Source organism: Eleutherodactylus coqui, chromosome 6 (assembly GCF_035609145.1).
Source record: "Eleutherodactylus coqui strain aEleCoq1 chromosome 6, aEleCoq1.hap1, whole genome shotgun sequence".
NCBI lineage: Eukaryota > Metazoa > Chordata > Amphibia > Anura > Eleutherodactylidae > Eleutherodactylus > Eleutherodactylus coqui.
The window spans coordinates 65,168,177-65,240,265 of NC_089842.1; the positions used below are offsets into that span (position 1 = coordinate 65,168,177).

The 72,089-nt window shown below is 43.5% G+C and overlaps 1 protein-coding gene across 1 annotated transcript; it reads left to right on the top strand.

Moving 5' to 3' along the window:
• The first annotated feature begins 12,406 nt into the window (after positions 1-12,406).
• LOC136633588 (uncharacterized) lies at positions 12,407-35,631 on the top strand. Its single transcript, XM_066609349.1, has 5 exons — positions 12,407-13,097; positions 33,165-33,277; positions 33,366-33,460; positions 33,876-34,022; positions 34,723-35,631. Exons 1-5 carry the CDS (start codon positions 12,407-12,409, stop codon positions 35,615-35,617), a joined length of 1,941 nt encoding a protein of 646 aa, XP_066465446.1. The 3' UTR covers positions 35,618-35,631.
• Positions 35,632-72,089: the final 36,458 nt, after the last annotated feature.

Genomic DNA, 72,089 nt, shown 5'->3' on the forward strand with positions numbered 1-72,089 from the left:
TGTGATGAATACAAATACAGTACTTTTTGTCACCCAGAGGCCAATATGGTATTGGTTTAACAGATCTGGTATGTTTTATTATAGGACATCATGGGAAAAAAAAGTATTCCCGATAAATATCAGCCAGATAGAGGTCAAAAGCATACACTCTGGCCTGTCTGATAATGGACCGTTCTATGGACATTTTTAGTTTGCACAGAAATACCGTATATACTGGCGTATAAGACGACTTTTGAACCCCGAAAAATCTGCTCTGAAGTCGGGGGTCGTCTTATACGCCGGTAATACAAAAAAAAGAAAGTGTCAAAAAAAAAATCATTACTCACCTCCCCTGGCGTTCTGCGGCGCTGCTCCAGGCTGTCGCTGCTGCAAGCTGTCGCTGCTGCAGGCTGACGCTCCCTCCTGGTCCCCGGCAGAGCATTGCTTTCTGGACGCAGGGCTTGAAATCCCCACCTCCAGAAAGCTAATACTGTGATTAGCTAACACACGCCGTCAGCCAATCACAGCCATTCAATGACATCATTGAATGGCTGTGATTGGCTGAAGGCATGTGTGTTTTCTGGAGGCGGGGATTTCAAGCCCCGCGTCCAGAAAGCAATGCTCTGCCGGGAACCAGGAGGGAGCGACATCCTGCAGCAGCGCCGCAGAACGCCGGGGGAGGTGAGTAATGATTTTTTTTTTTGCTCCGCTGTATTCCCGGCGTATAAGGTGACAGTTGGGGGGTCGTCTTATACGCCCCGTCGCCTTATACGCCGGTATATACGGTATCTGAAATTTGGTTAAGAGCTGCAATTTCTTATGAAATCAATTAAAGGGGTTGTCCCGCGAAAGCAAGTGGGGGTATACACTTCTGTATGGCCATATTAATGCACTTTGTAATGTACATTGTGCATTAATTATGAGCCATACAGAAGTTATTCACTTACCGGCTCCGTTGCTAGCGTCCTCGTTTCCATGGTGCCGTCTAATTTTCAGCGTCTAATCTCCCGATTAGACGCGCTTGCGCAGTCCGGTCTTCTCTGTGTTGAATGGGGCGCTCGTGCTGGAGAGCTGCTCCTCGTAGCTCCGCCCCGTCACGTGTGCCGATTCCAGCCAATCAGGAGGCTGGAATCGGCAATGGAACGCACAGAAGACCTGCGGTCCACCGTGGGTGAAGATCCCGGTGGCCATCTTCGCAAGGTAAGTAAGAAGTCACCGGAGCGCGCAGATTCGGTAAGTACTACCCGTTTGTTTTTTTTTATCCCTGCATCGGGTTTGTCTCGCGCCGAACGGGGGGCTAATGAAAAAAAAAAAACCCTGTTTCGGCGCGGGACAACCCCTTTAATAACAATATCATGACATGCTAGGAAAATCCTGTAATTTTGAAACCCACACCACAGCCCCTGGATGTTCACAATAACCACATAGAGGATGAGAATGAGGGTTTTACCTCGTTGGACTGCGTAACAGGAGCATGTTTGTTTCACCAGTAGTCGACAACTCTATTGATGTTTTTGAAAACATGGTGCGACAGGATCTCAAAAAGCTTAGAACAACACAGAGGTTCAGATCTCCTAAATCTAATTTGAGCAGACAAGAATGAGACACATTGAAGTTGTTAAGCACAGATACCTCTATTACAGTGAGACCGGCAGATAAAGAGGGAGCAGTGGTAGTACAAGATACGGTAAAATTTGTGGCTGAGTTAGAGAGACAGCTTTCAGATTCTGACACATATGAATTGCTAACACGAGATCCAACCTATATGTATCGTAGAGATTTGTTGCTCCTCCTTGATAATGTACGCTTGAACTGTATCATTGAAAGAGGGCTGTATGAGTTTTTGGCAGTTAAGTCTCCAATCACACCGGTACTATATTTGTTACCTAAGGTACACAAGAGTCTAATCGATCCTCCGGGACGACTGATAGTATCTGGGAGGGGGTCACTATTTAGTAACCCCTCACAGTTTTTGGATACAGTCCTCAGACAATTTGTTGTTGAGTCCAGATCTTATCTCAGAGATACTTTGGATTTTTTGGTTAAGATTAGAGATGAGCGAGCACCAAAATGCTCGGGTGCTCGTTACTCGGGACGAAATTATCGCGATGCTCGAGGGTTCGTTTCGAGTAACGAACCCCATTGAAGTCAATGGGCGACCCGAGCATTTTTGTATATCGTCGATGCTCGCTAAGGTCTTCATTTGTGAAAATCTGGGCAATTCAAGAAAGTGATGGGGACGACACAGCAACGGATAGGGCAGGTGAGGGGCTACATGTTGGGCTGCATCTCAAGTTCCCAGCTCCCACTATTAAGCCACAATAGCGGCAAGAGTGGGCCCCCCCCTCCCAACAATTTTTACTTCTGAAAAGCCCTCATTAGCAATGCATACCTTTGCTAAGCACCACACTACCTCCAACAAAGCACAATCACTGCCTGCATGACACTCCGCTGCCACTTCTCCTGGGTTACATGCTGCCAATCCCCCCCCCCCACGACCCAGTGTCCACAGTGCACACCAAACTGTCCCTGCGCAGCCTTCAGCTGCCCTCATGCCACGCCACCCTCATGTCTATTTATAAGTGCGTCTGCCATGAGGAGGAACCGCAGGCACACACTGCAGAGGGTTGGCACGGCTAGGCAGCGACCCTCTTTAAAAGGGGCAGGGCGATAGCCCACAATGCTGTACAGAAGCAATGAGAAATCCAATCCTGTGCCACCTCCATCTGGAGCTGCACACGTGGGCATAGCAATGGGGAACCTATGTGCCACACACTATTCATTCTGTCAAGGTGTCTGCATGCCCCAGTCAGACCGCGGTTTTTTATAAATAGTCACAGGCAGGTACAACTCCGCAATGGGAATTCCGTGTGCACCCACAGCATGGGTGGCTCCCTGGAACCCACTGGCGGTACATAAATATATCCCATTGCATTGCCCATCACAGCTGAGGTAATGTCGTGCTTAATGCAGGTGGGCTTCGGCCCACACTGCATACCCCAGTCAGACTGGGGTTCTTTAGAAGTGGACACATGCAGTTACAACTCCGTGTGGACCGAAAGCATGGGTGGGTGCCAGGAAGCCACCGGTGGTACATAAATATATCCCATTGCATTGCCCATCACAGCTGAGGTAATGTCGTGCTTAATGCAGGTGGGCTTCGGCCCACACTGCATGCCCCAGTCAGACTGGGGTTCTTTAGAAGTGGACACATGCAGTTACAACTCCCTGTGGACCCACGGCATGGGTGGCTCCCTGGAACCCACCGGCGGTACATAAATATATCCCATTGCATTGCCCATCACAGCTGAGGTAATGTCGTGCTTAATGCAGGTGGGCTTCGGCCCACACTGCATACCCCAGTCAGACTGGGGTTCTTTAGAAGTGGACACATGCAGTTACAACTCCGTGTGGACCGACAGCATGGGTGGGTGCCAGGAAACCACCGGCGGTACATAAATATATCCCATTGCAGTGTCCAACACAGCTGATGTAACGTCAGCTGTAATGCAGGTGGGCTAAAAATTAATTGGATTACACTGTAGGCGAGGGCCCCCAAAAATTGGTGTACCAACAGTACTAATGTACCTCAGAAAAATTGCCCATGCCCAACCAAGAGGGCAGGTGAAACCCATTAATCGCTTTGGTTAATGTGGCTTAATTGGTAACTAGGCCTGGAGGCAGCCCAGTTAAAAAAAAATTGGTTCAGGTGAAAGTTTCAACGCTTTAATGCATTGAAACGTATAAAAATTGTTTAGAAAAATTATATGACTGAGCCTTGTGGGCCTAAGAAAAATTGCCCGTTCGGCGTGATTATGTGAGGTTTCAGGAGGAGGAGCAGGAGGAGGAGGAGGAATATTATACACAGATTGATGAAGCAAAAAGGTCCCCGTTTTTGATGGTGATAGAGAACGATGCTTCCATCAGCGGGTGCAGCCTACGTATTGCTTAGGTATCGCTGCTGTCCACTGGTGAAGAAGAGAAGTCTGGGGAAATCCAGGCTTTGTTCATCTTGATGAGTGTAAGCCTGTCGGCACTGTCGGTTGACAGGTGGGTACGCTTATCCGTGATGATTCCCCCAGCCGCACTAAACACACTCTCTGACAAGACGCTAGCCGCAGGACAAGCAAGCACCTCCAGGGCATACAGCGCGAGTTCAGGCCACGTGTCCAGCTTCGACACCCAGTAGTTGTAGGGGGCAGAGGCGTCACCGAGGACGGTCGTGCGATCGGCTACGTACTCCCTCACCATCCTTTTACAGTGCTCCCGCCAACTCAGCCTTGACTGGGGAGCGGTGACACAGTCTTGCTGGGGAGCCAGAAAGCTGGCAAAGGCCTTGGATAATGGTCCCCTGCCTGCGCTGTACATGCTGCCTGATCTCTGCGCCTCCCCTGCTACCTGGCCCTCGGAACTGCGCCTTCGGCCACTAGCGCTGTCGGATGGGAAGTTTACCATCAGTTTGTCCACCAGCGCCCTGTGGTATAGCATCATTCTGGAACCCCTTTCCTCTTCGGGAATGAGAGTGGAAAGGTTCTCCTTATACCGTGGGTCGAGCAGTGTGTACACCCAGTAATCCGTAGTGGCCAGAATGCGTGTAACGCGAGGGTCACGAGAAAGGCATCCTAACATGAAGTCAGCCATGTGTGCCAGGGTACCTGTACGCAACACATGGCTGTCCTCACTAGGAAGATCACTTTCAGGATCCTCCTCCTCCTCCTCCTCCTCCTCTGGCCATACACGCTGAAAGGATGACAGGCAAGCAGCATGTGCACCCTCAGCAGTGGGCCAAGCTGTGTCTTCCCCCTCCTCCTCATGCTCCTCCCCCTCCTCCTCCTCCTCTTCTGGCCATACACGCTGAAAGGATGACAGGCAAGCAGCATGTGTACCCTCAGCAGTGGGCCAAGCTGTCTCTTCCCCCTCCTCCTCATGCTCCTCCCCCTCCTCCTCCTCCTCCTCAACGCGCTGAGATATAGACATGAGGGTGCTCTGACTATCCAGCGACATACTGTCTTCCCCCGCCTCCGTTTCCGAGTGTAAAGCGTCTGCCTTTATGCTTTGCAGGGAACTTCTCAAGAGGCATAGCAGGGGAATGGTGACGCTAATGATTGCAGCATCCCCGCTCAGCATCTGGGTAGACTCCTCAAAGTTTCCAAGGACCTGGCAGATGTCTGCCAACCAGGCCCACTCTTCTGTAAAGAATTGAGGAGGCTGACTCCCACTACGCCGCCCATGTTGGAGTTGGTATTCCACAATAGCTCTACGCTGCTCATAGAGCCTGGCCAACATGTGGAGCGTCGAGTTCCACCGTGTGGGCACGTCGCACAGCAATCGGTGCACTGGCAGATTAAACCGATGTTGCAGGGTGGCAGCATCCGTCTTGTAGTTGTGGAAATGTGCGCTGACCCGGCGCACCTTTCCGAGCAGGTATGACAAGTGTGGGTAGCTTTTCAGAAAGCGCTGAACCACCAAATTAAAGACATGGGCCAGGCATGGCACGTGCGTGAGGCTGCCGAGCTGCTGAGCCGCCACCAGGTTACGGCCGTTGTCACACACGACCATGCCCGGTTGGAGGCTCAGCGGCGCAAGCCAGCGGTCGGTCTGCTCTGTCAGACCCTGCAGCAGTTCGTGGGCCATGTGCCTCTTATCTCCTAAGCTGAGTAGTTTCAGCACGGCCTGCTGACGCTTGCCCACCGCTGTGCTGCCATGCCGCGCGACACCATCTGCTGGCGACGTGCTGCTGCTGACACATCTTGATTGCGAGACAGAGGTTGCGTAGGAGGAGGAGGAGGAGGAGGGTGGTTTAGTGGAGGAAGCATACACCGCCGCAGATACCACCACCAAGCTGGGGCCCGCAATTCTGGGGGTGGGTAGGACATGAGCGGTCCCAGGCTCTGACTCTGTCCCAGCCTCCACTAAATTCACCCAATGTGCCGTCAGGGAGATAGAGTGGCCCTGCCCGCCTGTGCTTGTCCACGTGTCTGTTGTTAAGTGGACCTTGGCAGTAACCGCGTTGGTGAGGGCGCGTACAATGTTGCGGGAGACGTGGTCGTGCAGGGCTGGGACGGTACATCGGGAAAAGTAGTGGCAACTGGGAACCGAGTAGCGCGGGGCCGCCGCCGCCATCATGCTTTTGAAAGCCTCCGTTTCCACAAGCCTATACGGCAGCATCTTCAGGCTGATCAATTTGGCAATGTGCACATTTAACGCTTGAGCGTGCGGGTGCGTGGCGGCGTACTTGCGCTTGCGCTCAAATAGTGGCGCTAGCGACGTCTGGACTCTGCGCTGAGAGACATTGCTGGATGGGGCCAAGGACAGCGGAGGTGAGGGTGTGGGTTTAGGCCAGGAGACGGCAGTGCCTGTGTCCTCAGAGGGGGTTGGATCTCAGTGGCAGGTTGGGGCACAGGGGGAGAGGCAGTGGTGCAAACCGGAGGCGGTGAACGGCCTTAGTCCCACCTTGTGGGGTGCTTGGCCATCATATGCCTGCGCATGCTGGTGGTGGTGGCTCCCCAGCTGATCTTGGCGCAACAAAGGTTGCACACCACTGTTCGTCGGTCGTCAGGCGTCTCTGTGAAAAACTGCCACACCGTAGAGCACCTTGACCTCTGCAGGGTGGCATGGCGTGAGGGGGCGCTTTGGGAACCAGTTGGTGGATTATTCGGTCTGGCCCTGCCTCTACCCCTGGCCACCGCACTGGCTCGGCCTGTGCCCACACCCTGACTTGGGCCTCCGCGTCCTCGCCCGCGTCCACGTCCTCTAGGCCTACCCCTACCCCTCAGCATGCTGTATTACCAGTAGTGCAGAAACAGAACGCTGTAATTAAATGTGCCGCTTATTGGCCTGTGGTTGGAGGTTGACTTCGCTTACGGAACGCCAGGAAATAATTTTGCGCAAGCCTGCTGTAACACTTAGCTGGCTGCGTATGAATTAGGAGGACAACTACACCCAGCACAGACCCAGAACACTGAGGACAGTCACAGGCAGCCCAAATAGATTTTTTTCCCCAAATGTTTTTGGAAAGGCCCACTGCCTATATACACTGTATATGTCTTCTGTCCCTGCCTCACCACTACTGGCCCTGGAGTATGTCAAATAACTGCAGACTATTGCACTGTGAACTGGAATACAGCGGTGATTTAACAGCCAACACAGAGCCAGGAAATAATGTTGCGCAAGCCTGCTGTAACACTTAGCTGGCTGCGTATGAATTAGGACAACTACCCCCAGCAGAGACCCAGTACACTGAGGACGGTCACAGGCAGCCCAAATAGATTTTTTTCCCCAAATGTTTTTGCAAAGGCCCACTGCCTATCTATATATATAAAATTGAATGTATGTCTGTCTGCGTGCGTGCGTGTCTGCGTGCGTGCGTGTCTGCGTGCGTGTCTGTTTGTCCTTTATGCGCTACTACACCATTCATCCGATCGCCATGAAACTTTGGGAAGTTGTTAAGTACACTCCTGGGAAGATTATAGGCATAGTACAAATATCCTACGATAAATGGCGCGCGAGCGTCGTCGAAAGTTACGCCCCCCCCCCACGTAGATCGAATAAGTAAGCCACCTGCTATTGTGATGTCATCACTGATGTCATCAACATCGGACGCCCTTGAACATGCCCCAACATGTTCTATAAAGCTGCATTGTGATGTCATTAAGGCTCTATTATGACACGTACAGCTTGGAACCACTAGAGCACGCCAGCCAATTACCATTGGAGTTGGAAGTGGGTAAACAAGTACTAGGATATCTTCCTAATAAGCCACAGCAGCCGGATAAATTGTATGTTCCACCCAACGGCTATTTTATTCAGCCCGCAAGGGGGAAGCAGCGGCCTACAAAATCTAATTCTCTCATTTCCTGATGTCATAGATAGATAGATAGATAGATAGATAGATAGATAGATAGATAGATAGATAGATAGACAGACTGTATGCAATAACCCTGATAGATAGATAGATAGATAGATAGATAGATAGATAGATAGATAGATAGATAGACTGTATGCAATAACCCTGATAGATAGATAGATAGATAGATAGATAGATAGATAGATAGACTGTATGCAATGACACGTACAGCTTGAAACCATAAATACTAGAGCACGCCAGCCATTTACAGTCAGTCTCCATTGGAGTTGGAAGTGGGCAAACATGTACTAGGCCAGTGATGGCGAACCTTTTAGGGACCGAGTGCCCAAACTACAACCCAAAACCCACTTATGTATCGCAAAGTGCCAACACGTCAGGGGGCGGGGCTTATCACAACGTATGATTTTACCCCCGTCGTTCTAAAAAGGACAAGGCTGTTTCAGAATAGACCGGGTGCAGATTCTGACTGCTTTTTGGACGCGGAAATACTGCAGAATGTCCTCAGCGGAGATTTCTGTGGAAAATTCTGCAGCATTTCCGCATCTAAAAAGCAGTCAAAATCTGCACCCGGTCTATTCTGAAAGAGCCCTGCCCATTTCTGCCACATGTACACATACCCCAGCGGTAATAGTGACACCTTCACCCCAGCGATAATAGTGACATCCCACAGCAGTAATAATAGTGACACTCCCCCCATTAGTAATAAGAGTGACATACCCCAGCGGTAAACCTCAGTGGTCGCTGCTGCCGTCATCTAGATATATAAAAACGTAGTATGTATGTATGTCTGTCTTCGCAGCAACGCGCGAGCATGCCCCAACATGTTCTCTAAAGCTGCATTGTGATGTCATTAAGGCTCTATTATGACACGTACAGCTTGGAACCACTAGAGCACGCCAGCCAATTACCATTGGAGTTGGAAGTGGGTAAACAAGTACTAGGATATCTTCCTAAGAAGCCACAGCAGCCGGATAAATTGTATGTTCCACCCAACGGCTATTTTATTCAGCCCGCAAGGGGGAAGCAGCGGCCTACAAAATCTCATTCAGGTAGGTAGGTTCAGTTCTTGGAGGTTGGGGAATGCTTATGGGCAAGGCCTTATGTCTCATCCCAACTCGATTATTCAATTCTAAGCGCAAAAGAATTAGCGTCCAAATTTTATGTACGGAATTTAATTCTCTCACTTCCCAATGTCATAGAAACTTGAAATTTGGCTCGAGCATTGATTATGTCATAAATAGGAAAAGTTAATGGGTCCCAACTCGATTATTCAATTCAAAGCGCCAAAGAATTAGCGTTCAAATTTTACGTACGGAATCTAATTCTCTCATTTCCTGATGTCATAGATAGATAGATAGATAGATAGATAGATAGATAGATAGATAGACTGTATGCAATGACACGTACAGCTTGGAACCATAAATACTAGAGCACGCCAGCCATTTACAGTCAGTCTCCATTGGAGTTGGAAGTGGGCAAACATGTACTAGGCTATCTTCCCAAGAAGCCACAGCAGCCGGATAAATTGGATGTTCCACACAACGGCTATTTTATTCAGCCTGCAAGGGGGAAGCAGCGGCCTACAAAACCTCAGTGGTCGCTGCTGCCGTCATCTAGATATATAAAAACGAATGTATGTATGTCTGTCTGTCTTCGCAGCAACGCGCGACGGGTACGCTAGTCTATATATATAAAATTGAATGTATGTCTGTCTGTGTGTCCGTCTGTCTGTTTGTCCTTTATGCGCTACTACACCATTCATCCGATCGCCATGAAACTTTGGGAAGTTGTTGAGTACACTCCTGGGAAGATTATAGGCATAGTACATTTATGCTATGATAAATGGCGCGCGTGCGAGCGTCGTCGACAGTTACGCCCCCCCCCCCCACGTAGATCGTTCGATTTCCATCATTGCCACTAATTCTCTCACTTCCCGATATTGTAGAAACATGAAATTTGCCACGAGCATTGATTATGTCATAAATAGGAAAAGTTAATAGGTTCCAACTCGATTATTCAATTCTAAGCGCCAAAGAATTAGCGTCCAAATTTTACGTACGGAATCTAATTTTCTCACTTCCCAATGTCATAGAAACTTGAAATTTGGCACGAGCATTGATTATGTCAAAAATAGGAAAAGTTAATAGGTCCCAACTCGATTATTCAATTCTAAGCACCAAAGAATTAGCGTCCACATTTTACGTACGGAATCTAATTCTCTCACTTCCCGATATTGTAGAAACATGAAATTTGCCACGAGCATTGATTATGTCATAAATAGGAAAAGTTAATAGGTCCCAACTCGATTATTCAATTCTAAGCGCCAAAGAATTAGCGTCCAAATTTTACGTACGGAATCTAATTTTCTCACTTCCCAATGTCATAGAAACTTGAAATTTGGCACGAGCATTGATTATGTCAAAAATAGGAAAAGTTAATAGGTCCCAACTCGATTATTCAATTCTAAGCGCCAAAGAATTAGCGTCCACATTTTACGTACGGAATCTAATTCTCTCACTTCCCAATGTTATAGAAACTTGAAATTTGGCACGAGCATTGATTATTTGATAAATAGGAAAAGTTAATAGGTCCCAAGTCGATTATTCAATTCTAAGCGCCAAAGAATTAGCGTCCAAATTTTACGTACGGAATCTAATTTTCTCGCTTCCCAATGTCATAGAAGCTTGAAATTTGGCATGAGCATTGATTATGTCATAAATAGGAAAAGTTAATAGGTCCCAATTCAATTATTCAATTCTAAGCGCAAAATAATTAGCGTCCAAATTTTACGTACGGAATCTAATTCTCTTACTTCCTGATATCATCTATATATATAAAAAGGAATGTATGTCTGTCTGTCTGTCCTTTTTGCACTACTACACCATTTATCTAATCGCCATGAAACTTTGGGAAGTTGTTGAGTACACTCCTGGGAAGATTACTGGCATAGTACACCTATCCTGCGAGCATCGTCGACAGTTATGCCCCCCAGACAAAGATCGTTTGATTTCCATCTCAAGCACAAAAGCAAAAGGCATTACGAGCAACGGGATGCGTGTTCAACTACAAAATGATGCATCCGCTGAACGTTTCGCAAGACAATTGCTGGATATTGAGAATGCTGAGGTAAAATGAAAGCTGTGCTGTGATTGGTTGCAATTTCTTATACTGCTGAGGTAAAATGAAAGCTGTGCTCTGATTGGTTGCTATTTCTTATACTGCTGAGGTAACATGAAAGCAGTGCTGTGATTGGTTGCTATATATTATACCGCTGAGGTAACATGAAAGCTGTGCTGTGATTGGTTGCTATATATTATACTGCTGAGGTAACATGAAAGCTGCTGTGCTGTGATTGGTTGTTATATATTATACCGCTGAGGTAACTTGAAAGCTGTTATCTAGATATATAAAAACGAATGTATGTATGTATGTCTGTCTTCGCAGCAACACGCGACGGGTACGCTAGTATTCAATAAATATGTCTTCTGTCCCTGCCTCACCGCTACTGGCCCTGGAGTATGTAAAATAACTGCAGACTGTTGCACTGTGGACTGGAATACAGCGGTGATTTAACAGCCAACACAGAGCCAGGAAATAATTTTGCGCAAGCCTGCTGTAACACTTAGCTGGCTGCGTATGAATTAGGAGGACAACTACACCCAGCACAGACCCAGAACACTGAGGACAGTCACAGGCAGCCAAAATAGATTTTTTTCCCCAAATGTTTTTGCAAAGGCCCACTGCCTATATTCAATAAATATGTCTTCTGTCCCTGCCTCACAATATATGTCTTCTGTCCCTGCCTAACCACCACTTCTGGCCCAGGAGTATGAATAATTACTGCAGGGCGCAATGCTCTGCACGGCCGATATACAAAAAAAAAAAAATGTGCAACACTGCAAAAAGCAGCCTCCACAGTACTGCACACGGTTAGATGTGGCCCTAAAAAGGACCGTTGGGGTTCTTGAAGCCTAAAATACTCCTAACACTCTCCCTATAGCAGCTCTGGCACCAGCAGCACTGTCCCTCCTCTATGTCAGACTGCATCTGTGGCGAGCCGCGGGAGGGGCCGATTTTTATACTCGGGTGACACCTGATCTCACCAGCCACTCACTGCAGGGGGGTGGTATAGGGCTTGAACGTCGCAGGAGGAAGTTGTAATGCCTTCCCTGTCTTTCTATTGGCCAGAAAAGCGTGCTAACGTCTCAGAGATGAAAGTGAAAGTAACTCGAACATCGCGTGGTACTCGTCACGAGTAACGAGCATCTCGAACACGCTAATACTCGAACGAGTATCAAGCTCGGACGAGTACGTTTGCTCATCTCTAGTTAAGATCAAGGGACTTAAGGTGACCCCACATGCCATCTTGGAGTCCTTTGATGTGGTGTCTTTGTACACTAACATCGAACAGCGTTTAGGTCTGGAGGCGGTGATGAAGAGGTTGCTTAGCTCTGATTTGCCCACAGATTAAATTTTGTAATGACCCTGTTGGAGGATGTTCTATCCAAGAATTATTTCATATTTGACAATAAATTCTATCGGCAGAAAAGGGGTACCGCCATGGGGTCAAACGTGGCCCCTACGTACGCCAATCTGTACATGGTGGAAGTTGAGGAGTCATCTATATATACCTCCCCGGCCTGGACCTTTGTCCAGGCTTGGTGGAGGTATACAGACGACACCTTCTTTATCTGGATGGGCACGGAGGAGGATTTGAAAATCTTCCATGAAGAGCTTAATAACATTCACCTGATGCTCAGATTTACATTGACCTCCTCCTTTGATCAGATACAGTTTCTGGATGTTCTAGTCCTTCAGCAAGGGGATGAACTCTGTACTGACCTTTTTATCAAGGCAACGGATCGTAACACGTTGTTGCGTTTTGATAGTTTCCATCCACCGGGAATGCTCAGATCACTTCCGTGGAGTCAGTTCTTGAGAATTTGCTGTATTGTCGATGACCAGCATTTAGAGGAACGTCTGACACAGATGTGTCGTAAGTTTAGGGCCAGAGGTTATCCGAATGAGCTTGTGACCGAATTAAGTGTGAAGGCTAAACAGCAGGACCGTGACTCTCTTTTTGCAAGGACTACTAGTACTGATCAACCATCTAGGCTTCCGTTTGTTAGCACGTACTGTCCTCTTAGTGATAAGATTTCAGATATTTTCCGAAAACATTGGCCATTACTTAACTGTTGCCATCCTGAAGTGGTGGAGTTTGGTTCACCTCCCTTAATGGCTTACAGAAGGGGTACGAATTTTAGGGACAAATTGGTACATTCGGAAATTGGCTCCCTTGATTTGGGCACAGTCAGGAAAAACGACAAAATGGGTAATTTTCCGTGCCTTTCCTGTGCGAGCTGCAATAATTTGCAAAAGGGCTCCTTTTTCACACACCCGCATACAGGTAAACGCTATAACATCAGGCATCGCTATACTTGTCTTTCATCATTCGTTATTTATCTAATTACATGCCCATGTGGGTATATGTATGTTGGGGAGACGACCAATGCAGCTAAAGACAGAATCAGCAAGCATAAAAGCACAATAAGGACACGTAAGATGGATGTCCCTGTAGCGAAACACTTCTGTGAAACTAATCATTCAGTTAGTCAGTTAAGATACCGCATCATCGGCCATGTACCACAAATTAAAAGGGGTGGAGACAGAGAATAAAGATTGAAACGGTTGGAGTTAAGGTGGATCTTCGAACTAAATACCCTCCAACCTTATGGTTTAAATATAGAATATCATGCGCTCCCTTTTTTGTGAATGTGTTTAGTGGTTATTATTCGGTACCATTTATTGTCACATCCTTCTCTTGTTATGTTTTTGTGTCTTCTTTAGTTTCATTTATGGTTTTATATTTATATGTATTTTTCTGTGTTTCTCTAGGTGTCGTTTGGAGGTGTACTCAGCCATGACCCGGAATTTTTCTGCTTATTTTGTGCTTTTTTCGGGTATCTAATGGTTGTGTTATATGCAAATTTATATTACTAATTATTCAGTCAATATTGTATTTAATAAAATATTTTTTGTGGACCGATTTGTTTGAGTTTTTGTGTAGTTTTGGGGAGTATGTGGTTTGTTACGCCCTGATATTTAGATCCTTGTGGGTATTTATTTGGGTTTGTCCAATGAGTGTTACCAATTTTCTTCTTATATTTCAAACTAGGCGGATTATACTGGAGGGGAGCTGTTTTGGTTCATGATATTGATACACTACTCTATCTTGTATTATTTTTTGGGGGTTGCGTTATATGTTTCCCCTATAGAAGGGAGACATTTATGGGAGTAAATTATGTATCATCAATGCTTCTATATGGTATGACCTGTTAGGTTATTTATGTCACTATTGAAGTGGCCATACATTGATAGATTGGTTAATGAATAGAGATGAGCGAGCGTACTCGGAAAAGCACTACTCGCTCGAGTAATTTGCTTTATCCGAGTATCGCTGTGCTCGTCCCTGAAGATTCGGGTGCCGCTGCGGCTGACAGGTGAGTCGCAGCGGGGAGCAGGGGAGAGCGGGCGGGAGAGAGGGAGAGAAAGATCTCCCCTCCGTTCCTCCCCGCTCTCCCCTGCAGCTCCCCGCTCCGTGCCGGCACCCGAATCTTCAGGGACGAGCACAGCGATACTCGGATAAAGCAAATTACTCGAGCGAGTAGTGCTTTTCCGAGTACGCTCGCTCATCTCTATTAATGAACTGTATTTTTCGTCTGTATCTATACTATATTCCAGGTTTATTGTGCCCCAGTAGGATTCTGTTTTTTTGTAGTATATGGGGGTAATTTATTGTCTTACGTTTAATTACTGGTTAATTTACCTGTTCGGACATAGGACCCTGCGCAGGCGCCTTAAGCAAGTGGTGCGCACTGCCGTTACTCTGTAAGAAGGGCATGGCGCGGCCCGGACATGCGCAGTAGCACTCGGTGTAGTGCCGGCCCTGGTATATGTGAAACAGGGTGCATGCGCATTATGGCTATGAGACATGTTGCCCACAGTTTATGTGAGGGCATGACGCGATTTTGTTATGCGCAGTAGGAGATTGAAGGACGCCAATATGCTCGAGCGGGATACATGGCTGGGGGACGCCTCCTGACACACATGTGAGTGTAATTTCTTTTAATTTTCTGCTATATATATTTGATCAGTGTTTGGTGTGATAGCTGGACAAAGGCCATCGTATTATTGGCCGAAACGTCGCTGTTGGAAATGCCATTCTTTTATTCAATAAAGTCTGGGAGGTTATTTTAACCTGATTCCGCTTGATGTTTGGATGAAGATCCTGCATGCTGCCTTTCATATATATATATATATATATATATATATATATATATATATCGAGGATCTCATGACAGAGTATCACAAAACTATCTTGTTTTGAAAAGCTAGTTATCACGTAATACACATCCGGTATTTGACCATATCCAACCAAGGGGACACATAATGAAGAACGCATTTTAATATCAGGAGCTTTCCTGATGTACATGCTGAACATAGGGGGAAATCATTGTATGAACCTAACCTTAGAAAGGTATCTCAACTTGCTAGAATGGAAAAACTTTCTCACTTGGAATTACAGTATGTTTCTACTCCAAATGCAAGTTGATATGATAAGCCTGGTTTGCCTTTTGTGATGGTAGTGCATTTAAACATTTATGGGAGGATGACATCTCACAAATTTCCAATTGCTATACCACTTGAATTTAGACTTCATTTCCTTGACCTTGAAGTGACATAGTAGTGATTTGTAATTGTGTTCATAATGGTGACTAGTTTGTCTACTATCCAGATGTGGCTCTGTTTCTGGAAAAAAAGCAGATCCATTTTCTGATCCTGGCCAAACTCTTAAAAGGGATTGTTCCACTAAAACAATGTATCATCTATCCACAGGATAGGTGATATTTGTGTGTATGGGGAGGTCCAACCACTGGAATCTCCATCAATCATGTGGATAGTGTCCCCAAGTCTCCCTGTATAAATGGAGCGACAGTTGAGCATGCATACTACGCCATTGATCTCCACTGGATTGCCAGTGATTTTCGATTGCTAGCTATTGACTATCTCCGCCAGTTCCATAGAGATGAATGAAGAGGCACGCGTGCAACTTCTGCTTTATTCATAGAAGGAGGCTAAGGGTCACCATTTTCATGATCAGTGGAGGTCCTAGTGGTCAGACCCCCAATAATCTTGTGAATAAGTTGTTTTGGTGAGCTAGCCCATGTAAGGAAATCATGTTGCTCCTCCAGTCTCTTTTTCAATGTTGGTTAGATTAGACTGATTTTAAGCAGCAGGTTTAGAAAATGTGAACATTTTTAATTTAAATCTACCATAGAATATAATGTGAAAAAACTTTTTTCATTATTACGTATTTTTACAATGCAATCAGTGAAGAAAAGGACAAAGGATATATATTTAACTTAGAACAGTGGTATCTAATCCATGGCTTTATAGGTGTTGCAAAACTACAACTTCCATCATATCCTGATATTAATTGTGTTCAAGACTAAGGTATATTGCAGCATGGTATTAAAAAAATAAAAAAAACTCTTGTTCTTTGTATAGTGCCAACTTATTCTGCAGCGCGTTCAAGTAATTTATTCATTGCCACCCACCAAGCTGGGTACTCATTTTACTGACCTCAGAAGGATGGAAGGCGGAGTCAAACTTGAGCCGACTACCTGAACCACGCGTTAATTGAACCTAAAACCACAGCAAAAGTTTCAGTGAAAAGTCAGTGCCTTTGAAGACTATTATGGGCTCATACTGTACCCCTGGTGCCTGTGAAATACAAAACGTTTTGTCCCAGATTCATCTAGTGGACAAGAAAATACTTCACAGAGACATTATATGAAAATGTATGGAACTTCTTTGATACAAACCTGCAGTGGCCAAGTTTTATACTGTGCAAGGTCATACATATGGCTGTGCAAATGCACACATACCCTAACTGTAACATATGAATAAGATTTTTTTAATAAATTCCCATCACTAACATACTATAGTTGATCAGAACAGAGAGGTTGGACATCAGCATGATGTCCAACGTCTCCTTCTTGTCTAAATATCTGGTGGATCATTTCAGTGTGGGCTATTGCATCTGATTAAGACTGGCTGCACACAGACAGGTCAGATACCACAGCCAGCATCCGCACGTACCGGTCTCTTTTCTTCATTATCTGCACTTTGGATGGCTGCGGTGAGCCGCTGCCAGACATGCGCAGTACAGGGGGTTTCTTCATGTTGTTTTTCCTGCGCTGTCACTAGGCAATGACACCGGATCTATGATCTAACTGGAATGTTAATTTTGTATGGCCCACGGGTTGGATGGCTTCCATTGACTTCAATAGAAGCCATCAGTATGGAATTCACAATAAAATAGAACATGCACTGCAAATTTGTTTGTGTGCAGCCGGCCTAATAGTGGGATATCTGGGCTGTTTCCACTCCATTCCGATACAAAATCCACTGTACTGCGTGTAAATCTGGAGTAATACTTTCTCAATTTCAGCAATGACTCATGCTAAGACCCAGGACACAGGCAATATGCTGTTCTCTCCTTTATTTCGATGACATTTACAATACTTGGTAGAAAAAAAGTTATTATAATCTTTTTCCAGCTGAAGGAGCACCACATATTAGTCACAGGATGGTAAACTGCGAAATGCAAGAGAATTAGAAGCTGATTTATCTTCTCCATATATATTAAGATACAATAAACCCCTATGACGTGTCTCCGCTTTGTAGCATATTTTCTGGGTGAAAGTTAGCTCAGTGCTACAGATGACAGCAGAGCTTTTACACTTACTCTATTGTCAAACTCCATGATGCATTAGGCTGTGCAGCACCAGATTACTTTCAGCTTATGCTAAACATTTCCATAGGGTTCATGAGCCAGACAAACACCAAATGAGTGTCCTTTTAGCTTCAGTTTGGCTGGTATATGTATGCACACTGCAAATGGAGTAGTATAGTAAATGGAGTAGTATAGTAAACTATGATATTCCCTCCGCCAGAATCCAGGCAAGAAGCATGTATCAAACAATGCTCAGATGTGGCAAAATTTAAAGCAATACTGATAACTTGTGTAGTGACCCAGAGGATAGTACAGGGTAGTCAAATAAACAGCAAAGTCCTGATTACCTTGCTATGAGCTCCTCGGGAGACATAGAGGGCATCATGCGGGAGAAAGACACTGTCTTTCCTAAATATTAGGCTAAGTCTATGCTGCCCAGGCACCTACTAGCTTCTGATTGGTTGCTTATTAGTATATTCTCTGATTGGTAGAGTGGGAGGAGTTGGGTGAAGCCCAGAAAAGTGAGCAGGGTGGAGGAGGAAGTGAGTAAGGGAAAGTGGCAGGAAGTGAAGAAGAGGTGGGGAGTTGGTCGTTGGAGGTGGAGGGGAGAGGAAGTGGTGTGAGGAGCTGCAGCAACAAACAATTAACAGGAGAGCGAGAATTAGAGGAGAGTGCCAGAAGCACATCTCAATTAGGAGCAAGAATCCACACAAAAAAAGAGGACTTCTCAAAACAGTGAGTGCAACTTGTCGCTGCGTAGTTGAGAAACAGAGAAAGTGCAGTCAACCGTACTTAAACCCTCCATTCCTCTACAGATAACCATCAGAAAAGAACCCCAGATAACTTAGACGGGTGTGATTATCTTTACAACTAAGGGAAAAAGGAAAGGGATTAGTATGAGTAATTCTACTGCTTACTGCAACTATGCTAAATTAAATGTTTATTGAAAAAAATGCAAAATGTGCACTGTTATTGAACTTACAAGCATTAAGTAAACTCTGTAACTTTAGTTTACTTAATCCCAACTGTTTTGGACTCTTTATTCCATCGCCACCAGAACGCCTAATTGAAAAGGTACTGGTGTCACAAACTCATTCAAATTATAGCATTTAACACAAACTGTTATTACCTTTCGCCACTGAGCGCAGCTTGGCCAGGCCGTGTTATGCTATTCCAGGGAGGGACGGCAGAGCCCCCGTTGAATACCATCTTGTTTTCCCACTGTCTTCCCCCTCTAAGGTCTGCACTCGGTCACCACACTGGCTGCAGCAAATTATTCTATCTTAACACATCAAAAGTTATTGAAAAGCTATTAAAAAGGCAAGAAAGAGTTATGTGCCACAGTTTAACGCATTGTCAAGTTAAACTTTGCGACATCTGAACAAATGCCGCTATATGACACCCAACGCACACAGTATATATACAGTACATCATAAGCTTTTCATGATATAGGCATTTAATAGATGCCATAATAGCCTATGGGTGATAAATACCTGTGATTGAGGCCATAGAGTGCTATTTATCACCCATAGGCTATTATGGTATCCATTTATTGTATGCATCATGAAAAGCTATTGAAAAGTTCATTACACTGATTGGACACTACAACAGCCTATGGATGCTAGTGTTAGGCATCTGTCAAAGCCTCCGCTTAACTTATATAGTGGGAGTAAATCCTCGAACGTTCATTTGCGTACATAGATTTGTTTACCAGTCCAGCCATTAGTTTGTTTTGCCTCATCCTGTTGCTGTAGGATGGTGTCCCAGTCCTCCTTCAAGAAAGTGAGTCTGTGGCTAAAAACAGTATGCATTCTTATCAATATTACTGTTTTGTTATTGCAATCATCTTAAGGCAACGCTTCAGGGATAAAGTGAGGAAAAAAACATAAGACAGTTTCAATGTCAAGTGCGATGGTGAGAAAGTGGAATATATATCTCACCCTGGAAGGCCCAGACCTCCTCGAATGAACAGTCTGGCACGCCTCCAAACCTGGTAATCAACAAGATTCCAATAAGTTCATCAGCCCTGGTCCACCAGACATCCGATCATATGGAGAGCGCCAATAGGGCTTCTGAATATGTATCGGATAACATGCAGAAAAATGGACAATGGTCAGACCATAAAAAGGCCCCATCACTCCAGGGAATAATCCAATCAGAAAGAATAGTCGTGAAGGACTTACTTCACAGGGGGGTCTCAGAATATCCATGAAGGCAGTCAAATCTGCTTAGAAGTTTGGGGTCTTTTTATGATCTGATCATTGTCCATTTTTCTACTAGTTTATTATAAAAAGGAGCTGTCTCATCAAAGATGAGTCTGTAGCTCCTAACGCAAGAACTTGCAGAATCATCTTTGATAAGACAACTCCTTTTTAATACTTAAAAGGGTAATATTGATAGGATTCCCCAAATTTTTGTTAGAGAATGTATTCTTTAGCATTCCTTCAATGTAATCTTAAATATCTTTCTCCTTTTAGATTTAGCAAATATTTTACAATTACATCTAGAGAGTAGGGAAGGCAAAATTTTAGGAGATAAATAAGTTTTGCATAGATAATAGGGGAAGCTTCAAGAAAGATGACCCCTTTCAATTTGTGGCTGTAGACATGTCATTTTATATACTTAACCACATGCGGAAGCTACAACCAGCCTAGTTTTCTCCTTTATGTTCCAATGGAAATTAATTATTACATGGCAGTTCAGGTAAAGATGTTACTCCTCCCTTTTGCGAGATAGTGCCCTGCTTTGCATGCCCTCTCATCCTGGCCTCGAGTTACATGGTTTGTCAGGTTTAGAAAAAACATTTTCTAATACCCTATTACAGAATTCTGAGTTAATACAAAAATGTCCTTTAGAGATCACCATCTCCATGCAACTAGGGCCCCGTATGTTAGACACTGTTCTGCCTACGAAGTCTACCCTTTCCATTAGAGCTCTTTACACAAATTGAGATTAGGTTCCCATTTCTTTTATAGCATACATTTGGTGTATGTGTCAATAAAGCTCCTAGGGCATACACCTAACATATTTGTAGAGCCCCATTCACCAGACAGATGGCAAAAATGGTGTCCTTTTGACATTTTTCAGGACACTGCAGAAATATATCTTTCTTTAACACTGTAGAAAATTATAGCTGGGATATGGATATAGCAAGTGTTAACTTGACATTTAGCGCCTTATGATAACTTGACTTCAATGTACTCAGTGTACTACCATGGTGTAAGGCCGGCTGTCCACGGGCGATGCGGTATCCTGCGGCGAAGCTCCGCCACGGGAGCCGCCACCCAGGAGCAGGAGCCACCACCGAATCTCCGCCAGTCAGCCCTATCTAGTAGATAGGCTGACCGCGGAGAATCGGGGCAATTCGGAGCATGCTGCGAATTGCCCACCGCGAGCAGAGAATCGCAATGATTCTCTACTCGTGAACAGGTGCCGGCGCTTTCCATAGCAATGCTATGGGAAGCGTCGGCCGGCGTGTTTCGCCGGTGGTTTACTGCTGACGAATATACTGCCATGGACAGGGGGCCTAAATAAAGTTTTACGATGTACTAATCATGTTAATGATTCCTACATCTGCATACTGTGCGGTATTATATTCTACCGACCGTAAACAGATGCCAGCTCACCTAGCCTTACTTATTAATCTGCATAGTTCCCAGAATCAGGGAATCCTCTGCTAGATACTAATGGAGGAAAGGTTATTCCTGTACCTTGGATGCAAAAATGACTTCATTTTGTATCAGAATTGCAATGGAGTGAAAAACCTGCATAGGTAATAAGATTAATTATGCACTTTTAGCAGAGCTCCTAATCATATAAAATGCGAGATGTGTGAGCACTAATGCCAATTAAAAATAGCCAAAACAAAGGGGAAGGTATGTAGCTCTATGTTAAATTTATCCTTTACAATAGAGGTCCCCAAACCTTAATACCTAGTGAGCCATATTAAACTTTTATTGATTGCCAGGAGCCACATAGAAGAAAGTTTTACATTCGGGCTACATAGCAATCTTGTTCACAACACATGTTGCATGGCCAAAGATCACACTATGGTCTTGATACATCATATCCTAATGTAAGTGAAGTTGAATTGTGGCTCACAAGTTGGTGCAATCATGATTTGACAATAGGAAGAAATCCAAAACTAATGTGGTTGTTGTGATTTTCAGGCCACAGTCCCAGTAACCTGTGGGTGAGCACATTCACTTACAATAGGATGCGATGTAGCAGGGCCATAATACAAATTTCGGCAGTGTGTGATGTATTGTGGCCAAAGTCAGTATGTAGTCTCAGCATATATGTGGAGAAACTAAAAATTGGAAACATTTGCTGATAAATATTTCAGTGTGACATGACACCACTATTATGTCACCCGAACTAGCATTGCTTCGTGCTTAGTATATGTCTACAATAATGTAATTTGCCAGGACATATGGTTAAAAATCAGGATTAGTGATGATCGATTCCACAAAATTATCGTGACTTGGGACATTCGGGCTTACTAATTTGCCCTCTAAAGGTCCTCAATGCAGCTAAAGCCCCTCAAACTGCATGGGAATACAGCCACGCATCTGGAGAACACTGTGCTCCTTCCAAAAATTGGTCAAAATAGTGTATTTAAATGATAGGAGCTTGGATGCATAGAGATAAAAGCTTTTTTCTCTCTATATTCTGTATGCGCCCATCATAACAAGGAAAATACAGACGTCCTGAGGATGCGTTTCAACCTTCTCAGGTCTTGATCAATTATTATCTAAAATACATGAATATACATAGAAATATTAAAACTATAAAATACTACATAATAACACATACAAAAATAAGAAGAAGAAACAAAAAAAAAGGTGTGCTTAAAAACATTATTAATAGCAAGACATGATTAAAAACATAATAATTAATTCATACATGGTAGGAAAAACAGAAGTGAATCCAATAATCACCAAAAATTCATAACAAATATTTACTTTGGTTATACAAGTGCACAGTACTCGCCGTGGCTGAAGAATATCTCTTTTGGGCGATTCAAGTGAAGGAACTGCTTGGATAATGTAAAATTTAATGACCAAGCCTTATTACTTCAGCAGTGCTTTAAACAGAAAAAATATCCAAAACGTCTTGGGAATAATGTAATAACTAAGGCTAGTTCCTTAACTCAAGAGGATACTGTAACATGTTGCTTGAGGTGAAGTCATTGCCATCCATACATTCCAAAGAATTTTCTCTCCACTCCCCATTCCCTTTCATCACAGCCATAGGGAAAAAAATGAGCTTAATATCTTGTAGCAATATGTGAAGATTCCTATGTGAATTTCTTACATTCTCAAGACTCTTCTTGAAGAAACCTGAGATGAAAACAGAATAATACATCAAGTCCATTTAAAGGCTTCTCTAAAGGATAAAAGAATGGCAGTAACAAAAATAAACTATGATTAATGAAAATGCTCCATAACGCATTCGATTTCTATGCTTTTTCTAAATTACTAACTCAGCTTTTAAAATCTGAAGAGGAAATAACAATATGGAATACATCTAGGAAGTATAAGAGAGCACCTTAATTGGCAGTAGGTACACAAGGTCAACCCATTTCAGAGACAACCTTAATTCCCCTTCTTCAAAAAAAAAACATGGACAAGAAGTTTACAATAAAATAAACTCTGGTCTACTATATATCTGGAGGCATTGTTGGGTATAGTGTGGCTCCATCTGGGACACACATCCAGCGGGTCAGTTCTTAGTGTTGAATATCTTGCTAGCTCTCTACTATTACTTTTGGCAATATGGCTATGGACAATATATAATTTCTCCTATAAGGCTGCACTCACACTCACCGCTTTTTATCGCGATAAGAACGGCATCTTGAGTGAGTGAACCTTTTAGAGACTGAGTGCCCAAACTGCAACCCAAAACCAACTTATTTATCGCAAAGTTCCAACACGTCTGGGGTCGGGGCTTATCATAATGTATGATTTTACCCCTGTCATTATAAAAAGGACAAGGTCATTTCAAAATAGATAGGGAGGACACCCTGTGTTTTTTCCCTAGCTGGAGCACTGGAGTACCATTGGTGCGGATTTTGACTGGAAAGTAGCTGCATACCCGCAGCTTATTTCATACTATGTGGCACTACCCTCACCTCCTCCGTAGGCTTCCTGCTGTCAGCGCTCCCCAGCTTCCGGTTCCCAGTGGCCTGTAGAGACTTCACCTGACCAACATCATCTGACCTATGGCACCACACCTTACCAGGCCGCTGGGAACCGGAAACCGGGGAGTGCTAACTTCCTCTGAAGTAACCATGACTTCATATAATTTTCAGTGTCAACAATAGGTAAACACCTGTACCAAATTAATTTGGGTGAAGCCGGATATGTCAGCTAGTATACACATAAAGGTGAGGTAGATTCCCCTCAGTATATGCAAATAGAGATGGGGCAGATTCTCCTAAGCATATACACATAGAAGTGAGGTAGATTCTCCTCAGTATATACACAGAGAGTTGTGAGGTAGATGCTCCTTAGTATATACACATAGATAATCAAGTTGCAAACCCTTTACTTTCCCTATTTACATATCAAATTTCTAAGTTTCGCATTTTGATCGTGAATTATCGCTCTTGGACAATAATTTTCTAAAAAAGGCCTGCTTATTATGCCTCCAAGACCAGAAGGTAGTGTGTTTGTTTGTGGTTTTTTACGCTTTAAATTGAATAATCAAGTCGTGACCCCTTTACTTTTTCAATTTAGGACCTAAAGAACCCTTCACAGAATTCTGTGAAGAGCTCCTTAGAATATTAGACTGCTCCTATCTCTGTGAATACATAGGACCTAAAGAATGTTCTTTGCAAATTTCAAGTTTGTACGACACTGGGAAGTTAGAGATTTAGTGATGAATCAGTGAGGGCTTTTGCATTTGTATATACTTTATATAAACAAGTGTGAGGTAGATTCTCCTCAGTATATAGACTGATAGGTAAGCTAGATTCTCCTCGGTATATACAAACAAAGGAGACTTACATTTTCCTCAGTATATACTCATAGAGGTGAAATGGATTCTCCTCAGTATATGCAAATAGAGGTGAGGTATATGCATCTCAGTATATACACATAGATTTGTAAGGTACATTCTCCTAATTATATAAACAGAGTCATAAGCTAGATTTTCCTCAGTATATACACATAGAGGTGAGGTAGATAATCAAGTTGCAACCCCTTTACTTTCCTTATTAACAAACCAAGATTTGTGTTTTGATTCCAAATTATCACAGTTGGAAAATGAATTTCTCAAAAAGGCCTGCTTAGTATTCCCCCACGACCTGAAGGTAGTGTGTGTGCAAAAAGTAATTTCCCTAGGCCTTATGGTTTCTGAGAAAAACTATCTCATTTATCACAGTTTTTCATGAATTTTCAAGCTTCAAATTGAATAAACAAGTTGTGACCCCTTTTCTTTTCCTATTTAGGACTTAAAAATGGCAGTACCAAATTTCAAGTTTGTACAACACTGGGAAGTTAAGAGAATTAGTGAGTGAGTCAATCAACGAGGGCTTTTGCATTTATTTATATAGATATCCAACACCCTATCTTCTTTGTACTTTCAATTGAGGTCTTTACTCTTGCAAAAGTATAAAAACTCTTTTTAAAAAGTTGATGTTAAATATTACTAGCAGGATAATAAATCTGATGCTCTATTAACTAAAAGACTAAGACAGCAATAGGTGAAATTGAGAATCCGATATTTATGGAAGCATGATAAAACAGAAAAAATTATAAACCCAAGGGATATCTCAAATTCCTTTATGCAATGTTATGGAGCTATATACAATCTAAAAAATGTATCTAAGACACCAATTGCTGATCAAGGCGCAATAGACACTTTTTTGTATAAGGTTAAACTTGCCTCCATAGCTCAAGAATAGAGATGGGTGAGTATACTCGCTAAGGCTAACTACTCAAGCGAGTAGTGCCTTAGTCGAGTATCTGCCCGCTCGTGTCTAAAGATTCCAGTGCCGGCGGCGGGCGGGGAGCGGCGGGGGAGAGCGGGGAGGAACGGAGGGGAGATCCCTCTCTCCCTCTCTCCCCCCCGCCCCCCCTGCTCACCGCCGCAACTCACCTGTCACCCGCGCCGGCAGCCGAATCTTTAGAGACGAGTGGGCAGATACTCGACTAAGGCACTACTCGCTCGAGTAGTTAGCCTTAGCAAGTATACTCGCTCATCTCTACTCAAGAACAATTAGCATATTTGACAGTTTATAGGGTTCAGCGGTGATGGCAAGTTATCCTTAAGGTTTCTTTCACATGGGTGACAGCGATATTGCAGCTGTGTTTTGTCTGATATTGCTGCATTTTCTCGCAGCGATATCATGATTTTGTGGCACTACAAAGTCGAGCGATTTTGGAGCGCTCTTTCACCAGGATTTTCGGGGGACTTGAAATATAAGCTCTACCCCAAAAATAAGTCCAAGCTACATTTAAAAAAAAAAAAAGCAAGAAACTATATATTACCTAACAGGCGCTGTCTGTCACTTCACCTTTGGCAGTTCCACAGCACTTGTTTGTAGTCTTCAGCCAGTGCTTTCTGGTCAGAGGGTTTAAAAATCCTGCCTCCAGGAAGCGCTCAATGAACCAAATAACAGCCATTGCATTGAATGGCTGTGATTGATTCATCAAGTGCTGCAGTGATTGGCTGAGCCGCTGTGCTCAAGAACCAATCGGAGCCAGCACTTCCTGGCCAGGATTTTTAAACCCTCTCATCAGGAAGTGCCGGCTAAAGACTACAAACAAGTACTGTGGAAAAGTTTGTTGGAGGAAAAGAATGGCAGAGCGGACAGTGTCTTTTAGGTAATGTATTGGTTTTTTTTTTTTTTTTAATGTAGCTGAGGCTTATTTTAGGGACAAAAAGTAGGACTTCCTATTGTAAAAGTTGCATCACACTGCACGGAAACTGTGACTTTGTGCGTTGCAACACAAAGAAAGGCTCCATAGGGAAACATGGACTAAAAAACATCACAAATGGCAGCTGTATAGAGCATGTCACAATATTTTTTCTGCAATCTAGCAGCCTACAAAACATCACTAATGTGAAGGAACCCATTGAAAAGATTTGTAGCACTGTCGCATCACGAGAAAATCGTGTGAGTTTGTCATCCATTTGAAAGCAGCCTAAAGCTACAAACTCCCACTTCATAAATAAAGCCGCAGGCCTGGATGGATCCAGGAATCCAACTTGCATGTTGACTCTTAAAGTTTGTAATGAAAGAAGATTTCTTGTATATGTTCATATTGGGTTCGTCCTTATCCCTATGTGTTATCTAGGTAGAAGCTTCATATAGTGCCTTAGAATAAGCCGCTTTGACAAGGGTCCTGGGGTAACTTTTCTCCGCAAACCTTTTTAGGACATCAGATTGTTCAATATAGATATCTGTCTGGGTGCAATTCCTCCGTATTCTTTAAAATTGACCATACGGGATGTTCTGTTTCCAATTCCTGGCCTGACTGCTGGTGAAATCAGATAACTATTCAGGTCAACCTTCTTGAAGAAAGTTTTGGTCTGGAGGTTATTATTTTACACTAAAATTTCTAGATCTAAAAAAAAACAATAGCCTTAGCACTAGCCGTGCTGGTGAATTCCAAACCTCTATCATTTAGATTCAAATCATTAAACTGCAGCAGGTAAGCAAATGAAAAGAGAAAGGGGCTCTTTTTGTCACTTATTGGCACCATGCGATGCGATTGCAAAGTACCAATGGGTTCCCATGGCAGCTGAAGGCCTAATAAAGGCCCCCATGTCTTCTATGTAACTCGGCATGTTAAGTAATGCAATGTACTATGCTAGCAATGGAATTATTGCATCTTTAAGTCTCCTTGAGGAACTTTAAAAAGTGGAAATAAGAACTTTATAAAGTTTAATTTTATGTTTCAAAGGTATTTATTGAAAGTCATTTTAAACTTAGGCAACAATCCTGTCGCATTGACCCGTCAAGTGGGTAGGGGGAAGAAAACAAGGGGGAACAATACGATACAATATCAGCACTTTATATACATATTAGAAAATGTTGATGCATTGGAGACTCATTTATTTTTAATTATTTTTTTTACTTTTTTCACTTGTCTTTCCTTTTTGATGCCAAATAAAGTTTAATATTAAAAATTTCAGTTTAAAAAAATGAACATTTTTTTCCCACATAAAACATTTTCAAATGAATAAAATACCAGACAAAGTTTAAAAAGCAACACATAATGTATTAGTACATTCGTAACAGCCTGAACAATGACAATATTTTGTTATTTATCTCACATAGTGAACAATGTAAAACTAATTTTAAAACGTAACACTAGAATTGCTATTTTTTGTTCTGTTTGCCTCACAAAAAATATAATAAAAAGTAATACAAACATCACAAAATGGTATCAATAAAAATCAATAAAAATTACAACTCTGAAATTAAAAAATACAGCTTGTCCCACAAAAATCAAGCTCTCGTACAGCTATGTCAATGAGTTATGGCTCTTACAATACAAATGACTTGGTCCTTAAGGCACAAAATGGGCCTGTGAGTAAAGGTATTTAAATCTTAGTAAGTGGAGGCAAGTTACTATGATATAGCATCACTTGTTGACCGATGGGGGCCAGGAAGCTTGGGCCACCACAAATAACAAGAATAAGAGATACGTTTTGTGGAACACTGAAGCTCCTTCTAAATTCAAATAAGAAAATTCACAGTATATTCAGGAGTGGAAAAAGAACGGGCTATCTATGGGATGCTCTATAATCAGGCTCCAATATCTTCAATACAATTTCTCCTGTGCAAGTACTCTGGCAAGGATTGTGGACTGCAAAGAGCATAGAAGGGAATGAACTGTATTACTTTGATGGCACAGAGGGGGAGGTATTATTTTGGTTGCACAAAGGGGTCTATTTTAATAATAATAATAAACTTTATTTGTATAGCGCCAACATATTCCACAGCGCTTACATAGACAGGGGATACAGAAAGACAAAAAGTACAAAAATTACAGAACCACGGTTACATAGTAATCAATTGATGGAAACAATAGGGGTGAGGGTCCTGCTCCAACGAGCTTACATACTACAAGTAATGGGGTGATACAGAAGGTAAAGAGGCTGGCAGTGTGCACGGTATGGTGAGATGGAGTGTGAGGGATGCTATACACATAGACAATGGTCAGACATTTAGCCGTGCGATGGCAGAATCCGTATGACTGCAGGAGCTGTTTATGGTGGCTAGCAGGGATTGCAGTCAGTAGGTCAGGGAGCATGTTATCAGGCGGAGTACAAAGGGGTTTGTTTAGGGAATGCGGTATGCCTCCCTGAAGAGGTGCGTTTTTAGAGCATACCTGAAGTTCTGCGAGTCCTGGATTGCTCGGGTAGCCTTTGGTAGTGCGTTCCAGAGGACCAGTGCTGCTCTGGAGAAGTCTTGGAGGCGGGAATGAGAAGTTCGAATTAAAGGGGCGCTCAGTCTGGTTTCGTTAGCAGAGCGGAGAGCCCGGGCTGGTTGATGGATTGAGATGAGGGAGGCAATATAGGGGGGCGCTGCACTGTGGAGGGCTTTATGGATGAAGGTAGCGAGTTTAACTTGAATTCTGTATTTAACGGGCAGCCAGTGCAGTGACTGGCACAGGGCAGAGGCGTCCGAGTAGCATCTGGACAGGAAGATGAGCCTGGCTGCCGTATTCAGGATGGATTGGAGAGGGTAGAGTCTGGTACAGGGGAGGCCGATCAGCAACGAGTTGCAATAATCGAGCCGGGAGTGGATGAGGGCAACAGTAAGCATTTTTAATGTGTCTACAGTGAGAAAAGAGCAGATTCTTGTGATGTTCTTGAGGTGCAGCTGACATGTTCGGGCCAGAGATTGGATATAGGGGGTAAAAGAGAGATCAGAATCGAATATGACCCCAAGGCAGCGAGCATGTTGTCTAGGAGTTATGGTGGCGCCACACACTGAGATGGACATGTCAGGAGGAGGTCGGTTAGTGGAGGGTGGTCAGTTTTAGAGAGGTTTAGTTTTAGGTAGAGAGAGGACATGGTGTTAGAGACAGCGGACAGACAGTTGGTGATGTTTTGGAGTAAAGGTGCTTTTTTACTTTGTGGTACTGCACACAGGGCTCTATTTCTTTGTGGGGACACAGAGTGGGGCTGTATTACTTTGTGGAGGCAAGGAGGAGGCTCTATTACTTATCCAGTGCACTAAGTATGCATTACTACCTTGCATGTCGCAAAGGGGAATTATTAATGTGTGAGGGCACTTTTACTGTGAAGAACCAAGTTAGCATTATTTCTTGTCATGGGCACTATAGAGAAATTATTACTGTGTGCACTATTATTTTAAGGGACGTTGGCACTGTTTGTGAAAAGATCAAAGGTAGGCACTATTGGGGAATTGGGAGTTGAAGAATGGCAAGTAGGGAAGAGTAGGAGTGCTGGGCATAAAAACATGGGCTGGTGGTTATGGTTATGAAGCACACACAGAGTGGGGGAGAGGTAGAGCTGTGTGAACAACCCAAGAAATATGGTCTGCTTGATATGCCACTACTACATAATTCAATAACTATACCAACATGTGTATGGTTTAAGCAGAAAAAGAAGTACAATGTTATAATATGTAGTTCATGTACTGTTGCTCTATTCATTATTTGAATTCCTTGTATCTATATTTATGTGTTCTTACTCAAATCTGTCCTTTAGCAGTCGAACATTCCTGACAAGACTAGCAAGCTTTTTACATTATTTCTCTGTGACAGAAGTCTAAAATAACCTACACATATTAATGACCTTCGCACATGCCTTTTTCAGTTGCATTCAATAGGCAGTGACTTGTGAAAAATTCATGACAAGAAAGGAGAATTGAATATATTTCATGCATTTATAAATGGCTAACTAACTGAATTTGATTGGTATTTCATTTTTTTTTCATGTTTTGGAGTTTATTATGCAGAAGTATATGATGGGGATTTGCTAGTTGGAGGTATAGGAAGAGATAAGACAATACCTTCACAGAAATCAGTTTTCTATACATTCTGACTCATGCAAGAAAAAAGAGCTTACCCCATCTATGGGTTATAAAGTGCTATAAATACACATATTAAAGGGATTAAAGGGTAACTCCAAGCAGAAACTGAAATTTTCATTTGGTATTGTTTAAGCTTGAATTGTTGTAAAAAATATTTTCTTTGATGTTCCTCAATACTTAGATTGTATAAATTCTTACAAGTTTTCTGTAGGTGTGTTGACAAAGCTGGGGTGACTAGAAGTTCCTTGATCTATTTTGCATGCGGGGGTGAGTAGTGTTCTTCATGAGGGCAGGTTATACTTCATACAAGAGGATAGAAAAGTTTTAATGCTGCTAGTACAATGTTACAATATAATACTATGGGGACTACATTGAATAGCCACTTTATTAGTCATGTGTTGGACTTTCTTTGGCCTTCAGAACCACAACAGCTCATTATGGTATAGCTTCTACCAGGTGTTGAACTCATTTCACAGGAATGTTGGCCCATAAAGACAGGAAGTTTCTTGCTGATTGCAAAACTTAGATGGAGGTACAGACATGCCTGGAGCAGCTGACAGGAAGAATTCATCAATTCATGCTGTTTGTGCTAAATTCTGACCCTCCCTTCAGCATGGTGGAAGAGAAATATAGATTCATCTGGCCAGGAAATGGTTTTCCACTGCTCAGTGATCCAATTTTTGCTCTCTTTTGCCTGCTAGAGTCTTGCCTTTCTGTTTCTCTTAGACAGCAATGGCAAGAGGTTAAAACTTCAATTTTTATTCCAGCATATTAAAAAAACAAGCCAACATATATCCCATGTGGTGACCTCTGATGTGTTTCACATGGTGTGTTCTTAGTCATAGCTACAACTAAGGACATACCATCCGAAACTTGTCAGCAGTCATCACATGGGATATATGTTGGCTTTGTGTTTTAATATGTTGGAATAAAAATTGAATTTTTATCTACTTTTACCACGCTGGATATTTATATTGTTTGGATTTGACTACTGAAGTTAAAGCAGAGTCCTTGCATGTACGTATTCCTTTGAGAAGTGGTTTTCTGTGGAGTCAGGTAACTATTTTGATTTTTCACTGGAACTGGTCATCTCCTTCTATAGTCTATCCATTGTTAAGGAACAACAATTTGTGCATTCAGATATGTTAGTTGGAGAACCAGTATTGTAATGGGCTAAAGTTTGCTTGACTGTGCACTGCCTGTTCATCAAAACAATTTTTGACATTTTCCTCTGACCCTCTTCATCAATGAGATGTTTACATCACTAGATATTTTTCCTTGATCATTCTCGGTATATTTTCCACACTATTGCATACCAAAACTTCACAAGGCCTTGTCACCTGGCTAATCTAACACCGGTGACCAGGCCTTGTTGGAAGTCACTCAGATCAGTGGATTTTCCCATTGTAATGGGAATTCATTCATAAAAAGATCAATGGAAAACTTGATTTTATACTGCACTCTAGGGTCATGAATCTAATTTCCATACAGGGAAATTCCAAACATTAAAGGTAATTTGTCACTGGGTGACATCGCAGAAACCGGGAAGTGGGTGAGTATAAAAAATACATCCCTCAGGTCCCCCGTCACTTCCCTGAACTAAATTAGTTTATGGTGCTGCTGGGAAGTGACAGATTTCCTTTAAGTGAGCCCAGGAGTTGCTTGTATTACATCATCCTTTTGGGTATGCCCCATAAGGTCCAAAAAACACACTTCCCAAGGATTTTATACATAACAGACCTGGGGAAAAGAGTGCACTAATCACATCCCTCAGCAAAACGTTCAACACACCGTGACTCACTTTTTTCTTCATCTGAGCTGCTCCACCTTTTTATAGTACAACCACAAATTCTGCCCATTTATAAACAACTATGGATACTGTTTCCTGGCAAAGATGTGGTCTCACCTCTCTTATACTCTCTCTAACACTACGAATAAAGCATTATAGTTTGGGGCCCTCCTTACAGGTTTTGCATTGGGGCCCAGGAGCTTCAAGTTACGCCTCTGGGTTCACCCCAACTGCCTAAAAGGACCAAAACTCTTACATATAGTCAGGGGCTTTCTTTGAGACTTGCTTTAATATTATCCATCTTCTTACAAATAGCAAACTAAAAATGGGTGCCATGGCAGAAATATAAACCGAAGCTTCTTGACCCCAGTGCAAAATCTATAAGCCTAGGTTCACACACGGCGGATTTGCTGCGTAAGTACTGCGTATTTTCCGTTGCGTATTTGCTGCAACCCAGACGCATCAGCGGCAAAACCACATATACTGACTTAAATTTGTTGCGGTTTTATACGCGTATTTCATTGCGGTTTAACCGCATCAAAATCCGCCTCGAAGAAGCTGCAGAAAATACCGCTGCGGTATTTGCTATGTAGTCGCGTATTTTCTTGCAGATTTTGCTGCAGATTTCGACTGCTTCCTGTGATGTCATGATCCCTCCCCACAACTGGGAAGGAAGTGGGAACACCCTGTTCACTGATCCCTTGTTCAGGGAAAGCACAGCTAGGAAAGATGGAAAGTGGACAGAGAATGCGTCTTCGAAAATATTACAGGCGAAAGTATCTGATCTGTGTCCTGCTGATGCACGCCGCAAAAACCAACAAGGTCAGCTATATACGTGAAATGCAAATGTGTGTTTAACTTGCTAAACTTGCGAATAGTGGGCTAATGTATTGCTGAAAATATGTTTCAGACCGGATGGGGATCCAGGCGGTATTGGGTTCATCCCCTGTTGCTGGAGCGGGGGACGAAGGGGCACTTTGTAAGCCTGTACCAAGATCTGAAAAAGTACGTATATTATTGCCCGAAATTTGCTTAGCTGCTACTGAAGCAGTAATGTTATTTCATCACTGTTTCGCTCTCTCTCTCTCTCTCTCTCTCTCTCTCTCTCTCTCTCTCTCTCTCTCTACCTCTGTTTGTGTCTCTGTATCTCTCTCCCTTCTTTTTCCCACTCTCTCTCTCTTTCCCTCCCTCTATCTCTCTCCTCTCTCTCTCTTTCCCTTGGTGTGTCCCTCTTTCTCTCCCTCTTTCTCACTGTTTTGTATATTTCTCTCCCTTCTTTTTCTCTCTTTCCCTCTCTACACCTTTCTGTATATCTCTCTCTCCCTATGTTTCCCTCTCTGTGTGTTTCTCTCTCACTCTCTCTTTCTGTGCCCACCGCACACACAGTCTCACACTGTCTCTTATGTATGTCTCTCTGTAGCCATCCTGAGAAGTTTGTCATGTTCTGCCGCCTGCCGCAGGAGGCTTTCGAGCGTCTTCTGGAGCTGGTGCGCCGGGATCTCACATTTCAGGACACCCAAATGCGAAAGGCGATCACTGCAGAGGAAAGGCTGCTCATCACCCTTCGGTAAGTAACCAAAATATGTCTTTTGTAAGAATTACTTACTGATTGAGTCTTACTGGAGACTGGTTAAAATGGGATTGTACGCTGACATAGTATTGGCACGCACGTATCCGTCTGTGAGCGTGTTGAAACTTAGATCCTTTGCACAGTCCTCCATAACTCATTGCCATGTCTTGTTGATGTGCGTATGTGTGAGTCCTCGGCGTACTTTACCGGTGCATCAGTCAGCTTATGGAGTTGGTGGTTGTCATAGCAAACTGTAACATTTCATATAAATCCCTTGCTTGCTAGCTAGTGCACCTGTACCCAATAATCTGACAACACAAGTACAAACCCCTGTGGCAACACGATCTCTGAGCTGAGTTACCGTAGGTGACAACAAACCCCCCCTCCCCCCCAAAAAAGCCGCTTTGCATCTGTCCCACTAAGCAACATTGAGTATTTGTATGGCGACGAAATATTAATTTTCATCAATTTTACTGGGCCCATGTAGTGCAACGGTACGATGCAGATAAATGAAGAAAAAAGTGACAAATACTCTATGTTTCATTCAACATTGTTGTAATGGAATGCAGATAGCAAGGAAGTTCCAGGCACTTTGGCCAAATATTTCCATTATGAAAATGCTGAAAATGTAATCTGTTGATCTGTATGTGACAGATTTCACTAATCCTTTTCCCCTTTTTCTCTGCTTCCTTTTCAGCTTCTTGGCCACAGGAGAGAGCTATGCATCCCTGCATCTCCAATTTCGTGTTGGTAAATCGACCATCACTGAAATTGTGAGGTGCACATGCAGCGTCATCTGGCAGAAGTTGCAGCCCATCGTGATGCCTTCACCATCCGAGGAGACTTGGCAACGTGTTGCAGCAGGCTTTCAAACTGTTGCCAAATTTCCTAACTGCATAGGCGCGGTTGATGGCAAACATGTCCGTGTGCTTCAGCCACCGCACTCCGGCTCTAAGTTTTATAACTACAAGAAATTTTTCTCTGTAGTCCTGATGGCGGTGGCTGATGCACATTCTAAATTTGTTTGCATCGATGTCGGCGCCTATGGTAGTACTGGGGATTCTCGGGTGCTGCGAACATCACAGATTGGGATGCAAATTCTCCGAGATGGCGTGTCGCTCCCAGACCCACAACCTTTGCCGGGAACCACACATCCAGTCCCCTTCGTGATGGTATCGGATGAGGCGTTCCCGTTGATGCCGAACCTGTTGCGCCCATACCCGCGAAGAGGACTGAATGCCCGGAAAAGGATTTTTAATTATAGGCTGAGCCGGGCACGTCGAGTGGTTGAATGTGCCTTCGGGATTATGGTTAGTCAGTGGAGGGTTCTAGGGACTACCCTAATGGTAGACCCTACCACAGTTGATGACCTTGTCAAGGCATGTTGTGTTCTTCACAACTACCTCCGGGAATATCGTCCCGAGGTAGATGTGGAAGAACTGCACCCTGCCTTTGACACGGTCATCAACTGGGGTGCTGGACGTCCTGCTGCAACCGCTGTGCAGGTACGAGAACACTTCACTGACTACTTCCATAGTCCCGAAGGCGCCGTGCCATGGCAGTACTCTTGTGTGGGTGGTGTGCAGCCCTAATCGCAGTTTGATCCCCCGGCCACCAGCTTCAGAAGAACCATGAAGACAAAATGCAAGAAAAATTGTTTATTTGCGGCATGACATGCCAAACATTGACATAAAAAAAAACCTGTTTCTAGTGCTAATGCACTGCATTTTCAAGTTATTACAAATTAAAAACAAAGTTATTTGGCAGAACTGTTTCATCTTTCTTTTGGGCTTTATTTTAGCAGAGTTGGGCCACCACAATGAGAAGTGAGCAAGAGAGTCTGAAGTAAGGGAACAAACATAAACTAAATTCAACCAGACGCACGACTCACATCTCCTGTTTTGGGTATCTGCGGGCTGAAATCCCAACGTTTACATTTATTAAGAACAAATTAAAAAAACAATTTACGAATGACAGAGACTTTTGCATTACCCCAACCTTGGAGGACAGCCAACCAGCTAGCAGCCAGTCAATATGTGTGAAGTAAAGGCACTTTTTCGGGAGAATGTACTTAGACGATACCTTCTTTTTTTTTCTTTCCAACATAATGCAGTCAGTAACGCAAGAAAGAAAAAAAGGAATGTGTTACATTTTGACGCGTTGCAGCCGGCCAGGGAGGTACGGTTAGAGGACGCAGTTTTTTACAATCTTAAGTAAGTACGGGGACACCAGGCAATCCCATGCAGTGTAACACACGATAACGGCTCTTGAGAACATGCAAACGGCACCTATCAATTACACGACATTGCAGTGATCCGACAATGACTGAGGGGTCACTGAAGTGCCGTATAATTCCTGTATGTTACTTCACTTCTTTGCACACCGGCCGGTGGTGAATTGAATACTGAGGTAGGGTTTTGGGATGTTTGTGGCAAAGGGCTGTTCATGAGTGACATGAACGACTGTTGTGATGGTGAACCGCTCGTCATGTTCTCCGTGAAACCACTATCGTGTGAAACATACTGTATCGGATAGCCTGGTGTCCTTGCAACCCTGTCTGATTGTTCAGGGCAGGATTGTGAAGGAAACAAGGTTCGTGAGGACGGGGGGTTGGCAGCAAATGCGGCATTTTTCATTGCCTGTATAATATCGCTAGAGTCAGCGATAGGGCGTGGAGACGCAAAGACCTCTAGAGCAGCATAAATAACTGGCGATATAGCCCATTGACGCTCAGCCGACAACTCACGGATGCGTGCCGCCACTGCCGCACCCATCGTATCCCATTGGTCTTCCTTGTCAGCTTGGCGCAACAGTGCCATTGCTTCTTCGGCTGCATCAAGCTCTTTTTTTTTTTTACGTCCGCGGGTAACAACGTTACGTACGGCCGGCTCACAACTGGGCTCCCTGTGTGTCCCTCGCCTGCTAGCCGCCGCTGATTGTCCCGACGCTTCATTGCTAACGCAAATTGTGTCTGAATCAGGTGCACTTAGTCGGCTGTCGTCCAAGGTTGGGGTACCTGCATTTATGTCAATATCTGCAGACAATTCTGTGTCCGGCTGGCCCGTTTCTTCGGATGTTTCTTGCATCGTGGGTTGCGATGGCTGCACGTTACCGCTGGTTCTGTGAAACATAAAACAACAATTATGTAGAGGAGGACAACAATATTACAGCGGTTGTCCCGTAAAAGCAAGAGGGGTTATACACTTCTGTATGTCCATATTAATGCACTTTGTAATATACATCGTGCATTAATATGGCCATACACAAGTATATTAGCCCACTTGCTTGGACAGGACAACCAGTTTTGAGTGAGGGTGTGGCGCTACAACTTACGGTCGCAGTTTTTTGCTGGTTCGTATAAACGCCAGCTCGTCAGCATATGGACATTTTTTTTTTGAGGGAGAAGAGCCACTCTTTTCGCACTCCTTTTCATGCTTTTTGTAGCGATCGTGGACAGACCGCCATCGATTTTTCACATCTTTCACTGCAAGGTAAAGAAAAATGTTACATACACGGTCATTCTATTTTACCTTTCTTCTTTCTCTCCTTTTTTCTGCAAGGAACAATGCAGGTAAATCAGACACATCATCGCTGCAATAGCAAGCGAATCAGCAATTTAGGTACATATGAATGTAAACTTACATATCTCATTTTGACGGGCAGCAGTGGCGGAGTCCCAATCCGGATACATCCCCGAGCACACTGATAACCATGCGTCCGCCTTCACATCCCTGTCACTGTAGCCCTCGTCGGCTGTGTCCCAGATTTGGGGCTTACTTTCAACCTACAACAAAAGGGATATAAGCACATGAAGTCGAGCAGAACGTCACTTCACATGAGTGTCCATTCCGCGTAGTCTTGAAACGCCAAATTGACACTGTGTTAAGCGACCAAAGGCCAATCCAAAAGGCGGCTTGGTGAATGCCTCATGTGGTCTGGATGCTAGCGCCATTCCGTATTTGTGGACGTGCTTCTCAGAGATGTGGACACAAATTACACTCACCCGTCGCCACCTTCAGATCTGTGACAAAGGATGAAAGACGTGGTTAACTCACCAGCATAATCATTCTTAAGACATTAATCCCCATGCGCTGGTACCACGCCATCTCTTCTGGTGGATTAGTATGAACTTGCTGCCTGAAAAAAAAAAAAAAAAAAAGGTTTGCAGAACCATAACCTGCAGCACTGGCTGTGAGATGAATCTGGGAATGAGTGTACGACACGCATAAGTTTACCTTTGGCCGTTGGTATCATCATAGTGTTGGGGCTCCGTTGCTGTTAGTAGTGGTGTCGGCATCGGTGGTTGCATGAGTGCCGCCTGTAGCGGTGGTTGCTGGTGGGACACCTGTAGCGGTAGGTGGTGGCAGGGGGGCCGCCTGCAACGGTGTGTGTAGGGGGCACGTCTGTGGCGCTGATGGCAGGGATGCCGCCAGAAGCAGTGGTGGCTGGGGTGCCGCTTGTAGCGGTGGTGCCAGGGGGGCCGCCTGTAGCGGTTGCAGGGGCCCGCCAGTAGCGGCGGTGGCATGTGGCCCGCCAGTAGCGATGGTGGCGGGGGTGCCGCCTGTAGTGGTGGTGGGAGCGGGGCCCGCCAGAAGCGGTGGTGGTAGGGGGCCCGCCAGAAGCGGTGGTGGCAGCGGGGCCCGCCAGAAGCGGTGGTGGTAGGGGGCCCGCCAGAAGCGGTGGTGGTAGGGGGCCCGCCAGAAGCGGTGGTAGCAGTGGGGCCCGCCAGTAGCGGTGGTGGTAGGGGGCCCGCCAGTAGTGGTGGTGGCAGGGGGCCCGCCTGTAGCGGTGGTGGTAGGGGGCCCGCCAGTAGCAGTGGTGGTAAGGGGCCCGCCAGTAGCGGTGGTGGTAAGGGGCCCGCCAGTAGCGGTGGTGGTAGGGGGCCCGCCTGTAGCGGTGGTGGTAGGGGGCCCGCCAGAAGCGGTAGTGGTAGGGGGCCCGCCAGAAGCGGTGGTAGCAGCGGGGCCTGCCAGTAGCGGTGGTGGTAGGGGGCCCGCCAGTAGCGGTGGTGGTAGGGGGCCCGCCTGTAGCGGTGGTGGTAGGGGGCCCGCCAGTAGCGGTGGTGGTAAGGGGCCCGCCAGTAGCGGTGGTGGTAAGGGGCCCGCCAGTAGCGGTGGTGGTAAGGGGCCCGCCAGTAGCGGTGGTGGTAGGGGGCCCACCAGTAGCGGTGGTGGTAGGGGCCCCGCCAGTAGCGGTGGTGGCAGCGCGGCCGCTGGTTGTGGTGCTGCCCCCCCTGGTACCTTAACGTTGCCGGTTGTGGTGCTGGTGCACCGAGTGGTGATGCTGCCGCTGCTGCTCTGTGCCTGTGGTGCTGGTGCCCCCAGGGATTATGGGGGTGATGCTGCCGCTAGGCCCACGTTGCGGGTGGTGGAAGATGGAGCTCCCGGTTGCTGCTGCTGCTTTCCACGAGGTCCCGCCAGAAATGGCGCCAGTGTGACAAAATGGCCACTGTAGCACTTCCTGCGAAAGCACTTCCTGCGAAATTTAAGCAGCGGAACCGCACCAAAAATCGCAATACAATAAGCAACTGCGGATTTTATTGCGGTTTATGCTGCTATCATGGGATCCTATGGAGGAAAGAACGCGGCGGATGCGCTGAAAGAATGGACATGCTGCGTCTTTAGAAACCGCGCCACCGTTGCTTATCCGCATTGCGGCTCAGCGGAAAAAAAAAGCCCTGTGAGAACAGCATTTTGGCCAAACTCATTTGTGCTGCATTGCACTGCAATCGCAACGGTTTGGCCGCAATGCGGATATGCAACGGCAGACCGCAGCAAATACGGGGTAAATCCGACCTGTGTGAACCTAGCCTTAGAGTCCACATCAACATATAATTGCAGACAGGCCTTTGTGAGACTGTTGTCTCTGCATCCCTTATAACTACACCCCTGGGGGGTTAGAGTACACACATACATCCCCCACCCACAGGGAGAATGGCCCATCAGCTGCATAAGAAGACACCATTATTAGCAATAGCATATTTTTCCCCAGAATTAGTGCTAATCATGTGATATCAGTTTATTACAATATTGTAACTATTTTTGCAACTATCAGGACTTATGGACCATTTTCAAGGTTACCATAATGATACTGTATTTTTTGTTTTATGGTTCTCGATTGTTAAGAAGCCTACATTACTTTAAAGATAGATTTTCTTAATATAATTTAACTATGTCTGACAAGCCTTTATAATGCTTGATAAAATATTCACAAAGAGAATTATAGAAATACTGAGCAGACATGCAAACGATTAAAGGACAACAAATGTGACAGTTTTTGAAATCCAGACATTGTTTTTGCAGACTAAAACAATTCATCCAAAATCCTAATCACGTAAATCACTTTAAATGTCTGTGCCCTGGGCAAAAGGCAAAAGATTACTGTTTTACTGAAAATGTTCTACAGAGTGACTAAACTAGCGGACACAAGAAAGGAATGATCATGAACACATCTGATGACACTAGTCATTCAAAACTTGGCATAACATTGTCACTTTGTTCTGTAGACAATTAGCGCAAATGTCCCATAGTGTTACACATTGCATGAAGTGCTTCATTTTCTAGACACTGAAATGTGAAAAGGTAATATAGATACAGTGTTTATGGTGGATATACTCTGCTAGGACTAAACAGTAATATGATGGTCTGTCTGCTCTGTCAATAGTAGATCTTCTAAAGACAAGACATGCAGGAGCTCTATCTAGTCCTTCATGCTTTATTTTATGATGTATCATTTCTTTCTTCTTTTCATCATAGCATATGATACTTAGGCTGTCCATACATTTTAGATCCCTCCTATCCCCCTATAAAAGTGGAAGGGATAGCTGGCTAGTCTCAGTTTAAGGGTGGATTTAGACGACCGTATATCAGCTCGGTTTTTATGCCGAGCCGATATACGGTGTCCTCATCTGCAGGGGGGAGGGGAAGAGCCAGGAGCAGGAAATAAGCTCCCACCTCCTCTCTGTCTCCTCTCCACCCCCTCTCCGCCCCTCTGTACTATTTGCAATGAAAGGAGGCGGGGCTACGTTTTTATATAGATGTAGCCTCGCCCCCATCCCACCTCTCCTCATTACAAATAGTGCAGAGGGCGGAGAGGAGGCGGGAGCTCAGAGCACTGCTCCTGGCTCTTCCAGCCCCCCCCCCCCCCTGCAGAGAGAAAGGATGTATATCGGCTGGGCGTGAATACCCAGCCGATATACAGTCGTCTGAATCCAGCCTAACAGAGCGTGCATGTGCTCTGAATGTAGAGATGGGAGAAATTGCTGCTAGACACCTCTGACAGCAGCTTATCTCCCAAGAACAAAAAAGTTGGGCAGTTGAAATCCAACTGATTTATCCTTCCTTCCCCTGACATTAGAGGAGAGTCAGGACACCCATACTCACATTAGATGATCAGCCAGTCCTGCCAAAATCTGAGGATCTAGCCAATCTGCATCTAATGTGTACAACCAGCCTTAGGGCTCCCACACACTTGCGTTTTTTAACGCTGCATTTTAACGCGATGGTCATTGGGACTTTCTAATGTTAAAAACGCAGCGCAACTTGCGCTTTTGGCGCGTTGCGTTGCACTTTTAATATTAGAAAGTCTCATTCACCATCGCGTTAACAAAAAACGCAAGTGTGTGGGAGCCCTTATGCTGGCTTCACATGAACATATTTGCAGACGCAGACTTTGCCCGCGCAATATGCAGAGAGTGTTTTGAAGCATGTATTTCAGCCTCACACAAAAAAAAGAACATGCCCTATCTTTCTGCACTGTCATAGAAGTCAATGGAGGTGCGCAAATGCACGCACCAAATGTAAGGAAATGCGTGAAATACTGCGTAATTGCACTGAAAAAAGAACATATCTGGAACTCATTAGACAAATTAACCATTTCAATAGGTGTGTGTTTGTGTCCTACGAGCAAAAAAACCTGCCCTGCGAGCAGAAAATATACAGTAGAATACATCGACATATGCGCAAAAAAGCCTCTTTCATAGTGCAAAAGTTGGACAAAGACATGCGCAATTGCGCATACACTCGTCTGAAGCTGGCCGTAGGGTAGGTTAATACAGTGGAATTCATATTGTTTAGTGTGGATTTTGCCTCGAAAACTTCAGCAGAAATTTCTGGATTTTTGAGGAAATCTCCTCCACATGTCTTGTACTGTAATTCAGGCGGCGGAAATTCCGGAGCACTTCTGCCAAGTGTGAAGACCACCCAAAGCCTGTATCACATGAATGTATTTGCACAGCAAAATTTTCATACGCAATATACAGTGAATAAAGCCCTTTGATTTTAATGGGTTTGTTCATATAAGAGTATTTTGCGCGTGCATTTTGTTTGCTCTACAAAATACACAGCATGCTCTATTTTTCTGAACATTTGCACAGGGAAAGAGCACATGCTGAACTAACTACATTAATTGCCCATTCCAATGAATGGGAGTATGGTTGTGCGTTTTTGTGCACGCAAATGCGCGTGTTTTCAGTGTACAAAGAGTACTGCAAAACAGGTTCATTCAAATACGCAACATCCACTGTGGAAATGCACTTATGCCCTCGTGACACCAGCCTTATACCAAATTCACGTATTCGCGCATGCATTGACACTGCGTTTTTGCACATCGGGCATTGTGTATTTGCATGCATAACAGACATTTTGCTGTACTCTTTGCGCATGCAAGTCATACAGAATTGCGCACGTGAAAAAACACGCACTAAGGGCTCCTTTATGCTGGCGTATTTTTCATATTCTGTGAACCAAGATCAGGAGCGGGTCCAAAATATAAAGAAATACAGAGAATAAGTACGATGGAAAGATTTGTATGTTCCACTTCTGGTTTTGGCCAACAAAATACTGATGAAAAATGCGCCCATGTGAAGGAGCCCTAATGCTCTCAGCCATTGAAATGGCCAATTAGTTTAATAAGTTCTTTCACTGCACAAACGCACAGGAGAATAGAGCATGCTGCATAATTTTTTGCACAATACAATTGCACCAGCCAAATATGTGCATGTGGACAAACTCATTGAAAGCGATGGGTTCTGATTTCTACATCGGTCGCATATTTTTCGTGCTCGCTGTCCTGTACTGTTTATGCAACTTTGTTCCCTCCAATTAGAGTTACAGAATCAGCAAAGAATAGCCAATTCAGCTGTTTCCGTAATCCCAGCCACTAGTGTACACGATGTTCAGACTGGTATTGCCACTTAGCTGGATATGTCCCCCCATTCATAAATATTGTAAGCCTGCAGGAGAAGTACTGTTGGGGGTGTATAGCTCACTCAGCTTGCTGATATGGGGAGTTTACTGGGTTGCTCAGCCTTTCTAGTTTGCTGAGGCTTTAGATACGTTTATGTTCTGGGCCTGGATTGGCAGAAAGTTTACTGTGGGTCTGCCATGTCCTCCAGCTCCACTCCAGGGTTTTCCATCAGCCCCAATTTAGGGCAGCTGCAATCAGTGGGCTATTTAAGGGCTCAATTAGTAGAGCCAGAGAAGATGTACAATGCTGGGGGCAGGAGTTTATTTGAGTGCTCTTATGTGTATGAAAAGCTGCACATTAGGACGGACTTATTAAGGTTATCTAATACGCATGCAATGTAAAGTTAGTGAGGCAGTCCAAAGAATTGGCAAACCTACCAGTGTGTCACGCTGTTTGATAGATTTGGTGCATGTTGGACTCCGTTTCCTTCCTTATACTACCTTTTGGATGGCATACTTTAGACCAGTTCATTGCACCTGGTGCAAAACCGTACCAAATCTGGTGCATTTTTAAACTCCTCAAATTTGGGCCTTCTCTTCTAGCGAACTGCAAAATCTCACTTCTTTTTGATGCAGATCTTTAACAAATTTGTCTGAAATAATTTTAGGACCCATTCACATGGGTATATTTTCTGTCCATATTCAGTCTGTGGTTTTTACTGACTGAATACAGACAGTACATGAATCTATTGAATTGGTGTATTCAGATGTGAGTTTTTATGTGGACTGATGTTGCTGCAATTTTTAACAGATTTTTACAAATTTTTTTTTAACGCGCATGTATTATTTTGGTCTGTGTTCATGGATCAAAATCCCCCATTAAACATATGGGTGCATAAAAAAACAGTAAACATGCATTAGCAATGTATCTGCATTCATTGCGTGTGTTTTTTTTTTTTTTTCTTTTACGCACCCTGTTTTATGTTGGTCATGACAAAACTGACATCACTTGTGCTTTCCTGCAGTTTTTTTCTTCCCATGTGAATAACTGATGACACATGGATGCAATATTAACATAAAAACCTGCAACTATGCAGCACAGATGCACATACACTCTCAGGTGTTTCACAAACCAAAATTGCATATGCCCAAATGCACAGATTTTTACTTTTGCAGAATTTGGACCCCTATATACACAGGTCCTCATAGAGCCTATATACTATACACAGATCTAGCATGCGCCAAACTAATGGTTGGCATTCTAGGCCTTTTATTTTTTTTAATGCACTATCGTTTAGCGCATTAACCTATTTGCATAACAGTTAATGACTGTTGGCTACACAAATAGTGTAAGCCCATTACATTAGCAATGTAGTGTGCTGTGATGGTAAAGTTCTAAAGTGCGGAGTCTGTAGTTGTACATTTATAGGAATATTGCTTCACTGGTAATGGGTAGAAGTGTAATACCAAGGTTCTGATTCTAAATTTGTAGGGCCAGGGTAGGGGATTCAACATGTGCTCAACCATCTTTGGTCACAAAAGTTCATGAAAGCCAAACTTGATGGTTGGACAATCAATAATTTACTAAAAAAAAAACCTCCTCAACCTCAGGTGCCTCCATCAGCCTCTGCGACACAATGTTCATTTATTTGTACAAGGAAATGTAAAGGCAAAAGCAATGTTTTTTTCTTTTTTGATGAATCTATAAATCATTTGCAACACCCCAGAGGGGTGACCCTGGGCACCTGGCTAATGTGAAGAGCTGGGAGGAATAAGTGCTGGCTTGTCATGGCTGCACTTACCAGGGTCTGATCCCGGAGGGATGACACGCAGCCAAGGCCAGTGTAGGATTGCAGGCCATCTTTGACACCCCTATGATAGGGAATGCCAATAAATGGTATGCTAGGCAGCAAAGAAATGAACACAGAGACTTATGTATAGTACCTCGGGTCCTCAGGAACAGTTAGTGCCCGGTATAACTTTTACTGGAATGATAAACTTTTACAACAGGTAATGCAGGTACAATTTACTTTGAGTAACAGCAGGCTATAGCGAAGAGGTAGGGAGGATACACAGGATGAATACAGTGCTACAGTCCACGTTATCTGTATGTCACCAGTCCAGGATTGGGAGCAATCCAGAGGAGGAAGGGGGGTATGGGTCACTCCGCAGACTCTCTGGCAGACAATAATTGACAAGAAGGCTTAGACAATAAACATCCCGCACAGCAGGCGCATGGGTGTGACAAAGTAAAGTACCTCTGTGCAGTGATCCTAACTATAGACGGCTGCACAGCAAAAGCCTGTAGTGTGAACTGGTACCTCGTTTAGAACTTTTGGAGGGGTGTTTTTTTCTCTCTCTGATGGGACTCACTTCTTCACATTCATACTCCAAACGCTATGGGATATCGCTCCTCTTCCTCCATCTTCACCTACATGGAAGCTGAAGGTGCTTCCATGTGGCTCTGTGTTAGAACTCTCTCCTCCTGAGGATGGACTCCTTTCCCGCTCTCAATCACTCCTATTTATACCTTCTCTTATACCACATGACAAGACAAACTGATACATGTACATACAGACAGTGATTTTATTAACGTTAACCTCTCAAGCGCTGCAGCTGTGTAACACACACACTGGATATGACAGGACAAGCTTTTCACAGTGCATCTACATAGGACAAAACATGTATGACATTTATGGAGGGGACCAGGATGGTGTTCTGGGCCACTACACATTCCCTAGGAATCCTCTAAGGTAGAGGAGGAACTGTTAGTGCCAGTGGCATAGCTATGGATTCAGAACATAGGAGGGGAGACATCCTGGGTAGGCCCCAATCTTGGTAATGCATGTTTACAGCTGCAAAGGCACATTTTAATCATTGCGGTTATATTGTATAAAGATTGATGATATGACTATATAGTGATATATACAAATTCTACACAGGCACTCTACAATCCATGTAAGTAATTATAGTATAGCTATATGCAATAACTCATATGTGACATCCTGACTGGAGTCATTCAATTCTCCCCATCTTTTCCATCCAGCCCAGACCACCATGAAGACTTTTTTGAGTCACAACCTGTTTCTGCAAAGTTTCCAACACATCTCTTTGGCCCCTCATTTTTCCATCACCCCAACAACCATTATCCAACTTATACAAACTCTCCATCATGCTCTTATCCCCAATTCTGGGTCTATTGTGGGCCCATCTATTTCTAATACTGTTCCTGCTATGTGGTACAGTGCCTCCCAAATGTACTGTACTTAAGAAGTAATGTTGTCATAATCATAACCCGACAAAATATAGTGCAATCAAAAAGAGACCCTGAAAATAACAGTACCAAACAGTGCCTGATTGCGTTAGACAGACTTATGCAATAGAAAAAATGAATCTTATACTTTGTCCTGGCGAGCATAGATTCCTTTACTGGTCTGGCACAGGCAGAGCAATGCAATGGGACTCTATCTCATCTGAAATCTTGTCATTCCTGTAGCCTGCAGACCTAATGTGATCTGCTACCTACAGTTCAGAGAATGGTAAGGCAGGGAGCTTGGGACACCATTCCCTAATATAGGTTTCAAATGTAACCCTGAAAACAATAGTGCCAAACAGATGGCACCCTATATTGTTTCACAGACAGTAATAGAGCCATGTTTTGGACCTCATAGATTAATAGTGATGATCTCAGTGCTCCACATAATAATGATGTCCTTTTTGTGCCCCCGCATAGTTAAAAATGTAGCACTTATCTAATCCTCCCAAGCACAGTCTTGTTCTAGCCCAGCCATTTACTTCAAAATATCCCATCCAAGGTCTCGACATTCCTGTATGTTGCAGGCCTAAAGTGGCTACAGGTCAGATAAGTGGTAGGGCTGTTATACTGTGCCCCACACAGTAATAATAATAATACCCCTCTTGTACCCTGAGACAGTAATAATGTCCACCACTGTACCCTTTATCAAGTAATACGGCTCTACTAAAAGTGATACCTCCCAAATGCCTCTTTGATGGTAATAATGCCATTGAGGGCCCCCTTAAAAATAATTGTACCTAATGTGTCTCCTTACAAAGATTAGTGCCCCAAAATATCTCATTTAAAGGTGCACCAAATGCCCCTTTTTACTTCTAATAGTGTCCCAAGCACTCTTACAAATTATAGTGCCTCCCAAGTTTCCACTTACAGGTACGATAGCCCTCAAGTGCTGCCTTACAAGTAGTAATGTTCCCGAGTGCCTCAGACAATAGAAAAGCAATAGAAAAAATAAAATAAAACTTGCTTACCAACTCCTGAAGACCGCTCTTCAGGCTCAGCACAGGCAACATGATGCAATGACGTCATTGTGTAATCTTCATTGAGATGCTGAGGACACATCCAAGATCTCAGAATTCCTGTAGGCTGCAGACTTAAGGCAACATGTGGCCTACAAGTCAGAATAGTACAGAATGGAGCCTAGGGATCTCCTCTTCACCATAGGTTTCAACTGCATTGGCGTCCTGCAAACCCCAGTATGGTCCAATATAGGGTTTGCTTGGGGTTCGGGACCTTGGTGGGCCTCACCAAGCGAGTGGGCCAAGAGCAGCTGTCTCTTTTGCTTCCCTCACTAAGTACTCCTCTGGTTAAGCCCCATCAGGATCCAGGACATGAATGCAACTGCAACTTCTGAAACCCCTAAAGACATTCTCACGGTAGTTTTTAAACTCTAAGGTTACCTTTACACAGGCGAGTGCGATATCGGGTCGAGAAACCTGACCCAATATCACGCTTGGCAATGTGCATTTTCATGCAAAAACACCTTGCATGACTTCTTTGAAATTGCGATCCTCCATTGCTTGTTTCACACACATTGGGAGTACCAGCAAGTATTTCCCATTGATTTCAAAGGGAAACATCACACCGCACTCGTGCGCACATCGGACGGTATGTAATGTGTTTGACTGCCCCATTGAAATCAATGGGTGATGCGTTCCAAGGGAGGTGAAAAAATAGGTCATGCAGTGATTTTCTTTACCTAGCAGCATCGCTGTGAGGGTTAAAGTCAGCCATGTTTATGACTGCATTTAAAAAAATGGAGTTCATATTTGCTTGTTTCACAGCGCACAAAACTCGGGCTCATGTAGATGTAGCCTTATGGGAATATATGTTAAAACATTTTTATAATATGAAGTCATTAAGAAACATATCACATTTATCTGTTGCTTATGCTTATGATTCAGTGTGTAGACAGCTTTGTAAACCCTGAATTAATTTGCATGTTATTTAGTTACACTAAGTGAATCCCTTGATAAACACAGTCATTTAGAACATATTTACAAATGTATTTCTGATATGCCGTTGTAAATATGGATATTGCATTTCTGGATTTGTACACTCTTTAAAAGTAAACAGATCAGGATTAATGCTGCCGTATCAGCAATGCAGTCTGATATGGAGAAAGCAGTTTCTGCAATTACGGGATTATCCATCCACAGACATTCCTCTCCATATGCATTGTTGAGAGACGCTAGCTGAACATCACAAGTAATGGACAGAAACGTTTTCTTGATGATGCTTGATAAGTCAAAAAGCAGCTTAACTAGCTTTCAGGGAAAATTCCAGTTTACCTTCATTAGCACTACCCCAATTGATACCAGCATGGTGCAGAATCCTGAGGTTGCATTATCATAGCCTCCAGAAGTAACGAAAATAAAAATAGAAAAAAAATCTTGCATACACTTTTTGAATTTTTTAAAGTTTGTTAATGCTTATATTACGGATGTTCATAATATATTCAAGCAATGTTTCGGGCAATAGAACTCTTTATGAACTCTTTGAAGTTGATAAATATCTGTCCGGCATAGAATAATAGAAATACAATTCCTACAGGGGCTAGTGGTTGAGTCTAACAGATGATACTGGTGGATTATAAAAGGGGACAATCAGTATCATTGGATAGACTCAACCACCAGCCACTCCAGGAAATGTACTTTCATTATTCTACGCCTAAGGCTAAATTTGCACTTGCTAACATGCAGTTTTCATGCCAAAGCAAGGTGTTTAGCATTAAAAATTGGCATCCTCAGGTGTGTGCTTTTCATGCGCGTCAGAGGATCTAAAGTGTTATGGCTATGCTTTAAAATAGTAAAAAAAAATCAATACTCATGGCTCTTCCAGGTATTAATTTTTTTTAAAGTAAGATAACCCCATTAAGGACATAATTAGCATCACTTCAAACTCAATTTTAATTTTGCTTTAGATGGCCCTTACTCCCAAACCTTTAGGTATTTATCAGGACTGCCATCAGTACCTCCCAACCTATATCTTGTACTCCTTTTGTTGTACTCCTGGGAAATAGCATACTCTTTTACAAGATATAATTTAGGTTACCTCCTTTGCCATTCACAGTGACTTATGGATCTATAGTTTACATATCAATATTTGGCAGATTCTTGTAGAATTGGGAAACACATGGATTGTGTAGTTCCCCCTATATAAAACAGAAGCAATGTATGCATATTACTAATTGGGGTGTTAAACAGGTCATATTTGATGACTAATAGGGGGCACGTAAGATCTAACAAATGAAGGTGGGTCCCTTTCTGGACTCTTTTGTCTAGATCCCAATGCCACCTAATGGCAGCTCTGTTAATAGCTAATCATGTTCAAATACATGCAATAGGTTTTAAATAGTAATGCTTAGTAACCATAGTATGTTAGGCTGAAAAAAAGACATTTGTCTTCAGCCTACTACCCCTGAACATTGACCCAGAGGAAGACAAAATACCCCAATGAAGTAGAAGTCAATTTTCCTTATTTTAGGAAAAAATACTCTCTGGATCAACAGCCCCCTTGAAGTACCCAGTGACTATAACATGTGATATTACACTTAAGAAAAGCGTCCAGGCCCCTCTTGAACTTTTTTAGTGAGTTCGCCATCACCACAGCCTCGGGCAGAAAATTCCATAGTCCCACTGCTCTTACAGCACAGAACTCACTTCTACAGTATATTGGTGTAGAAAGCTTCTTTCCACTAGATGTAAAGGATGCCCCCTTGTTGCAGTTGCAGTCATTAGTATAAATAGAGAATGGAAGAAATCTCTGTATTGTCCCCTGATATATTCATATATAGTTATTAGGTTAACCTTCAGCTATTTTTTTTCCAAACAAAACAACCCCAATTTTGATACCCAACTTCTCTGGGTATTGCCGTCTGCCTGTTTTCATTAGTTGTCTGTCTGAGTACCAATGCCTAAAACTATACACAATTTTTTGTGTAGTCTGACCTGTGACATGTAAAGAAGAACCATATCTTGTCATGTGCCCTAGAGCCCTAGACCTCTTTTGTTGCACCTCATGATCCTACTTGCCTTGGCAGAAGCTGCCTGACACTGGTTGCTCCAGGTATTGTTAATTAAATCTCCAAGTCCTTTTCCATGTCCGTTTTGTCCAATGGTTTCCTATTAGGTATGAGCGAGCCTACTCGGCCACGCCCCTTTTTCGCCCGAGTACCACGATTTTCGAGTACTTCTGTACTCGGGCGAAAAGATTCGGGGGGCCCTGTGGGTGAGTGGGGGGTTGCAGCGGGGAGTGGGTGGGGGGGGGAGAAGGAGAGAGAGAGGGCTCCCCCCTGTTCCCTGCTGCTGCCCCCCCGGCGCCCCCCGAATCTTTGTACTGAAGTACTCGAAAATCGCGGTGCTCGATCGAGTAATTACTCGAAACGAGTAGGTTTGCTCATCTCTATTTCCTATTTACTGTGTAATGATGACATGTATTTCTCCTGCCCGTGTGCATAACCTTACATTTGTCAGTGTTAAACCTCATTTGTCACTTTTCTGCCCAACCCCTTGATAGCAAAATTACCTCTTTAGGTATATTTTGGGTGTTCCAAATCTTATAAAAGAACACAAAATGGAGTACTCCTTGAACTGAATGACCACACTTGTTCTATTAGTGTAAGCAAGCAAGTTCTTCTAGTTTATTCCAGTAGCAAGCAGAAATATATACAAAGGACATTTGCAATGAGACTTGGCCATGCCTCACTTGTATTAATTATAATTTTTTTAATAATTCATTTATCATTGGTTAATAGGAACAAACACTTGAATATGGTGTGCTGTGTTATCAGTTTGCTCACTACTTGTATGTTTTACGATCCACTGCTTGCTCAAGTGGGTTTACCTGCCCCCGGTCCGGGCTTAAGCAATAAGAAATTTCATGCAAGGAAAAAGTGTAATCCACGCTTGCTTGAAGAGTAAAATTGATAATCTTCCTTTATTATGGTAACTGACGAAGGCTCTGTGCAGCCGATACGCATCTGGTTAGAGATGTGTATACCTGACAATTTTAAACATGATTAAATAAAGGAAGATTATCAATTTAACTCTTCAAGCAAGATAATTCCTCATTGGTTATTAAGACTAAACAAGAGCAGTGACTTGTCAGTTGTCAGGCAGACTTCAGGCCAAATGAAACTACCGGTAGTTCTCATAAGATTTCTACTCATGAGCTCCAGGCTTATAACATTCAAGGTTGTGTAGTCTGTTTCCGTTGTCTCCAGAGACAGAACAGAATAGGATGCTCTGACCAAGCAAGATTATACAGAGATGTAATATCTGCAAAGTTCTTAAAGGAAAAAAGAAAATATAATATGCAGAAGCATAAAAAATATATACAATACAAGACGCAAAATAGAAACGATACAAAACACAAAGTAGATACCTTCATTGCTCTAACACCCTCAATTTATCCAGATACATTTGCAACCATATACTATCCTCTTCATGTTGATTACTTTACATAGTTTTGTAATGTCTGCAAATATGTATATTTACTGTACAATCCATCAACAGTGTTAACAAATATATTAAAAAGAATATGGCCCAGTACTGTCCCTGTGGTATCCCACTAGTAATAGAGACTCAACCAGAGTATGTACCATTAATAACCCTCTGCTTTCTATCATTGAGACTGTTACTTACCCACTTACACACATTCTTGCCCAGATCGGGGATTCTCATTTTATACCAACCTTTTATGCAGTTATTTAGTTATTTTCATTAAGATACGCCATATTAGCAACGCTTAGAAACCCTTCAAACATTTTACCTATCATAAAAGTTAGACTTACCAGTCTTAATTTCCAGGTTCATGTTTTTAATATCGGCATCACATTTGCTATGCGCCAATCCAGTGGAACAGACCCTGTGACTATAGAGCCCTAAAATATAAGATACCAACGGTCTGACTATGACATTACTTATTTCCATTAGAACTAGGGTATTTATATCATGGGGACCTAGAGATTTTTCTATTTTAATCTTTTTAAGGTGGCTCTGTACTTTTTCCTGGTTTATACTGGTGACATTTTATCAAGAGTTCACTTTTTATCACTCTGTATTTCATTTAGAGATTTCAAAATACTCGAGGACCTGCCCGCTCGTCAGAAAAGATTCGGGTGCCAGCGGGGGTGAGCGGTGGGTTGCGGGAGTGAGCAGAGGGGAGAGAGAGATCTCCCCCCCTTCTCCCTGCCAGCACCCAAATCTTTTCTGACAAGCAGGGAGGTACTCAAAGGACGATACTTGCTAGAGTATTTTCCCTTAATGAGTATGCTCGCTCATCTCTATTTCATCTGACATTTCATTGTTCTGGTGAAAAAACTATTTAATAGATTTGCTTTCTGATCATCACCCTCTATTTTTTTCCTCATTACTTTTTAAAGGGTCAACACCTTTTGCTTTAATCTTTTTGCTATTTATATGCTTGAGCAGTTTAGGGTTGGTTTTACTCTTTTCTTAGCAGTGATTCTCTCTGTATTCACCTTTTCTGCTTTTATTTGCTTTTTTAATGCTTTTTACTACCTTCTTGTTTTTAATAGTTTAAATGCTTTCTTTTTTGCTGTTTATTGCCCTTTTTACATTTTTATTCAGTCACATTATTTTTCTCCTATTCCTAACCTTTTTATTCCTGTAAGGTATGAACTGACGATAGTGAGTATTTAAGATGCCTTTTGAAAATCCCACTTTTTGTCTATACTCATTTCTAAGGACACTGTCCCAGGCAATAAGATTAGGGGCATCTCTGAGCAGTTTGAACTTCGCCTTCCTAAAGCTTAGTTATTTTGTAGCTCCTCAATAAGACTCCCTGTTGAAAGAATTTATTAAAAGGAATTTATTATAATATGGTTGCTATTTAGACCCTGACCTGCACCTCTGTTGTTCTGTTATGTCTATTGGTTAATATTAAGTCCAAAATGACCATCCCTCTAGTTGGATACTGCACATGTTGGGAAAGGTAATTCTTTAGTTATTGGCAAAAACTCATTTCCTTTATGAATTCCGCAGGTTTCAGTTTCCCAGTTTATATCCAGATAGTTAAAGTCCCCTATAATAATCTTACTGTGATTTGAAGCTTCATCTATTTGCTTTAGTGATAGGTTATTTTTGGCTTCTGCGGTATTTGGTGGCATGTAGAAAACCCCTATCAGGATTTTTTTCTCTCTCCATAAATCTCCACCCATAGGGACTTTACTTGTTTATTTTCCTCACATTGATCTTCACGTAGTGTGGGTTTTAAACAGTATTCTACATAGCGACAAACCTTTCCATTGTTTTCAATCCCTTTTAAACAAACTATAACCCAGGTTTCAGTTATGTCAACTATCATCATTGCTTTCAGTTTGTCAAGCTTTTTGGTCAGATTTCCAACAGTCCACATACAGTTTAGAAAGCTTTTTGGATATTTTTTATATTAAGTCTATCCCTACTAACTGTTCTGACCGTTCTAACAGTACTAATCCGTCTCACCACTACACCCCCATTTCCAATACTTACTTTCAGATCACTGTCTACGCGATCTTCCCCTCTATCTCTCTAGTTGCCGTCCCTGCAACCTTCTAGCCATCTTCCTCATTGAGATGCAGCCCAATTCTGTTATTTATGTATTTACAGTCACATACAGACTGCTGTCAATCACTGATACGATGGCCCATTGGATTATTCAGCTCAGGGCTCTTTCCCACAGGTGCATATATGGCACGTGTTTACGCCTATTAAAAAACATTCGCACAGTGGCAGCGTTTAATCGCCTGAAAGGGTGTTTTCACGCTCACAGCCAGAGCTAGAATATGTTTTCTCACTCGTTCACACGACCAGTGTTGCAAGGGTGAGAATACGAGAAGTGTGAAGGGGCAGTATTCTGAAAATGGAAAGAAAAGTGTTAATCATTGTCCCCACCCACATAGCGTCGCTATGTAAAGGATGCACGTGTTCTCTCTTTCTCTCTTCTGCATTTTGTTCAGGTTGGGGCAGGCATTTTCATGGTGCTCGTGTCAGCAGCAAAGCAATGGAGGATTCTGAGAGCGAGGATTTGGTTGTCGATTGGCTTTTTCATCACCATTGTTCGCCGGGTGTGAAGCTTCTGTGAGGCTCACCGCCCTGGCCTGCCGCCTCCTCCGCGCAGTGCAGCATTCTTAAGAGCAGGAGGCGCATTTGGGTGCACCCCCTGCTCTAGGAGCACTAATGTGCAGGGCATTTCCTAGAGCTTTATGAGGGTCTGCAGCGCAGCCCAGATTAGTTTATTTTGTTTTGCCGCGCCTCAATTGTACAATTTGACATCCTTTTGCTGGCGGTGCGGCCATCACTGAGGCGGACTAACACAAATATGAGAGATTGTGATTGCTTTTGGATTTGTTTTTTTTTACAGCAGATTTCTATGCACAGTGCAATTTTGAATAGTTTCACTTCTGCCCAACCTAAACGCATGCGTTGTGAAACCTCTGTGTTTATTTGCCTTTTTTGGGGGGGGAGGGGTGTTTAAAAGCAGCACCAAACAAGTATTTGCGTTTTTGCTGTTAGCTACCAAATTCTGTGTGCCTCGGCCCTGCCCCAACATGACCGATTGCATCACTTCCCCCTTTGGGATTGGCTTTAGAATGCAATGTTTCCCTGGGGTTTTTGTTTGGAGAGGTGGATTTGCGTTGCAAAAGACCGTATGCTTCACCTTGTGCCTGCGACCCCACTTCGACGTGTGTCCTGTGTTCTCGTATGTCCGTTTTGTAGTTTTTGACACCCCCCTATAAGGTGACTTTCAAGCATCTGTCACCTGCATTGTGTTTTGCCCGAAGCAACAGGTCTTTTGTCCTTGGAGGTGCTGCAACGTTTTCACCTAATTGTTTGGACTAGTTAGGGGAACATGTCTCTACTTTCTGTACTCACTATGCTGTGGCTTTTTCCCTTATGTTCACAGATTCTTGGCTACTGGCAATTCGTATATTTCCCTGCATCATGAATTTCGTCGTGGAATTCCCACCATCGCCGTACTTGTTCCACAGACATGTACCTGCCTCTGGGAATGCCTTGTTTCAAGAGTAATGGTGACTCCAATGCAGCATGGATGGCATGAGATCACCTGTGGATTTTGGGAGACAGCGCAGTTTCCAAACTGCATTAGGGCCTTGGATGGAAAGCACATTCGTATCGGAAAGCCTCCACACTCTGGGTCCCAATGCTTCAATTATCGCCTCTTTTTTCAGTGGTTCTTTGGGCTGTTGCGGATAGCAATTATTGCTTCCGGGTACTTGATATTGTGGTCTATGGTATCGCTGCGGACACACGTCTTTAGTGCTTCCAGAATTAGTAGACGACTTTGTTCTCGCAGTGATTCAACGTCACGTGATAATAGAAAACTAACGGTTGTGTGTGGACCCCTCTCCTCTGTAAGAGATACCGCATGCCTGGGCCTAAAGCACTAGCGAGCTTTCCTTAAAGATTTACGCCATTCGTGGCGATGCGCCCAAGCGGCAAATTCGCAGTGAACAAATCAAGAAGTCAATTTGCCAAAAGCACATTTCTGAGTTTGCTAAGATAGACAGGGTCGCAAGGGAACACCTTGTCTTGCTGCTGTTCTGCAAGCCCTCTGGGGGCAGCGCTAGTATACAGATCATCACTATTGTCATTTCTTGGAGCACAGAGGGGAATTGAGTAGTGGCCGATGGAAAATATTAAGTACATTGGCGCTTTGAACCCAATTTTGCCTGGCATTAGCAAATGTTCAGGAGGTGGCAAAGTGTTCTAATTAGCAGGTGATGTGATTTCACAAATTAATAAATGGAGCTTTGCCAGCGTCCCGGAAAAGTGAGCAAATTCAGCTGATGGAAGTGGATGTTTACAGTCACATTGACTGTATTTTAACAACAAGAGCTGGGGATCTGCAACATTGGTGCGTATAAGCTCTAAATTTCACGTTGCCGGTGTATTTACACACCATATATTCGCCCGTGTGAACGGCTGCATTGGAACCCAAAACGTGCCGTATATGCACTCATGGGAATGAAGCCTCAGAATGTTTCCATACAACTATATATTAATCTGCTCAGCTCCTCCTGATCTATAACATGATGCCTGCAGTTTGGACAGCATGTTCGAGCTGACAGATTCCCTTTAAATCTAAGTACATAGCTTTGACACCTGATAGCCTTCAAGAAACAGCTTCTGAATCCATAACAAGTTAAAATCCTCTCGTCTAAGAATTACAGTATATTTTTCATATACAGAGAAATAAAAAGCCAGAATTCCAGTTCCAAGCTCCTTCCAATTATCATATTGACTTTAGTATGTAAGAAAAGGTCAATTTTCAGACTGTAAAGCATCAATTTAATAATATTATTGCATCTCCGAACAGCTGCTTATGTGGCTTGCCTACGGAAAATGACTGGAGATAAGGGAAACTGCTAAGAGTCAGCAAATTTTGATCAATGAGAGAGCAAAAATAGATTCCTTGTGTTAAAATGTAGTACAATAGTGATATATGGGTACTGTTAGCAAGGCTTTAGGTCAAAAGTACAACTAGACACCAAAACGAAAATTTTCAAATACAAGACAAAGTAAGCCATATACAGAAAATTCCTGACCGTTTAGCTGACGTTTCAGTTCAATTCTGTCACAAAGTAAATTATCTCCCAGCTCTGTTATAGGCTTATAAGTCAACCACAATAGAGGGACTAGAATTGATTTGCTTTGTTCAAAATGTACAGCAAATCTTTTTTTTTCTTGGAGATTACACGGCAAAGAGATATTTTAAAAATAATATAGTGTTCAATAATTCTATTCAAAGACAGCCAAGGATGCAGTTTTGCAAACGCCTGACTTGAGTTTAAGAAAAATCTATTTCCATAGATGGCAGATGGAGAAGAAAAGTCGTGGACAACCAAGTCTTTAATCTACATGGAGATGTATGACAAAATCATACTTTCTCATCAGTACTATATAGTATGGTGCAACTACAGGTAAGGGTATGTTCCCACTACATTCCAGCTTCCATCCAAGCTTTCTGTCCTAAGTTATGGCATAGCTTCAACAGCAGGTTTCTGTTTTTTTTCCAGCATTATGTGCGCCCCTAAAAAAGCATGCTGGACCACGTTATACTTTTCGGCTAAAAATGCCAGAAATTTGTTGAAATGGGGGCCTGTTTGTCTGTTACAGAGCTTTTTTAGAATGACCTTTATTGTCACGGTGTCGACTGTGTGTTGACTTCCGGGTTGGTGATACACAGCTGGGGTAACATCACTAAGTCAGCACAGAACAATGTGTTGCACTAGAAGCACATGTCCAGTATCATTCTGTGCTGGATGATGAGGGAGTGGCATCTTCCTCTGGTTCCAGCGCTGTTAGGCTGACTGGGCTGGAATACAACTACTAGTTTCCATATAAGGGTATTTAAATGGGCCCTTTGGTGGTAGGGATGCCAGTTATACATTCTGTGTACTAGCCATCATGCTGTGCCAGTGCTTTCTGTGTTATAGTGCTCAGTGGTCTGCATTCAGTAGTTCTATTAGAGTTTAGCTCTGTACTTTGGCCCTCAAAGTCTCCATGGATTAATGTTTTAGTACTAGGTGTTGGCAGTGAACCTCAGACTGGTTCTTGGCTTCTCTCCTGAAGTGCGGGTTGGGTGCTCCGCTTGAGGGGCCCATCTGCTTTGAGTGGTTCCCGTAAATTAGGTCAGCCTTTTTACAGTTCCTCTTTACAGTTTGCTTAAGTCATCTGTTACATAGCAAAGATCCTGGTTACCTGCCTAATTTTAACTACTTGTACCAGATATGACAAGTAGCTTCCATCCAGGTGTTCCATCCTATTCTATTTTTGAGATTTGGGACATAACACGGGGCAGAACCTTTGACCAGAAGCTCATATACGGTGTGAGCTTAGCTCAACTTGGGCATGTAATAGGAATGCAACAGTGACAATTGCTATGGGGTAGTGATGAGTGATTAGTGGAATAATCGGTTTGTGTTGATATTGGGCCAATTTCACGATAATCATTGTAGCTAAGGACAGTTGATTATGACTCTTATTAAAGTCAAAGTGAGTAAAAATTGGGTTCCTTAATTTTCCCTTCCAGAAGGTCCCCAATACAACTTAAGACACCCAAATTGCATGATAAAACAGCCACACATCCGAGGAACACTCTGTCCCTTCCATAAATTTGTCAATATAGTGTACAGTGGTGTAGGGTTAATCATAGCACAGAGGTGTCACTGAAAACAAAAGTCCCAAATAGGGTCTACTAGATCGAAAGTTACACCAGGAAACACAGTAGGTGTGCCATTTGTTTAAAATCAATGTCATCCATTTTACAAGAAGAAATTCTGCAAGGAGAACACAACACTCAAGCACGGACCTACAGGTGTGCTGCTTGTTTTAAAACAATATCAGAATTTCTCCTTTGCAAATTTTAACAGTAGAACAGCCACACACAGGCTTGCTCAATGGACAAGCTGTAGAGCTACAGTTTGCTATGCTTTAGAAAATGTTTGTTTTAGGAGGCAGAAACATGGCAGAAGCAGGAAAAAGAGAGCAGCAGCAGTAATTCCACTATCCCCACCAGCAGCAGGAGCACATTGAGGGCAGAGTGTGCTGCTTGTGGAAACCTGAGAGCTGTAGCTCCATATCTCCATTTTGACACATTTCATTTTGGGGGAAGTAGGAGCAGAAAAGCAGCACTAACACCAGCAGGAGGGGACAGACGAGAATGAATTTCCCACAACTCTTGGTGTTACCATGATATGTGGAGCACCACTTTAAGCTTCATGCTTGACCTACAGGGCATTAACCCAGTGTGCTGCTAGGGATATGTAACCCCTCTAGCTCTGCTTGATTGACCAGTTGCCCATGGTCAGGTGCACCCTGCCACTGACATTGATTATGTGTCCCTGCACTGAAGAACACTCACATGATGGTGCAGGGCAGGAATGGCTTTTTCAGCAAAGAAATGGCTGCTGCGCATTTGGTTCTGTGGGTTAGTATGGAGCATGACATTATGGAAGGTGTTTGTTTCCATTGCCTTGAAGGACAACTTTTCCATTCCAAGCAGATGTGCAATGCTAGCGTTCAGATTCTGTACTCATGCATTTGTTGGGGTGGTATTTTTTTTCACATGGCTGCGGGGTGGAGGGCTGGCTGCTAATTTGGGACATGCTGGAATATGGGGTAGATGTCAATGTCAGTGAAGGTGGTGGTGGTGGCAGCTCATCTGCTTTGCATTAACCAGTCCTAGCTCTGAAACCTGTAATCCAATTATCAATTACGGAGGAGAGGCCTGCAGCAGGCATGCTACTGCTGCTACATAAAACTGCTTCTCTGTGCTCAGTCTATTTCATAAACTGGACGTGGAGGAGCTACAGCAGCAGAAGAATGAGCAGGAGGAGTGATTCTTTGCACTCTGGCACTGGTAGACTCTCAAAGGCAGGGGGTGGTGGGAGTTCATGTGACTGTTTATGCACATTGTGTTGAGGTTGTTTACATTCTTGCAGCATATTAAACTATTACTGCAGATCTTACAAATGACCATTATTCTGTCATCACATACAATTTCAAAGAGTGTCCAGACTGCACAAGTCCTGTGAGCAGACTTAGCAGCAGAAACATTAAGCCCACAGCTAAGGGTGGTTGCATTACCCTTTTTGTTTTTCTGCAACACCCAACATGCTGCCTTGGCAGGGTGCTATCCTACGATGTCCAACTCCTACCCGAGCCCCTGTGAACTGCTATGATGCCCCTGCCTATCCATGTTAGATTGAGTACTTCATCCTGTTCTGCCTTTTCTTCATTGTCCTCCTTCTGAATGGACTCTGTCACAGTGAGCACTGGGAGCTGGCACCTCTATTTCCACATCCTCCTGTGTACACATTACATGTGGAGAGCAGACTGCATGCACTGACTGACTATCTTCCTCTTCATCAAAATAAAATGATTGTACATCAGTGCATTCAATCTCTTGGTCTTCTCCTTCCAGTTGTTTGGGCTGTGTGGTTGAAATCCATGACATTGAATGATCAAATAGCTCCTTAGACTAATCTATGTGGACTGCTTTGGAGGGTGCAGAGGATTTGGCACAGGGTGAAGTAGAAAGGGGACTCTCATGTGCGACTGGTGCAGACTGACAAAAGGAAGAAAGAGGGTTTGATGGTACCTAGCACATACAATCCATACCATCTGCAGGCAAGAACAGAATATGCCCTTCTTCCACATATCCAGTATAGACTTGGGGGTGCTTCCTAATGCACAAAAGCAGATTATCCCATGTTATCCCTTTAGGGAACATGGCTTAATTCTGCACATCGGAACTATTAGGGTGTCCTTTTGAGAGTTGATCACATTCTCACTTCTGTCATAATGTCATGCATTTTATCGGCAGGCCCCGTACCATAGAACCTGGGTTCTTACCTGGTCACTCCCCTTCACTCTGGTCTCCTGAGTCTCCTCGGGTCACTTGGCACGGTGAAATGCCAGTGTGGACTCACAAGAAAAGGACTCCTTTTCTTTATGTAATGTATTCTTTGGCACCAAAGGGCAGTAGTCACTCCTGGGAGTCCAGCCACAGTAATCACCTTCTCTCCCCCAGAGATTTATTCTAATTCGGGATGAAGAAACCAGAGCAAATCCTTAATCAGGAAGCAAGGTTTATTACGTGCACACAGACTCAGTGGATCTATATCGAAAAGACTGAGTCCCTATCATTATATCATCATAGGCTATTACTCATGGCCGAGCATTATTGCCTTTTAAGTATGTGGTCCTTGCAGTGGGTCCATAGGTGACTATAGAGACCTATTTTTGATCGGCAGGTTCTTTCACAGTGGGGACATCTGTTTCTAAGTGGGATACAGTCCTGGCAAGGGTTGGCTTGACATGCTTTCCTCTTGATACATTTCATCCTCCATTTGTGCCTCTTCGAAATTCACAATGCTGTTGGTAACGAATGACCCCGAAATTGAGTGCCAGGGCTTACCAGTTCTAAATGTCTATGCCACAGTTTTAAAAGTTAGCTTTAAGCCCTTTTCTACATCTTTTTTGTTGTCCACCAACATTCTGTTTTCCATTCTCCAGTTTGAGAGTATAGTAATTGCTTTGGGATATGGTAATTGGGAATTCACACAAGGTGGCCACTCCAGCGAAGTTGTTGGTAAAGGATCATCACTTCAATGCTGGTGGTCTTTACTTCTTCCTGTATGCTAATATCTGTCTGCCTGTCTTCCCAAGAGATTTGCAGAATTTTTCAAAGGCAACACTGATGGAATTGTTCCAGAAGTTGAGAGTGATGTTTGCAGGCAAGGACTGCAAGATACAAGGGGCCTTGCCGAGGCTTGCAGCTTAAGTTCATTGGCCAATGTACAAACTAACACCTCACATTTATATTCAGCTTATTATCTGCTCTTAGTGTTTGCATTGTGGCTGCTGTATGCTGTGTATTCTGGCTCTGTGTTACAGGGAGGGGTATGTTACGATCGTGTGGACAAACTAAGCACGGGGACCACATGATCGTAACCAAAGGAGTACTGGGTACACACATGGGTATCAGGCAACTGGCCCTGTGCTACTGGAGGATGACAAGGCCCTACCTAAGTGGGGACATTGCCCCAATAAGGGCAGCCCAGCCCTAGCTGATCCTAGGAGCCGCGCACCAGAACAGGACGCCTTCACATGCCACATGACAGGGACTGAACAACAGGACACAGAGCCAGAATACACAGCCTACAACAACCACAATGCAAACACTAATAGCAGATGATAAGCTGAATATAAATGCGAGGTGTTAGTTCGTACTTTGGCCAATAAACTTAAGCTGCAAGCCCCGGCAAGGCCCCTCGTATCTTGCAGTCCCTACACTTGCAATACACATCTATTAGAGGTCCTTAGGGGCCAACCTAGCGCAGACATAGCAAACAAACTCAGCAGACCAAACTGACACAAAATAAACGTACAAACGGACATGAACAGCAAGGCACAGATCACACAGCAAGCTGCAACAAAACACAGATAGCAGGTCACCGGACACATGTCACAGATACATGCAAACAGTGCAAGACCAGCTTCAGACTGACCAGGAGCTGGGTTTATATGTGAGCACAGACCTAGGGGATTGGCTAGCAGGAAGTACCATACCCAGCCAGCTCAATCATTAACCCTGAGAGTGCCGTGCTGCTGGAAACACAGTAGTACAACATGTCTCAGCAGCACACATAACAGTTGGCATCTCTTTCCCATATTTGGAAGGCTTTTCTTTTCTTATCGATTTAGTTGTTGAATCTCGTTATCATTTTTTATCAAACCATTCGTGATGTTTCTTATCCAATGATTTTTTTCACAGTTTATAATGATGATTTTCAGTTTATTCCAATGTTCTTCAACATTTTCAGGGTATTCCATAGATAGATGATATTTGAGTATTGCTTGGAGAAGGGTTCATTCAGAGGGTTCATTTTATGTTTGCATGACACCGGGCAGTTATATTACATAGGGGTGCCAATCCTTTGGAACTTAGCATTAAATAATCATGTTGTGACCCCATTACCTTTCCTATTTAGGACCTAAAGAATGCTCTTGCCAAATTTCATGTTTGTTCGACAACGGGATGTTAGAAAATTTGTCGCCAGTCAGTTAGTGAGGGCTTTCACTATATAATAATATAATACACATATGCTTTATTTAGTGTTATCTTACACAGATTGATAGTCATGTACTCCATCTTTGCTGGTTACTTTAGGGAACTTTACATATTTCCACAGGAAAAAGTCAGTGTAGTAGTCCAATTTTTAATTCATTAAAAAAGACGACAAAGTATATTACTATATCTTTAATACAATATATAATCATTCAGAGGTATAAACTCAAAACTAATGCATCATTAGCAATTGATTTTGTTAAATCAATTACTAGTAAAGGCAGTAGGTGACACTGTATATTTTTTTCAGTTCTTGTAGATAGTTCACACAGGGTGAATAACATTTCTTTACAATCTGCATATTTTAGCAACAACAAACCATTATTGGTATCATGTGTGGATGTTATTGTTGAATGTAAACAATCTAGCCAAAGACAAACTGCTAAACAAATGGGCACAGCTGGTAGGTTATATAGCTGACAGACATTGTCTGTTTGGCTTCCTCATTGGCCTTTCATTCTCTCAGGGTCATTTTGCAGCTGTTTAGACTATATATTGGTAACACAAAGGCATTTATGAGAGTTGTAAGCAGAACTGATTGTACACACTGACAGGTTGGGTTACGTACTATCGATTAAATGCTTTGTTAAGCAATACCCCTACAGATGTCAACATTGTTCATGTCCCATTAATAACCAGGTTTAGCTATGCCGGGAAATCCGTTTGCAGCTTTATACAGTAGGTCATGCTACCAAGATCAGATGCAGAGATAGTTATAGCTGATGTGAGAAGAATCATCAGTTTGGAATGCAATTAAGATATCAGATACAGGAAGTGTATGAAGACATTTACCTACTTTAACTACAACTAATAGTAGATGATGTCTAAGGGCTTATTCAAATGACAATAGGTGCACATACACTTGCTGCAGTGCAACATATTTGCATATTAACGAGGTTCAATGAGGTAATTTATGCATGTTCTGCACTTTTTGCATACTTAGGCTGCATTTACACAAGTGTATATTGGCCATGTTTTAACGCCCGGCTGATATACGCTGCCCCTCTGATGCATCAGTTTACATGGGTGTATTTTCGTGGCATGAAAGCGCCCGTCCAGGCGCTTTTATGCCGCCGCCGGCTGCATATACACCTATAGGAGCCTATGACAACTGCCGGAGGTGGGAGGGTAACAGTGTGACTGCTAAACTCCCCCCTTGCCAGCTGTTTGCAATTGGAGGGGGCGGAGGCAGAGATAGTTGCTAAGCCCCCTCCCTGCCCAACCCCCTCCCATTGCTGGCTGTGACAAGGGGCGGAACTTAGTAGACTAGCTCCCGCGCCATCCTGCCTCCTCCATTTCTGAGAGACAGCAAGGGTTAGGGAAGGGGAAGACTCCCCCGCCAAACGACATTGCAGGCTTGGCATATATGCGCTGGGCCAGGGCCGTCTGAACGGGCATACCAACGTTAGATTTGTGCGCCTGTTCATGTGTTTTTACATCGCCGGTGGGCAAACGTAAAAATGCTGACGACCAAGTGAATAAACCCTTAGGGCCAGTTCGCAGGCACATGTGACAAACCATTTCATAAGTTAGGGTTCTTTTACACCTAGCTATAATGGTTCACCCAAGTGAGCAAGCAAGTGATATCGGTGTTTTTCTTCAATCAAGCGGTCAGTTTAAACACACAGATAAATTGTTTTTTTTTCTTTTAGTTTTTTTACAGGTCCGTTCAGTCTGCTGTACCAGTGAATGAGAGACTGAACAATCTGTGTTTTAAACCAAACAATTAGCGACTGAGCCAACGATTTTGATGATTGCAGGAAATGAATGATGAATTCTTGTTTATTCATTGGCCGTGTTTACACTGAACGATTATTCAATTTCAAACAATCCAGTAATTTTTTGAACGATGTAGTAAATCCTTATCATGCTAATTTATATGGCTGTTACAAGTTGTAAAGGAAAGTCACCAGTAATTCGGAGAAAAACTCTTTGCAGTTTTAGATTTTATCAATGGAGAGTATACAAACAACATGAAAGCTTAAGCTGTTTGATGGATTGATCTTTCGGCGTAGATACACTGGCCAGAATTTTCTTTCTTCCAAGTTGTTTTGGAAAAAGAATATTTCAATCATATACTTGGTGCTATTTATCAATGTAGAGAATTGATAAATAGCAGCTTGACAGTTACACTTTCAATATCTCATAGTTCGTATATAAACTCAGTTTGACATAAAAATAGCTTTTTTGGTTCACTTCAGTGCATTCCAGAAATAAAACACGTTTGTTTTCATATATTCGACATTCGGTCCATTTGGCTGTATTCTAATCTAATAAATAAACGCATAAAATAAACATAGGTTTACTGAAGGGCAATGTTATCATTATATAGTAGCTGTAGTCTTATAGAAAACCATTGATAATGCACTGTTGTGATATGATGGTGCATTGTGCAAAATTACATTCTGTCTTTTTGACTAAAACTCAGCTTAGCTGTAGCAAAGTTTAACTTGACTATTAATGCGTTATAACTTTTGATACCACAGTGTATCCCTGCAGTTGCTTTATTATGGCTTTTGTTGTGTTACGATAAAATACCAATAACTTTTCAATGGCTTAAGATATGATAACTTGTAGAGATTTATCACACTCAAGTTAAACTTTGCTACATCTGTAAATATGGGGAGAGAAAAAGAGAATGTGAACAGCCATGGCTCTATTTTTTACAAATCTTTCAGTGGAACACAAAAATACTGCCTTTACGGACACACTCAAACAGTTCTGCAATTGGGGGTGGATTGAGCAACTGGACTTTAGGGCAGTGCCCAAGGCTCCTTGATAGAGGAGTCCCATAGTTTCTTGGCCATTTAGAGCACTTTTCTCAACTTGAGGTATAACTTTAAGTTCCCGGAGACGGAATGTAAAATTTGTAACATGGTCCTCATTGCCATTTAAAATACTTGTAAAGGGGTGGTTCAAATGGATGACCTGCATTGATGAGCCAAACTCCCTTTACCAAGTATAAACTGGACGTTATTAGCGTGTACTAGACCGCAGCTGCTCAAGTGAACTTAAACTAGGACTGGTTATGCTGAGTTATGTTGTGTTATGCACTATTTATCATTATGTGCTGTAACCACTTTAACAGTTCACTGCTAGTTATGCTACTTGCGTATGGTTACAGGTTGGCACATTGCTCTCACTGTTTTCTGTTCACAGATGCTGAAGCATGGTGCCACACCAGCTCCATTGAGGACAAGGTCAAAGATTATATATGGGTTGCTTTAGTTGCCTCAGGGACTTGTCATTCACTTAGCAGTAGTGTGTACAGCAAGAAGCAGGTGTGACTAGCTGCTGGCATCAATCGGCCTGAACTATGAGAGTGGAGTTGGGTCTGGCCAGTAAACCATGCTACAGCTGTTGATCCTGAGATCCTTTTGAGTGTTAACCCACTCCTCTGTTGTCTTAATCTGCATAGAGTGTAGCCTTGCCTGAGACTGCTGGGCCTTAGGCATTATTCACACAAGCGTTTTTACGCGGCTATGTAGCTGCGTTTTCACGCCCGGACGGATATCACTACCATCTGAGGCATTGGATTCCAATGCATTCGTTCACATGGGTGGTTTTTGGCCACAAACAATCGCCCAGAGGGGAAAAATATTGCATACGCTGCTGATTCCAGCGGGCGCTTCTATTCACGGCCGGAAAAGATAGTTCTGGCACTATCTTGTGGCCGAAATATGCCGGCGGCTCCCATAGATTCCTATGGGATCAGCTAGAGAAGGTAGGGGAATGGAGTTTCCCTGTGTCACAGCCCAACAAAACAGGGCAGCACGTCCTTTCCGGAAGCGGGTAATCAGCAGGCACATGCGTGTGAATGAGGTTTTCAACTGCCAAAAAACCGCTCATCAGAAAATGGCTTGGCTTATCTTACGCTGGTGTTTAGACTGCTACTACTTGCCCCAGTGTTCACTTAGATTTTTTCTTTGTTTTTTTTCCTCGCAAAGCTACCTGTATTGCGAAGTAAATTCATCTAATTATGCACGCAGCTGAGCGTTTCTTGACACACATAATAAAAGGGCTGCTGGTAATGACTTCTCAGGCTACAGCAGACATTGTGTGTTTTCCATTCGCCATTGTATAATATAGCAAAGAAGCCAGAAGAATGGATATGAAATGCCTCATTCCTGCAGTAGAAGCCCTGCCAGCCCTGTGGGACACCAGCTGCAGACAATATAAAAATTGTGAAGCCAAAGACGCTTTATGGAAACAAGTGGCTGGACATGTTTATGGTACCCTGTGGGAGGCTGTAGAGTGCAAGTTTATGGTAGGAATATTGTACTTTCTGAGTTTTGCCATTGTATGACGTGACGTGTTGCAATATGTGATACCTTGAAAGTAAACTCTGTGAGCTTAGCATTGTCTAATCTGGCCATTGTGGGGATGCATTTAGTCTACTTAGCAGTTGTGCTTGTTTGTAGTTTTGTTTAGCGCTGTTTCTTGAGGCATTTTGGGGTGACATGCACACCATTATTCCCACCACTATGCACTTTTACTTCCTTGTCTTCACTGACTTTTATGTGGATGTAGTCTGCTGGGAGCATTTTTTGGTGGTGTATTTGGGGCTGAAAATAGGGGAGCATAGCTCGCTATTAATGTTTAATTTTCTGGCTACTAATCTGCTGCCTTTTTTTGTGTGGTTTTCGGCAAATCAACATTTGATAGTCACTGGATTGAGGAGGAGCTGGCACTCTGCGTTCGACCAATACAGTATTCTCCGCATAATGCTATTCTAATCAAAAACCCTTTAAGTTCAACTAGTATTGCTCCATTTGCTGGATTTCAGGTCGTTGTGAAAAATTGCCACCTAGTCGATAAAAGCAGTCGCCAACATAATGGACCAATATGGGGTATCCCAAGTACCTCCAGCAAACTGTGTGCATAACAAGGCACACTTCTTTCCCTTTTGAACATAATGTTGACACAGTGTCTTGTGCATTTCAAGCTTTGTTTTGCCTGCTAGTTTGTTTACATTTACATTTTTGCACATGGCCCAGTTGTGATCCTTTTGGGAATACTGGGGCAAATAAGTGTATTTACTCAACAGGGCATGCTGGTGTAATGATTTCCTCTAACCTCCGGAGACTGGTACGTGTAATTGTTGTTTGCCTACAGCTTCGTTCTCCCAATAACTGACCCATGTTAATGCCCCTAGCCTTGCCAAAGACAGTTAACTTGCACTTCTCAAGACATTTGTGGGCTTTGGCCTATTTGGTTTTGGGGCTCTTGATGTAACTAATTTTTTTTTGGGGGGTGGGTTCTTTTTCCCCATTAGAACATCCAGTAATAATCTGATGGAGGATGAAGGAGTAGAGTGTTGAGGACCCTCAGGTACAGAAGCTGGAGGGGGCAAGAGCAGCCAGGGCAGCAGCATCTGAATCACCTATCTCATCTGTCCTCCTCGGAGGAGGAACAGGCTGGCCCTGTGCAGGCCCAGCATAGCCATGCATGGCCACTAGGCCTCTCCTCAGACCACCTGGCCCCCACAGTACAGTCTTTTTCCTGATGCGCAGGTGGAACAGGCTATCCTGGGCTACCCGCAAGCCAGGAATGGTGAAGATTGGGCTGAGTGTTACTGCCGTGGCCTGGTGGACGATTTCTGCCCACTGTCCAAGTGCTACATATCAAAGATGAAGGTGGCCGTGGAGACTATTTGACTCAGTTCTGCAGCCAGAGCCCTCTGAGGAGTGCTTCTGAATGCGGAGTCTATGGAGTTTCCACGGGCACGGGAGGTATCCTGATGAGCAATTTTCACAGCTTGGCCTGAGCTGGGCATGCTCAGGGTGTACCTAGCAGACAGTGCCCTCCTGTAGTTGCCACTATGGGATACATATCTTTCCCCTCAGAAGATTTGTTGAGGGGATAGGGCCTCTCATCAGCATGTGTTCAACCTCTGTCACCTGTAGTCCTAAACCCACAGCCATTGGCCGCTGGCCACCAAAACCCAAGTACATCACCCGCCGTATCCCGCCAATGCCCCATTCCCTTTTGGGTCTCAGCCTGTGGCTGTTAGGCTTGGCCCCCTTCTCTGTGCCATATCAGTGGCCCACTCTATTCCCCGCAAAGCCTGTTGCTGTCCAGCAATGCTTTTCAGTGGGGTATGTGGACACCTAACAAGCCTCTGTTGCCCACTTCCAAGACCTGGGGCATGGCATTCCCCAGTGCCAGCTCTGTAATCGGGCTCCCCTTCCCCACCAACTGGGGCATCACCTACCTCTATGCCAGCAGGGACATCTCACCCCTAGTCAAAGGCCCCAAAACACAGACAGAGGTGCCAGGCCTGCACTACCTGCAAGTCCACAGGTATTCCCCTTACCCATCTGGCCATGGCTCACAGCAATCCACCAGGCCGAGCCATGGTCAGATGGGGTAGCCCTCCTTACTCATTATGGAGTCCATAAAGGGGCAACCCTAAAGCAGCATTGTAATTTTTTGGAACTTGCACAGTTTTATTTTGTTTGCTATAGCATCTGCTAATGAGGTTTGTTTTTTCTTTAGTTTTTTGTAAATAAAACAAATTTGTGTGTTAAACTCTTGTGGTTTCTTACGTTTTTTTTGGGTGGTGATGGCAGATGGCTTGCTGGGATTTGCCCTTTATAGGGAGTGTTGGTCTCAAAATTCAGCCAGTCTTGCATTGTGGCCATAAACATGGTGGCTGGGTGGCTACCGTAGTAAAATCTTTAACGCCTGAGTTGGCATTTGGTTTGGGAAATTAGGAGCCCCTGTCTTCCCATAATGGGCCTTTAAAAATTTGTGGACCCTGAGGGGGCCTTGTTTGTTTGGTACATAAATGGGCTAGTTGCCAGCACTTGGAATAGTCTTACTGGCCCACACACCACCCCACTATTTTGGCTCGGCTAGGCTAAAGGCCCCTTTTCATGCAAAGAGAATCTTTCACATAGCTGAAAGCGTGTAAGATTTATCATTGTCTCTGCATAAAGGATTAATGGGCATTTACACTTGAGCATCTGTCTTTGCCATGTAAACAGATCTTTCATTCTTGTTCAAATAGGGAAACGTGTTTAATCACACGCCCATCTGTGCAAACATTGGCCAACACATTCCATCATTCTTTCTTAGCTAGTGTTAACATGCTGTTGGGAGAATATCCTGCATGTTTTGTCCCTGAGCCAAATACATTCCAGTGTAGTAAAACCAGACTGTTGTGCCCGTGTTTAGGCAGGATATTTTCACCCGTGCAAGTGCTGTTTTGAACAAAGTTTTTAGGAGTATCTGCAATTTTTTAAATTTATTTTTTCCCCAAAGTGTTCGCTTTGCTCTCGGAACTTCCGACCTTTGATCAATGGAGACCTTATAGCCAACTTGTGATGATTGCAAGGTGACACATAGTGCCCCAATTGTGGGGCAATATTGTTGTGCTAATGTATGGTTAGATGATAACTGTTCAGGTCTCCTGTATTGTAATCTTGTAGCTTGCTCACCTATGAAGTTCCCAGAGAGGTCAAGATTTTTGGGTCCACCCTGGTATACTATCTGGCCAACAATTTCAAGGGATGGCTTTAAACTAGATGTGCATGTCTTACCAAGAGCTACCCCATTTGGGTACTGTCTGCAGCCATGTTGACTGTTATTTTGTGTCGGATGTATGCTGAGCTCCTCTTGGAAGGCCAAGCTAGACGCTGTCCATGTTAAAAACGTGTGGTGGTTGTTTTTTTTTTTTGTCTCAACAGCATCCCAACGCAGACACAGGGAGAACCAGGGTCACCAAAGTCCAGATGCACAGCCTCAGACCCTTCCATATCAAACTATCAAACACGTGGTTAAGATCATGATGGTAGGCATTTACTAAACATAACATGCTGCGCCTGAGCCTACCATTTCTTTAGACCTCTTATACATGCCGTTTCCTTCCTGACAGCAGGAGGAGGCCCGTCTGAATTTTCACCCAAGCCAGACGCATCCCTTGCATCGGGGGATCCTCTTCACTCCACCTCTTCATAATGGAGGAGTTTGCGGAACTGAACCCAGAGCTCCCCTATGTGCCTGGGAAGTTTCAAGTACAGGCTGTTCACTGCTCCCTTTAAGTATGTCCTGTGTAGACAGTCCAATCTTTCTCTCAGTATTTTAATATCTGGCAAACTACAGGAGCTTGGCCATCCAATATTTGGGAGCGGCCTATAGTTGCTCGGCCTTTTGCGGAAAGTAAGTAACCCTCTTGCAATTCAAAGGGTTGTCTGCACACCTTTTGGAGTTTAAACAATAAGTAAAAGACTTTAGAAGCTAGCCATTAGCGAGCACACCCACCTTCAGCTTTAAAAGCCACAGGCTACTAAGCCTGTGGCAATAGAATTGCGTCCGTGAACCTTTTAATACGTTGTTGAAAATTGTTCTCAGCTTTAAAAAAAAAACAAAAAAACACTAGAACATCCCGTCATCTTGTTCATACAAGGGCCTTTGTACACCAAGGTGGCCGCAACTGACCTGCAGGACCCCCGCTTGCTTGGATTTAGAAGCTGAAGGATAGATTAGGTGACTGTACTGTTGCAAAAAGGCTAAGCACAAAGGGTGGGTATGGTGCCCTAGCAGGGTGAAAGACTAGTATAATGTTTTCTTAATGTGTTTCATATGGTTTCTGTTAAGGCAGAATGTGACTGACAATTCTTTTTTCAAAGAGTGTTTGAGTCAATTTCCCCTGGGGCCAGGGCAAAATGGTACTTTTAGAACCTTGGGGTGTGCACTCAGCAGGTGTTTACCCTGCGGAGTGTCCTCAGAGGTATCTTGGAGCGCTTTGCTGCCCTCAACCAGTGGGGGCTTGAAAACCTGAACACAGAGGTTTAAGATTGCTCCATTTTGCGGATGGTCCCCAAAGTTGTTCAAATTGCCTCATGATGCTGTTCTTCTGGGAAGTTGGATGGAGTTGGGACCCCTCTCTCACTTTCTTGC

What these genes read in the sequence shown, in the direction of transcription:
- LOC136633588 (XM_066609349.1), top strand. Translation starts at nt 12,407, where the DNA reads ATGGGGTCAAACGTGGCCCCTACGTACGCCAATCTGTACATGGTGGAA. An exon ending in ACGCCGCAAAAACCAACAAG is followed by an intron (nt 33,278 to 33,365) that starts GTCAGCTATATA and finishes AATATGTTTCAG; the next exon opens with ACCGGATGGGGATCCAGGCG. An exon ending in CTGTACCAAGATCTGAAAAA is followed by an intron (nt 33,461 to 33,875) that starts GTACGTATATTA and finishes GTCTCTCTGTAG; the next exon opens with CCATCCTGAGAAGTTTGTCA.